Source organism: Artemia sp. Qi Xiang Cuo, chromosome 4 (assembly GCF_049724085.1).
Source record: "Artemia sp. Qi Xiang Cuo chromosome 4, ASM4972408v1, whole genome shotgun sequence".
NCBI lineage: Eukaryota > Metazoa > Arthropoda > Branchiopoda > Anostraca > Artemiidae > Artemia > Artemia sp. Qi Xiang Cuo.
The window spans coordinates 37,564,647-37,624,493 of record NC_142797.1 but is presented as its reverse complement, the minus strand read 5'-3'; the positions used below and the strand labels follow the sequence as shown (position 1 = coordinate 37,624,493).

The following is a 59,847-nucleotide window of genomic DNA, read 5'->3' as shown; positions in this document are numbered from 1 at the left end:
GCCTAATTCCCTGACCAGAGATTTAAGCTAAAAAGAAATATTATCGATATCAGTATTTTCAAGGCCATGGATAATAAATGAAAGATCCTATATATATACCTATTATAGTTCAAATTTAAATGACTCACGCTCATTCATCTGCTGATTATTAGTAAAATACTTTGGGTTACATCTTGCAACTCATCATCCGTTCTCGTTTTTACAGACAAATTTGTGTCATGCGCAAACAGTAAAAGAGACCAACTCAGATCGCAAATCTTAACGCCTGCTCACACAATCTTTTAAACTCAGGACTAAAGGGGTTCAAAAGAATTTTTCCGAGGCGAGCCAAAAAATTTAGGATACAATCTCTTGGTCCTTTATACCTCAAATAGGTATTGTCCACAATTCTAATGTTATTCTCATAAATCAACTGGAATAATTGAGACTCCGTCTGTGAATGGGAAGGATGCCAGAGTAGTTAAAAGGCTCCAAGGTGTGGTTCAAGAAGTCATTGGCTAAAAGAACTCGGTAGACCAACACTGTTTGAGGAAATAGAAATGGACGGTGTCAGATTGCCTTGGATTAATATTCTAGAAGCATAAGCTAGAGGCAGCCTCGATTATGGGTTTGACATGTTTTCTTAGCATGTAAAAAGACTTTGCTAGCGTCAAAATGGAAGAATGAGTCACCTCTGTTGCAACGGACCATCCAGGTGTTTAACCATAGACAGCTATAGAAAGAAAATCAAAAGGAGCCAGAAGGTTGTCATTCAAACGAATGCATTAAAAACCTGCAAGTGGCAGGAGTAGACAGGGCCGTATCCAGGTTTTTTTCCGGGGGGGGGGGGGGCACGAAAATAAAACTCCATAAAACGCATAATTTTCTTTTTACATTAATTTTTGTTACGTTTTTACGAGTCGAAAAACATTTCGGGTGGGGGATTCAAAACCCATAACCCCCCCCCCTTGGATACGGCCATGGGAGTAGATCTACATTGTAAATACACTGCAACTGTTAGAGGTCAAAATATGCAAATTCCAGCATTCTGCAAATATGGTGTATGGTAAAGAGAAATGGCTAAGTTGGTCAACTTTTTCGTGATATAGCTAGGGCTTCCTTCCAGTCAAATATTGACAAGATGAAACTTTGTTATATCTGTCAAGTGAAACAGCCACTCAGAGAGGTAACTTGCACTTTTCTTGGTCTTTAAACCATATTTCGTAAAGGGAAGCAATCAAAGAGAGTGACAAGCTCCAAGCTGCTGTCGAGCTCCGTTGGAGCTTGACAACAGCTTGTGAAAGTTGCAACACAACATTGGGCAATCATTGTTAGCTCTCTGTCTTAAATAATAAGGATAAAAAAGAAGGATTTACGATATTTCTTTTAGTGTAATTTACTTGGCAAGTAAAGCCAACTTTAAGAAATAATTTCTTAAAGAAATAAGTTTCTTAAAAAATAATTTCTTAAAGAAATAAGGGACAAAAAAGTGTGTCCCTTATGGCTCAATAGATATGAGGAAATGCTCGTAGGAGAAGTTTATACAGAGGACTCTATTCGAGGTGCTAATTAGTCTAGCAATTTTTTTACTGGAGTATCCGTACTTCGCAAACAAGTCGGCTGTTAAAGCAGCTATTCACCATAAAACGCTGAGTTTCAAAAGACCAGTCTTCTCTAGCCAACAGGTTCCCCAACTGTTGATCCTTACGACCATTAAGAACCCAGCTGATTACTGGGAAAGTTAATCTCGTAAATAGCAATAACAATCACTTTGGGAGCCTGTTATCTAGCCCTTTAGGTAGTTTCTGCATATTCTACTACAAAAAAGTGTTTGTGTTCCAAGCCAACATTTGCATAATAATATTCTTTTGGATTGAAAAACAAATAACATTAATTTAAAAAAATACCGATACTTTATTCTGTACAACAGTGCACAGTTCCAATGCTTTTTTTTAACTTGCCCACACCACTAGGTAAACAAGAAAACACAGCTTTCTTCACGGGTTCCTTTGATTTTATCTTACTGGACGACGGTTATTGACACGCAAAACGTTTCCACGCCCGCGTCCTTGGTTTGGCCCTGGCAAACGGGGTCTAATATGCGGGGCTATAAAATTTGGTCCTTGATAGTACCCATTAAATGGCCCTAGAAAACAAAGATTCTTGCATTAGCACCTTATTGGTTGGGAAACAAAAATATAGTTTTCTATCCGACGTAAATGGTAAATTAGTTGTTGGTCTGCGGTAAAACATGGAATCATTTGTGTATTTTAGTAGCAGAGACTCTTAGGGGTCTTATGACTAAAGACAACTAGCTTCCTTTCCAGACAGTTTTATATTGTTATCTTGTATCTGTCATCGGCGGCAGTAGAGGTAAGACCGTTCTGCAAACTACGCAGGCAGCTCTGACCATTGAGCTATGACAACCACTGACAAAATGTATCCAATTTCACTTTTTCATGTAACTTTGGTGGACTTAATAATAACGGAAATACAACAAAAATAGAATTTTTAGCGACCAAGAGAAAACTGTACAACTAAATGCCATTGTTTATTTGTATTATGTTTTAGAGGTAATTTCTTGGCAAGAAAACTACTTGCCAAAACTACTTACTTGGCTGTATGCAGTTTACTATTTCTTTCTAAAAATCTATATCACTAAGTTTATTTCAATTTGCTTAAAAAAAAAGCATTTTAGTCGCTTTTGTGGTTTCTAGAAGTTTAGAAGCTGTGTTGTTAGTAGTAGTAGCAAAAGTTTAATAAAAGCCAGCAGATTAAAAGGAAAACATATTTAGCTACCTGAGCAGTATATACTATGCCAAACATAAGCCATTACATCTTTAAATTAGCCTTTTTACCAACTCTGTGCCTCAAGGTTAGCTTAAACGCTTCTTTGGGGGGGGGGGGGGACTGACAGGGTTTTGTTCCTTCTTGCCTCTTTGACAGCCTTACTGAGAACTTAGATGTTTACCTCTAAATTTATTATATGATAGAAGCATATATTAACGAACATACATATATAATAGGTCCTTTGCTCCTAAAATACGGAATAATTATTTTAAAATAATTACTCGATGCTAGTATTCAGTTAGAAGTAAGAAGATGCACTACACTCTCCATACCTTTAATTATATTCACTCAAACTACCTATCGTAGCCCCCCCCCCCCCCTACTCTGAACCATCTCCCTTGTGGCAAATGCGACTCAGCTTCTCGTCAAGATTTCAGCCCAGTTTCTACTGATAAAAATATTGTAAATAAGTTAAAATATCATTCCCTATCATCTTGCTAACCTGCGTAAACAGAGTAAGCTTAGACAAGCTCCAAGGATTGCTTTAACTAGTTATTTATGATCAGAGGGGTGCTCTTTCCTTTTGTGTTCAATTTTTATTAAGGCGAGTTGTCATCCTTGACATTTTCCAGTGTGAATAGTGGATTTGGGTTAACATCAGACCAAAAAATTCCCCCGCGTAACTGCAGCTCAACTTCAATTGCTTATTTTTATTCTCGCCCAATTAATGCTGTCTCACCAAATTATTTTTTTCACTTAAGCACTGATAAGATTCAACTCAATATCATCAGTGCAAACAATCTTAAAGTTCAAGAGTTATGTGCTAGTTTTAATTTTTAAAGTATGGTCACTTTCCCAAATACAGAAATACACAAGTTTGATCTTCTGCGATTTATTATCACCTCCCACCCGTCCCTCTGTTACTCAGGTCCTATGCTCATCTTAAGTCCCCAAGGTACTCCCCCCTCCTTCTTTTTCCTGTAGTGATTGATCAACTGATAACGAGATTCCTCAAATGTGGAGATATATTGACAATTTGACCAAGTTAAGGTGCCACGACAAATAGCATATACTGAATCAACTTTCGAATGAGACTGCTTAAATCCAGATTACGTTAGCGGTAATAAACCCAAGGTTCTTTAGCTACAATTAATTTTAAAAATAATGTAAACGCTTCTTTTTGTAACTTTTGTAGAATAAAGAATAATTCTTGGAGAAAGGCTTTAGTAGGAGATATCCAGAAACGTCCTAATGCACGGAGAGAATACCCTTCTTCCCTTCCATGTATGTAGGTAACTCTCTTTTTTAATCACCTGAAATATAACTAGAGACCATACTAGGTTTTCATTCGTCATATTATAAATTAAAAAATAATTTGCCAATCAAAAGGCCCAATGGGTGGGTCTAGAGTAAATTCCTTTGATCAAAAACTGAATTCTCAATTTAATTTTCTTTTATAGAAGATGGATAGTGATGGTGAGCGTTTAAAAGAAAAAAAAAACAAGAAGAAATAATAAATGATGTTTAATTTTAAAAATTTCTGATTTTTCTCCTTGCTATCTTAAAAAGATATTGACTAGCTATCTATCCCAGCATTTCATTATCTATCTTCTTCTAGCATTCCTCTTCTTTTTTTCAAAGTGAGAGGATGACACGTTAAAGCTATGGAGTTATAAGGACCCTAGTGCTTTCATTACTGATAAAATATAAGAGCAGCACGCCAGGTGGGCTAATTTGCCAAATTTATTCACAAGCAAATACTCCTCACAAGATATGCTTGTTAGGGCTTTGTTTTCTGTTCTAGTTTTATCGTGACGTATTTTCTAGTACTAATAGATGAAATGAATAACACTGAAAATGGTAAATTATTTTACAAAGAGCTGCAAGGCTTCGAAGAAAAGACAAATTATACAATGAATTTTATTAGACATTTCTCAAATTTGGATCACACGTTGAGAGCTTTTCAGTCTTTGACAATTCTCTTCTTTTGCATGTTAACTGGTCAGCATATTTTCATCAGAAAAAAAATGCAGTATCAAGACGCTTGCAGCTTTTCTTGTTAATAGTAACAACACATCAAAGGAATACGGTATTTTGCTATAGTTGGGCCTAATTCCATTTTGGTACAATTTTTCAAAGTTGTCTATTTCAAAGCTAGGCGAAGGAAAACTTACCATACATATTATAGTCTAGCAGGTAAGTATGAATGGAAGCATTTGGAGCAGAGAGTCCCATTTGCATGCCGGCATAATATGAAACTTTAGCTTTCCTATCTTCCTCAGCTACTTTAACAACCAACGGTAAGCTGCTACCTTCCAATTGCTTTTTATTCATCTCCTTTATGGCCACCTCGGCTTCTTGCTTAGTATCATATCTAGGTATACGTAGATAGAAAATGTGTCAAATTTAGTTTCAAGAAAGCTTTAATAGTCATTGATTAAACAGTATAAATGCCTATACTGATAAAGTAAAGATAGGGTACTTATCTCTTACAGCCACCACATCTAAGAAGTGAAGTTAGGTTAATCCTACTGAAACGATTCTTACTTCATGATAAGCAGAATAATTGTAGCTAACACATTTTGCTTACAGACTCGCTATACTTTACCCCCCCCCCCTCCCTACTGTGCAAATATATAGCCCAAATTATATTTTTTTTTTCCCAGTTATTCTTGCAATGCGTTTCAACCCCTGTACCTGTAAATTGAATCAACCATGAGGAAACAAAAACTGGAAAACCAAGTTACGGGTGGGAAAATGCATTGAAAATATATAATTTGGGTTATATATTCGCACATTAGGGTGAGATGGGGGTAAAGTATAGGGGTCTGGATGCAAAATGTGTTAGCTACAATTATTCTGCATATTAATAAGTAAGAATCGTTTCATTTGGATTAACCTAACTTCACTTCTTGGGTGTGGTTGGCGGATGTATGGCATCTCCACCATGGAAAAATCTCAAGTTTTCAGATATTTAAAATGAGCTAAGAGCTAAGCGATATCCTTTTAGGAGATATCTTTAGACCAAATTGTGGATATATTTTGGGTCGTATCAATCAAATTGACTTGAGAAATGTCATATGGAGAACCGCTTAATTAGTTCTGGCAAAAATGCCAATTCGAGATGGCAATGTAATGATCACGTTGTAATTGTTAGCTGATTATTCAAAATTTAGACTGCAGATTGGCAAAAGTTAGGTAAATTGAACAAGTGAATTGGCAAAAGTGAGGAAAGGAAACTTAGGCGAATGCAAATGCAAAGCCAAAATTCACATTTTAATAAAACATGCTAATGTTAATTATTACGGGTTTTTGTGTTGAACTATGGGCTATAACACTACATCTTCAAAATCGATGACCCATGAACGAAACCCTAGGGATAAATTTCAGATTAAGGCTTCAACCAGTAAATCCTCCCACCGTGATTCCACCATGGTTAAAAACTAAATTTTAAGCATTTATATTCTAAGCATTTATAGTACGAGTTCTTAAGGCCAATTATTTAAAAAATGTCATTTTATCCACCCCAGCAGAAATAGTTCCATAAATGTCAATGTGTAACTTTATATGCTTGGACCGAAAATCTCCGACTCTCCCATAATAAATTACAATCGCATCTTCTTTTAAATAAATTCCAGTATGACTAGTTGCAAATTTTCTCAAAGAGGGGAGGGGGGCTCTGCTGCTCCAGGAAACGGGTGCTTTTGCCAAAACATGCCAATTTTCTGCACATTACCATATATGGCTCGAACTTCTCATACGTGAAAAGGGTCTTTGGAAGGAGCTAGAGCGAGGAAACTGAATCCTAATCCGAAAAAAAGCACATATGTGGCACCCATTAATATAAGAAAATTCCAAACAATATCCATAGCTTAAAATCTCATCCTGAGCATTGATAATTAACGCAAGAAACTTATAACAAAGAGGATCATTTCAAGTCATTAAGACAATGAATTGAAGTTATCAAGTATTTTTCAGTAGGTTGCATCAAAATATGGCTAATTGTAGAAAGAGAAAAGCCAAGGCAGATAGTCCAAGTAATTGAGAGGCAAATGTTAAATGGCTGCGGCACGGGTAAATGGCGGGAGTAAGTATGGCTCTTATTGGACACATACTTGTTTGTTAGTTTTTGGAAAGGCACACCTGTCTAGAGTCTCAGGCATGTCATAGATTTGAGTATTTTAGGCAATAAATGAAGAATACTTCAAGTTAAAAGATGTAATTTGTCTGTAAAAATTGGCAACCCCAAACATATAATTCGATTTTTTTTTAATTCATTTAAATAATGTCCAAGAGATCGTCAGCACTGTTTACTGCTAAAGCATATTTGATTAGTATGACTAGATAATATTAGATACATTTCAACAAAAAAAATCAATAAATACACTCACAAACCCCACACAAAGGCTCCATGGCCTGAAAAAAAAAATAAACAAGGCAATGTTTGATGCATAAATAGTCACAAGCACAAGAAACTTTTGTTTCACTTTTTCTTTTATTTAACCCCTCTACTAGGCCAGATAAATTTCACAGGAAAAGGAATAAAAGTGACTAAGATCAGAGTTTTAAAACTGCCCTTTTACGCCACCATGTTTTACAATGATTAGAGTGGAATTGTTTACGGTGCAATTGAGTAGTATGCTAACTAGTCCAAGACTGTTCAGTGTTGTAGATTAGTCATCATCATAAAGCCATCCATAGTCACTGTACAAACAGAAGTTAAAATTACCTTACAAATCCAGCTCCTCTGGGAAGACCCGTTTTCTTATCTCTAAGTAGATTGCTCTGTATAATCGAGCCAAAACATTGGAACATTTTCACGAACTCTGAATCAGTTAACGTCCTAGAAAAGAAGTCTTTTTGTTTCTCAGGGGGAAATGATATAAAAAGAAGATGGGTCCCATAGATCCATACTAAATGTAAAAGAAGCTACACAATAAATACAGAATAGACTTCAGACAGGGTAATTACGAAGTTCACAAAGCAACTATGCGATCGTAACTTGAATAGTATTAGACATCCAGTACTTGCAGCATAGATTATTAATTTTTTATTTGTATCTCCAAAGAGAGTTATTGCTGCTTCTTGAAAATCCCCGCATACCTTGCATAAATTTGCTTTCTACATTTAGTCATTCATGGACTTCTGATAAACATATTGACCGCAAATTAACACACATTCTCGTAAATAAACTACAAACAGGAGAAAACAACACATTCCATAAGCAAAGTAAACAACTTTGCATACTACTAAAGTAGAGAAGACAAAAATTGTGGATTTTTAAAAATATTTTAAAACAAAAAAATGTCAATGTAATATTGGTTTTTAAAGCTGCCCTAGATAATATTTTTCATTTTAATCAGAAAATCTCAAATTCACATCGAAAAGTACAGCCATACATGAGCATGATAAATACATTAAAAAGGATAGAAAAGAAAGAATTCTCTAAGTTTAAGGACATACAAGCAAAAAAGACTCAGCAATATCAGTACTTAAGGCAACAATTAATAAAAAGCTTATGTACAGAAGAAAAATCTTCCAAGATAGGCCTGAGCTTAAGAAAAACCAACTTACTTAGGCAGGTTTTGAATGTACAGATTTGTCTGTCGCCGATTTTCCCCCGGTGGTCGAGCAAAGGAAACTTTGATTCGTTTATTCTGCACATCACAGCCGTTTAACTTCTCAATAGCCAATAGTGCATCTTCCGTACGAACGAAATTTACAAAACCAAAACCGTAGCTCAAACCAGTCTGAAGGGATAAAGATAATGAACCTTAAATAATTGTACAGCTAATTAGGAAATCCAAATTCCGGAAGGGTAGACGGGGGCCCCAATTCCCTTGTGTTCGACCAATCGGTAACAACAAACAATAGTTCAAAATTTTGACCTGATTTAACCAAGCTCTATCAAAATCTGTATCTCGGTCGGTAAAACAGACCGTAAGAGTGACCCGTCAGTTTTTAAAATGCCTACCCCCGCCCTCGCCAAAATCTTGGGAAGTTGTAACCCTACCAATGATGACGACCATTCTTCAAGACTTGTAACTAGCTTTATTCAAATCATCTAAATGAAACCAGTTTAGAATTACATGATGATATATAGTTTGTCTTAGATATACATCTTTTCAAATACTGTTTCTCTTCAACTCAGCTGCAATAGTTCGAAAGATGGTATGAAACGCATTTTGTGGAGCTAAGATATACCATCCATTGCCAAACTAAGCAAACTGGATTTTTTTTTTTTCTCTATTTTCCTTTAGTGTATAGTATTTCCTTTGGTATATTAGTATATCTCTTTTCCTTTTAGTATATATATTTTGATTATCAAGATACGAGGTCCTTGACTTACTTGCAGAAAGTTTAATTCGGAGCTTTGACATGACTGGTGACTTCACTTATCTCGAAAGTCTAGAGAAAACTTTCCCTGCCGAAACGACTGATTGTCGCTAAGATGAAATCCAAACATATTTACCCGAAACAATCCAAACTTATCGATATATATGTCATAAACACACTTTGGAATCTCTAAGCCCCTTGTTTCATCTATTCGTAATTCTTTGTAAAGAGCAATGTAAAGAAAAGGATCAATGGGACCTTTTTCCAAGCTTTAAGAAATCACCCACAGCTGAAATGCGGTGACGGGCAGCAGCAATAAACACTAAGTCAATCTCACAGACAGGATCCTTCTAAACGAGCATTGATACTCGATTCTCTTGAAGATTGAAGAGAATAATAATAAATACTTTGTTAAAATAATTTATATTTTCAATGGGTTTTTTTCTACGGGTTTTATTCATACATATTTTATGCCATCGTGTGCGCCGGAACACAAGAAGGCCGTATGTACGATAGGAAAGGGTTGCCACCCGGTGAAAAAACCCACTAGATTCTAGTAATTTTTTGGTTGATTTAGTGATTTTCTTCACTAATCTAGTGATTTATGTGCTGATTTAGTGATTTTTTTTGTTTAGGCAAAATAAAAAATCACTAGAAACAGTGGTAAATCACCAGGGGTGGCAATCCTGGGTAGAAATTTTCGGAAGCAATAGTTTTCATTGTTTCATTGTTTTCAGCAATTGTGGACATAAAGCATTTCTAACTATAAGTCAGACCATGTAGATTTCAATACTGCAATTTTTATTGATGTCTAATCTCTTCTCTGGGAGATTTTCCTTCTATTCTTAAAATCCTGTAAATATTCCTTTACAAGCTTCTTTTCATAATTAGCTCCAAATTTTTTTAGTCGAATATTTAGGAGCAGGATAAAAAGCAGTATCTTCTCTACTAGTGTACCCTAATCTCGGACTCTTTACTTTGAATCACCACAAAACAAGTATCATTTTTACCAAGTCAATGAAAACCATAAAAAAATGTATATGTATATTGGACAAAAAATTATCTCATCTTGATAATGTAATAAGGAGGAAAAATACCATGTCTGCAAAAAAATCAAGAAATTTATCCCATTTTTGCAATAGAGATATTTCAGGGTTTAATAATCCCCCCTTCCAAAAAAAAAAAATACTACCCCTACATACATATAACCGCGTACTTTTTGATTAGAAAATGGCCTTAAACCGGCCTTTTCCATAACTCTTCCCTCTAAAAAAAAGATTTAGGCCTTTCCCAGTTAAATACTACAAGAAGAAGACTTGTCTTGGGTGCAAACATTCAAAACCCTGAGGCTAAAATGAATTTTATGATTAATGGATTTTAAGATTTTACCTCCGTTCATGCCTTGCTCTTCAAGCTAGTTTAGGACACTTCAGAACAAAATGCGGACCGAATTTCGTCAGTAAACACAATACGTTGTAAGTTAGCGCATGTTGTGAGTAGCTTGTGAGGTACGTGGAAGGAAACATATCCTGTTATGTATGACACATATTGCCATCTTTATTTCACCTATCCAAGAATATACGTCCACAGAAATGACGAAACCACTTCGACGACGACAGAGATATGTAGTATGGAGAATATTTTGGATGCTTTGCGCAAAAGTAAAATGCTTCAATTCTCGTGTTGTTCTCCTTTAATATGAGGCAATTTATGTCAGTCACTAAATATGGCTTTAAAATAATAAACAGTGTTTTCAGGTTGGGCGTCCTTTAACTGCTCTAGTCTTAAATTTCTGACTTTTTTCTCTTAACAATAACATGTTGTTAGAGGAAATTTTAAAATATATTTATATTATATAAAGTGATGTTTATAATAGTAAAAGTAAACTGTCGCATAAGTTATATATTAGTAAACAGTAAATTAGTGCATATTAGCAGCCACTAGCATAAGCAGATAACATTCTGATTTGTCCTGTTTGCATATATATTCTACGCTATGGTACTGATCGGGCTCATTTGTAAGGGGAAAAGGGTTCTGGGGCACTTCCCATTGACACTGTTTCATAATTCCCCTATTTTTACAAACGACGTTCCTCCTCCCCCCGTAATAAACTCGGGCGTATGTATGTAGCCGATTCTATCAAACTGAAATTATGAAAATAGATCAATCCTTGGTCTCCCGATTCTAGAAACAACAGAAACATAACATCGCAGTTTTCTACCCTAAGTTACCTGTTTATCTCTGGCAACTTTTGCGTCAGCAATCTCTCCAATTCGCGAAAAAAGAGAAAGTAGTTCAATATCCCCATATGTGGCAGGCAGATAATTGATAATTAAATTTGTCTTTCCAGCAATTTTCAGTTCATCGCTATTAGTTTCTTCGCCATTTTCTAAATGACCTACAACACAAACAAATTACTTGAAAAGAATTCGCCAGGACAAAACATATATCTAGAGAAACAAATATCTAAGTACAAATTCAAACTAAGCGTTAATAGCATCATTCCAGTATACTATTGTGCTGGGGGAGTAACACTTTGGTTTTATCTTATTTGTTTCATTTTTCCTAAACTATACATTTTGGTTTATTGCGAGACAGCGGGAAGGGATTTTACCGAAGTGAAGACCTAATGCCGGATTGCTGAATAAGACATAATATTTTGGAAAGTTATGAATAGTTCTTAACTGGAGCCAAAGAGATGGTTATCGCTTATCCTTGAGACTTTAGTTCAGCTCTTTTTGTAGTTTAACATAGTTCCTTACTTTTTTTTTGAAAAACTTTTTTTTTTAAACCCATTCTCAATTTGACATAAAAAGGCAGTTACCATATTCTTTACACATGCCTACCCATACATGGAAGGAGGATCTTCCCTCTCCTAAAAATTGTTTGGGGGGACCTTTCTCTAAGAAATATTGAAAAATAATAGCCTGAAAAAATCCATTTTCTTATTTTAAACCCCCCCTTGCCCAGACAAAATATTTTGCCCGCTCCCCAAAAGATTGAACATGTGTGCACCTATGTTTGTAAATCTTAAAAACACATATTATATTGAACTCGTCACAAGGATTTAATTGTTACTTCTTTTTCCTTAATTCCTAAATTCGGGGCAACAGGTATGATTTAATATCTGATGGTTTTTACCGAGGTTTTTAGATAACTATTGAATCTCCTTTTGCAAGATTCAACAGAGAAACTTTTAAGGATAATTTCCTCATGAAGATCATTCCAGATCGAGGTGCAACGTCGGATGAAGCTGTTCTTCAAGTGCTCTGTTCTCGGCTTGTCAGCCTAAAGATAATTGGACCGAGCTGTGTGCCTTCGTGTCTGTCTTATTGGTTCGACAATTGGGGGCATAATACGAGGAAAGTTCAACGAAAGGATGTGAATATAAGTACTTGTAGAAAATAGCCATCGACGGTACATCAAACCTCTTACTAACAGACTGGAGAACAGCCGAAAAAGCAATGACAAAGGCCCACTCAATTCGGCACTGCAGGTCTTCAAGACAATATTAGGAATATTGTCAGGACCCATGAATTTGGTTACATCAAGACTCTGCAGAATGCGAAGGACCTTAGGAGTGGAATAGTTCAGACGATATGGAATAGATCCATAGACCTTTATATTGACACGCCGTACTCTCAAACTTCCCTGGACCAACAGAATAACAAATAATTTGTTTTCCCTTCTCCTGAACAGTTGACACTTTTCTACATACGCGGGTAGTCACACACATGCCCTAGTATGTACTCATTCAATCGATGCACAAGCGGGCTCTGAAAAGCTTATGACCTAGCAAAGACACTAGACATTTTTTGCTTAATTTTATCTTACTTTTCTACAAAGTTTCCTTAGAAGTCTATGATCTTCTTGTAGTAATCCTCCCATCTCTTCAACTCGTCCAAATAGTATCTGGTGTCTTTATCAGCAAAACATTTGTTTACGAAAGTGATACCCTTTTCTTTTGACGAAATTCTCTGTCCTCCAAGCATTTCTCTTTACCAATGAATAAACCAAGTAACGATGCATAGTTTGCTCTTTATAATGTTTTTTCCTCTTTGAGGATAATTGAACCAGAGTTTTTGCTTTTTTATAGCTTTTTCGAGCTTGTTTTTTTTTCTTTTATTTGAGGTGTATAATATAGTTTCCAAACTTCACCTTTAGTGTTTGATCAGAGCCAAAACTCTCATTCCTTTATTGCACCTAAACTGCACCAACAGAGCACTTGAATTGTTCCTTTGGACATGTTTTGGTCTATCGTAAGCCAACACAGCATCCAGCACGTGGACAACTTTCTCACACTCAAAATTTGACTCAATATGTGACAAACATGTTCTTTGGGCACAACATAGACTCTGCTATCTCTCTCTTCAATTCAACGGACGTTTAGCACAATCTGGTGAAGTTTATCCATAATATCGTAAGTGGTTAGAGTTCTTTGATACCCTGAACGTTCGTTGTCTCTCTAGCTGGTATTGCTACGTTTAAATTCATCTGCCTAAAATTTAACATCGGTAAATGATAATATAAGATCCCCGTACACAACTCGCAACTCATCTTTGATTTGCATGGCCCACTTGCCTTTCAAAAACAAATATCTGATGACGTCCTGATGCTTGATTTTTTTCAATTTCACAAAAACTCTCACATTGGCTCATTAACACGACTATCAAAAACCAAATCCCGATTTACACGACCCCATTAAACCCCGACTCCCCCGTTCAGCTTCTTTGGCAATTCCAACGTATTCACCGATCCATACCGTTACTGAGAGGTTCCGGAAAAGTTTTGCCTCCTCTATTCTGGAGATACGAATTCGGCAACGTTTTTCTTCTTGCCTGTGATTTTGTTTTATCCCCCATCCTTTCTTTTTCTATTTTTCTGTTTTTAATTTTTGCAATTATTCGCACAAAGTTCATTTTAGTTCTTGGACTTGGATTTTTTTTTTTTTTTTTTTGGTTAAATTTTTATTGACCATATTTATTCTTGATTGGTGTTTATTTTCTTGCTGTATTATTTGTTTATTTGTTTTGCTTTTTTCTGTTTCTTTTCGAAATATGAAGCAAATTCGGCTCTATTAGAGCTTGTAATAGCCTTTGGAAAATAAATATTATCTTATCTTGTCTTACCAACTGTCCATCCAAAATGCCTGAAATTTTAGAATTATCTTTCCAAGAATCGTGCAACCACATAATCTACCTTTATTGATGGATGCTGCCGTCCCAGATTGAGGTGAGAAACTTTTCAAACCACCCTCATATTAAATTCAATGTAGGCTCAATTACTTTTCATGCTTAAGACTTGGTACACACAAAAAGCCTAGACAAAAAAGAGAAAGATATATCTAATAAGATCAAAATCAATATGTCTTTAATCTATTTGTAGCCAGACTGAGTTTTATTCTTACAGACCAATCAAAAATCATGCTTTCATACTTTTATAAGTAAATTTGATTAAATTTTCAGTACAATTAGTTAAAATACCAAGGACTTTAAAATAAAAACATTTCTTACATCTTCGACCCACTTTATCAGTATTTATACCTGAAAGACGCGATTTTCTACGACTTTTCTTTTGATGGTTCCAAAATTATGAAGTTCTTAGAGCAGTATCACACTTTCCTCATTGCTACCATATTAAACAAAGAGAAAAAAGGGAAAAACTTTTTTTCGTCATTAATGATCTGATGACTCTCCAAAGAGAACTACACCTTCATAGGAAAACTAGACCTTCCTAGGCTATTTGGTACCATTTTTAGCCTATTTGTTGGCGATTTTTAAGCATGTTTCTTTTTTATTTATTTAGCACCCACTTTTACCAAAATCGCTTAACTGCATCCAAAGGTATTTTTAACTAAATTCGAGTGTCTGATGTTTTCCTAATTTTCTCAGACATTTATGGTTCTGCAAATTTGTACTTAACGAATCATATTTTATTTTCGCCGTCCTTGGTCCATTTAAAAGTACCTTCCAGACTTCCAGACTTTTTTCTGTGTGGATTTACAAGTGTTCTCAGCCGATGAGTTACAAACCTAAGAATTTTTCTCTCAAGTACTGAGGTTACATTTGGTCAGCCATACAATTAATGCCAAGATGAAGTAGATTCCTTTTACTTGACTAAACTCGTAAACTAAACTTGAATTTAATTTTTGGAAAATGGGAAAAAGTTCTATCAGCTTATTAAAGTTTAGACTACAATCAATATCAAAGAAATATATGCACAACTTAATTGTTCACTACTTTAAAAGCAAGCTCAAGTTTTACCCAGGCACAGTTACCATGCACATTTCCCTATGGTTTAACCCCCTGTTTTTCTGTTTTGTTTTTTTGGGGGTGGATATCGAAAAAATAGCTTTTCTTACTATAATTTAAAGCTTTTGTTGAATTTTATAGAACTAAAGATTGATTGTGTTCCAACTATTACCTGACTTTCATGTCCATTTCCCAAGAATCTGCAAACAAAAGCTGAATTATTGGGAAAACTATCAGCTAAAGCCACTAGAAAGAGAAGTAGGGTCCGCCCCCCCCCCGTCTATGCACAGGTGTGATACTAACTAACGATCGTGTGCGATGGTACCGTGCAACATTTTCGTTGTGCTAATCAAAACAATTTAAGCTGGGTTTTAGTAAAATATTAAGTATCAATTTTCATGGAGAATTGACTAGCTTTATGTAACCAGATTCTGTCTTATTTGAAACGTATTTGAACATTCTTGATTTGACATTTTTATTCTAAATCATATTTACAGATGCACAATTAACAGACAAATACAAGTTTGTGATTCTAGGACTGATGTTGACAGCATGTTGGGAATATTTAATTATTTATGCAAAGGACTGTTTCTCTTTTATGCACTAAGTTAGAATAAGATTTTCGTTTTAAGTAAACCTTCTATCAAATTGAAAGATAGAAATTAGCCGGATCTTATGCACAAAATGCAGACCTTAAGCCTCCCAAACACAAAATAAAACAAAACTGTACTTACTATCACTCTGTTTTGATCCATGAGCAGCATTGCCATTCACTTCAGGTTGCTGAAAGCCTCCATTTTGAATTTTTGTTTCACTAGGGTTTGTATTTGACTCATCTAGGTGGAGTTTATCCAAAGCATCAGAACAGCTTTGGATATCAGGCATGGCTTTCTAGCACCCTTTTGGAAAGACTTGACTTGGAGGGAAAAATAAAGCGTGCTGAGACAGTTTATAGATGGTATCTATAAAACAAAAACAGAACATTCCTTCTCAAAATTAACACTCGGTAAAACTCTACAGGTGCTACATTACAAAACAAAGTTTTTCTACGAAAGGATAGCCTTGGTATACCGCTATTGATTTTTAATGTTATAGCGGATATTAGAGTCAACGCTTTGACGTTAAATTAGTAAAGAGAGATGTGCCCCCTTGCATTCTTTTTTCCCAGTTACTTTGTATAAAACAGACACGCATAGAAACTTGAGAGGGGAATCAGTGGATCAAAAATTGATAGTTAGAACGCCTATTTTAAGGATCGAAAGTGACAACATGACAGCCAGACCTCTTCCTGCCCCCTGTTTTGCAAGGGGGGGGGGGGCACCCACGAATCTCCATGGCATTGTATTATAATTTTGAGACAATTGCTTTACTCAGAATGGTAACAAATATGTACTTACAGGGTGGATGATACCCAAGTGGACTCAACAGCAACAGCCCTTATTATGCAAATGGGAGTTTCTTCATAGATAGATTTTAATAGAAAAGATGGGGATCTTGTAACTTGTTAAAAGCAGAATCAAGCAAGAAATTTATATCTGTGTAATTGAACGTTAAATAGGGCTTTTGACTACTAGAACCCTTGCCCTCAACTACCAACTTTTAGAAGAAAGGATGGCATGTTGAGCTTATTAAAACCAGAAGAACGTAATGATTTTCAATGTAAATGATAGGAGCACAAAAAGACGGACCATGCAAACTTGGTGCAAAACGGTGGACCATGAAAACCAACTAGGCTACAAAAACGAGCTAAGTCTTGACTCAGTGCCGAAATGGGCCAATTCAAAACTAAGGATATACTCGGTTCAAAAGAGATCTAAGTCCTGACTCAGTGCGAGCTAAGTCCTAACTTGCTGTAAAATGAACTAAGTGCTGGCTAGGTTCGAAAACGAGTGGCGTCCCAGCTGTGGACCCAAAACAAAGTTCATTCTAAGCTGCAGAATTTTGAGGATGCAGTACAAAAATGAGCAAGTCCTGAATCGGTTTAAAAATGAGTTACTTGGTGATAAGTCAAAGCTGCACACTGACACGGTGCAGAGCAAGGAAAACTATTACTTGGTACAAATACAGGCAACATCCTGACATAGTGTAAAAATGTGCTAGATCTTGACTTGGTGCTAAGTCCTAGCTTCCTGTAAAATGGACTAAGTGCTGGCTAGGTTCGAAAATGAGAAGCGTCCCAGCTGTGGACCAATTTGGTCCCAAAACAAAGTTCATTCTAAGCTGCAGAATTTTGAGGATGCACTACGAAAAAGAGCAAAGTCCTGAATCAGTTTAAAAACGAGTTACTTGGTGATAAGTCAAAGCTGCACACTTACACAGTGCAGAGCAAGCAAATTTATTACTTGGTACAAATACAGGCAACATCCTGACATAGTGTAAAAATGCATTTGATGTTGACTTGGTACAAAAACGAACTAAGTCCAAGCTGCATTTATTCTTCCCCAACCGCCAATTTCTTAGCAGAGAAGTAGGGTAATAGCACCTTGTTTAAACCGGAAACACGCATTTTTTTTTCATTTTGAACAAATACAGGCAAACAGTGAGCCTGTGGCTTCTCCAACTCTATCCCCCTTTTTTTATTCCAGGCTGCAGGTAGTCCCTCCTCAACTATCAATTCTTAAGCAGATAAGTAGATCAGTAGGACCTTGATGAAATCAAGAACATTCAAGGATTTCCAATACTAACTAATTAATGTATTTTTGACACATTGACATTATCATAAATTAGAATAACAAAAGAAAATAAAAAGAAAACACATGCACAAGAAAAACATACAAAACAACATTAAATATAAAAACAACAATGCAAATTAAAATAATCAGACAAGAGGATGAAAAGGACCCAAGCATAGGCAAGCCTGTTCTTTTAGCTTAGCAACCAACTTACTATAAGATACATCAGTACATCATCAGTAATACATCAGTGGCACTAAACATTCAAATAACCTTTTAGTTCCTATACCAACAACGCAGATATAAAATGAACTTACAGTAATGGAAATACAATGCTCTAACGTCCTGCATATCAATGGTATTAAAAATTGGTACATTTTACCTTCAACAAAATAATGAAATCTTTTTAGATTTTATTATTAATAAAATCTTTTTAGATTTTATTCAAAGGAAGTGTTCTTAAAAAATGGGAATGTCTTATAAAAAAAAAGACATTAACGTAAATCTATTTAAAGACAACATTAACAAAAATCCTTTGAGAACAACCTAGATATTGATTTACCAAAACACACCACTGATCACAATAAAACAGAACACAGAAGATTTGTTTGATAAAAAGACAGAACATAATTTTTTTTTTTTTGGGGGGGGGGGGGGTTGACAAGCCATATCTTAGCAGCGAAAAAGTGCCAGTAACAAAAGAAAAGATAATGGAAAGTGAAGCTGGAGTATAAGACAGGCTGTTGAAAATTATACCAGCTAGTCATGAATAATTAGTGAAAAAGTAAGTTAGTTAAAAAAACCAAAGCCAGTATTAATGAACAGTTCCAGTCATTATCTTGCAAGGAATAGCAAATATGCTATTCCTTTCTTGAAGTAATTTCAAATCACAAGAAGAAGAAAAAAAAGTCAAAATTAGAAGTTTGTATTGGAGTTGCAAGTGTAATAATTTAAATTTGTTGGCAAAAACACTTTCAACAAGCAGCCTGGATTCACTTTCCAAGTCTAGCCAATTCTCATCTTCTTGCAAATTAATTTAAAAAAAAAATTCCACAAAATAAATTTTCCAAAGAAAAGTAAAGAACTCCATTAAACAAAAAATGAGCAAAAATAAAATCAAATAATCTACCAAGCGTGAAACTACCACAAATCAGCATCGATAATAAATGAAACCTAAAACGAACAGAAATTACAATAAATAACCAAGTCGAACTCAAAACGAGCAGAAATTAACATAAGTTGGGCGAAAAACCCCTATGCCTTCCCAAGGCCAGAACAAAATTTGCACTTTACTGAAAAAAATTTAAATATTTTTACTTTTATAACTTTAATAAATCAAATAATATTAATATTTGATTACTAAATATCAGTATATGTATATTAAACTGACAATGCACATTCATTTGTATTTTTTCAGTAAGGTGCAAATTTTGTTCTGGCCTTGGGAAGACATAAGGGTTTAATTTGTAATTTCTGGGGGGAGTGTCCTGCTCCTAGGTATAATTTCCTGAACTTTAACTGCGTGGAACAAAATGGTTATCTCAAAATTTTGATTGGATGTGTTTGGGGAAATGGTGGGCGTGGAAGGGGCGTTAGTTGCCTTCCAATTACTTTTGACTCTTGAAAAGGGCAATATCCATTGCAATTTTTAAATGTTTGAGCCGTTTTTGATGTTTCTACGAAAACGCGTTCTATAAAAACCACATGTACCCCCAAAGCTTAACTCATAACTATTGTCATGAGGTCTGCGAGAACATTTTCATTCGCAAAAGATCAACTTACGCAACTTAAAATCAGTTGATCATAATGGCTCTCTCAAAATTTTGATAGGACTTGTGTGAGGAAAAGGTGGGCGTGAGAGGGGGGTTAATTACCGTCCAATCACTTACAACTATTTAAAAGGGCACTAGCCCTTTGAATTTCCAATCGAATGAGCCTTTTTTGAAGTTTCTACGACAACGCCTTCTATAAAAACCTTATATGGCCCCAGGGCATAGCTTACAACCCTTGCCCCGAGGGTTGTGGGGGAGTGTCCTCCTCAAAAATATATTTTCTATCTGTAAATCAACTTCGCTTAACAAAATGGTTATCTCAAAATTTTGATTGGATGTGTTTGGGGGTATGTTGGGCGTGGGGGGGGGGGTTGTAGTTGCCCTCCAATCACTTTCGACTATTAAAAAGGCCACTAGCCCTTTGAATTTCCAATCGAATGAGCCTTTTTTGAAGCTTCTACGACAACGCCTTCTATAAAAACCTTATATGCCCCCAGGGCATAACTTAAAACCCTTGCCGAGGGTTGTGGGGGAGTGTCCTCCTCAAAACATATTTTCTATCTGGAAATCAACTACGCTGAACAAAATGGCTATCTCAAAATTTTGATTGGATGTGTTTGGGGAAATAATATTCGTGGGGGGGCCTAGTTGTCCTCCAATCACTTTCGACTATTAAAAAGGGCATTAGCCATCCGAAGATTCAATCGGATGAACCGTTTTCGAAGTTTCTACGAATACTCCTTTTTTCTACGACAACTCCTTCGATTTGAAGTGTCCGGGTATGAAAAAAAAAACTCATTGTGCCCACATGGCTGCTTACTTAGGCAGCGCTAGCGCGCTGCCTATGATAAAAGTCTGGCAGCTTCTAATATTTTCATTTCTCATTCTCCTAAATCGAAGTTTACTTCTGGTCTTGTTTTCACTGATCTGTCTGATCACTTCCCTATTTATCTATCACTTTTTGTGCCTAAAACTGAGATTGCTGTGGATGAGCAAGGTGAGTCTTCTTTTAGAACTTTTACAGATATTCTAATTTAATTCTTAGTCTTCAGAATAATGATTGGTCTAGTGTTCTTGAAGCTAATGATGTTGAATCTACAACAAGTTTATTTGTGTGTCGTATTGGAGCTCTGTTGGATAAGCATTTTCCTCTTAGGAAGAGGCCAAGGAATTATATACCCAAATGCCCATGGATGTCCAAAGGTCTGACCAATGCTACAGATATGAAGCCGTCTCTGTTCAAGGTTGCATATAAAAGTAAAACGCAGGATGATCTTTTGAAGTATAAACATTATAAAAATGTAGTTACTTCTTCAGTACGTGCAGCCAAAAACCTCTATTTTTCGCGTTGAATTGATGAGTGTAAGGGGAACTTGCGATAGGTTTGGACTGTAGTTAATGAAGCTATTTCTCGCAAGAAACTCAAACAGTCCCCCCATGTCATTACAGGAAAGCTGATGGATCTATTGTGGATAAAAATTCTTCTGCATACGCCTTCAATTCTTATTTCACCACTCTTCCTTCGGTTCCCATTCAACCCAAGAGTAGAGTAAGTAGTTTTCCCATTGCAGAAAAGTCATTTTTCCTTTCCCCATGCAGTTATATTCAAATTTATAGTATTATTTCTCAGCTTCCAAGTAACTGTTCAGTTGATGGTTTTGGTTTGAGTAATAATGTTCTTAAAAAAATTGGTCAGTTTGTTTCTAACTCCATCTCACACATAACTAACCTCTCTCTTTCTTTTTGTGTTCTTTCTCATTTCTTTAAAGTTAATAATGTTTTACCTTTGCATAAAAAAGTTGAGTCATCTCTATTTTTAAACTATAGACCTATTTCTGATTTTCCTGTCATCTCTAAGGTTGTTGAAAGGGTAGTGTATCGTAGACTCTCTTCATTTGTATTTAGTACTAATACGACTGCAGGAAATTGTCTCATAACTAACCATCAGTATGGTTTTCGTCCCACTTTCTCTACCTCGTATGCACTTTCAGATGCAACAGAGTTTGTGTGTGTTAATCTGGACAAGGGCTTGTGTGTTTTGGGTCTATTTCTTGACTTTTCAAAGGCCTTTGATATGGTTGACCACTCTGTTCTTTTGTCTAAACTATCTTTATTTGGAGTGCATGGAGTCCTACTAGAATGTTTAACGTCTTATCTGTCAAGAAGATCTCAGTATGTTTCGGTTAATGGTACTTCTTCCACTACTTTACCTGTGTTGAAGGTTGTTCCACAGGGCTCTGTGCTTGAACCACTTTTGTTTTTAATTTACGTTAATGATCTTATTGATGGTTTTCACCCCCTTGTGCACCCTATTCTTTTTGCTGACGACAGTAACTTTTTCATTGCTGCAGTGGACTTGCCATCTGCCACTTCCCTAGCTCAAGGTCTTCTTGATAAAGTAAAAGATTGGTGCTGGTCAAATGGGTGTGCGTGTAACTGAAGCCCCATGTAACTGAACCCCAAGCAATTGAACCCAAGCAACTGAACCCCCGTGTAACTGAACCACGGTGTAACTGAACCCCCGTCTAACCGAACCACCGTGAAACTGAACCCCCCTGCAACTGAACCCCCGTGCAACTGAACCCCTGTGCTACTGAACCCTCATGCAACTGAACCCCCTTTAACTGAATCCTCGTGCAAATCAAACCCCATTTAACTAAACCCCCATGTAACTGAACCCCCATGCAACTGAACCCCCGTATAACTGAACCCCCATGTAACTGAACCCCCGTGCAACTCAACCCCCGTATAACCGAGCCCCCGTGTAACTGAACCCCCCTGTAACTGAAACCCCGTGCAACAGACCTCTCGTGCTACTGAACCCTCGTGCAACTCAACCACCGTACTTACATTGGGTAAAACAGAATAGGGTTATGAACAATAGTTATGTAATTATGGTATAGTTATTTAACCTTTAAACTGTTCTAAATAAAATGGCCGTCCCAAAATTTAGATCGGATATTTTGGGGGGAAAAAATTTTGGGGTGGAAGCCCTCCGATCACTTTTAACTCTGAAAAAGTGCATTGGAAATTTTGATTTCCAATCGAAGGAGCCCCTCCCCCCCCAATTTCATGCAAAATTTTTTCTGCAAAAACCTTATGTGTTAGCAATGAGCGACTAGCTTAACTTACAGCCCTTGCCCCAGATGCTGCTGGTGGGGTTGTTAACCCCATAGGCATGGTTATTTTATCTTCATACTATTTTTAAAAAAATGTTTTTTTTTTTTTTGTTCGGATGTATTTGGGGGGGGGGGTGGCAGTGATGAGGGAAAGACGGAGTGTCATGTGATTATATTTTATTCTTTGAAATTGAACTATAGTGTTCAATTTCCGATCGAAAGAGCTTCTTACATAGTTTTAACAACCACTTGTTGTGTAAAAACATTAAGTTTTAATAAGTGGTAACTTGCAACAACATATAGACTGCTGATACAGGTGTATCAGCAATTTTTTGGAACAGCTTAGCGTATCAAGATGAAGCTTTGGGGCATCTACCTGCTACTACTGCTATTACTACTACTAATTCAACACTATTATTATTTCTACTGCTCCTACTACGACCTCTGCTACTATTAAACTAGCACTATTAAGGCTACGCATATCAAGTTGAAAATTTGACAGAATGAGGTATTTGAGGTGAAACTTCAACTAAACTAAAAGACACTTTTTGCGTGCAGTTTTTCAAAATGGTCTATCTCAAAAAGGGATTTGTGTATTAAGCTAGAACTTTCAGAGAGTGCTTAAAGAGAAAATTAAGTCGCCGAAAAGAAATATATCCACACTCAGGCCTGAGATTACCCATAGGTCCATAAACCTGGATCTAGAAGTACAGAATGCTAGCGGGAGCAATAGATTATTACTGAGAAATTTTTTCCTGACAAAAAACTGGACAGATGTGATTTATCGTCGCCAGGTGCACTCTGCCACCACGCTGCCTATTCACAGAAAAGTGACTTTAAAACAACACAGGAATTCCATGGTTACTTATAAATTGTCAGATGTCTCCCAAGAATGGTAGCTGAGAGTTCGGTATTACCCCTCTCTTTCATCACTTTTCGCTCATCAGTTGTGTTCTGTTAACACACAGTTACATGGTTACACACAGTTACAGGTACGGGAGGGTTCAGCTACAGGGGTTTTAGTTAAAGGGGGTTGAGTTGCATGGGGGTGGAGTTGCAAGAGGGGCTAGTGTCCTGGGGGTCAGGTGCCTAATGGTTCAGTTGCCGGGGGGTTCTGTTATACGGGGGTTCAGTTGCAATGGGGTTCGGTTACATGGGGTTCAGTTACATGGGGGTTCAGTTACATTAGGGTTCAGTTACACGGGGGTTTAGTTAAATGGGGTTGAGTTGCACGAAGGTTCAGTTGCACGGGGGTTCAGTTGCACGGGGGTTTAGTTACACGGGGGTTCGATTATACGGGGGTTCAGTTGCACGGGGGTTCAGTTACAAGGGGGTTCGGTTATACGGGGGTTCAGTTGCTTGGGGTTCAGTTACACGGGGGTTCAGCTATAATGGAACCGGTCAAATGGTATGACTCTCAACAGCCAAAAAAGTGCCATTGTACACTTCAGAACCCCTTATCGTATGAGAGACGTAAGGAAGCCAATCATCCTGACTTATGGGAATGATGTTATACTGCAAGCTACTATGGTGAAATTTCTTGGTGTGTATCTTGACTGTTTTCTTTTTTTTAACCCTCATATAATTCACAACCTTTCTCTCATCCTCCGCCAGTCTTCAATGTTGCACTGGGTTAACTCATTTCTTCCCCCAGATGTTATGCTTTCTCTTTATTATGCTTTTATTTTTACTTACCTTTCTTATTGCTGCTCTGTCTGGGGTAATACTAATAACTTTTTTTTTACTGTATGCTAATGTTTATTCTTCTCTTTCATCTTTATTTCATACATATTCTTTGATTTCGGGTAATATTTATAGTTCTTATAGCGCTTTATTATTGTGTTGTTTGGCCCACAACAAGCCAAGCTTCTTGGGCCAAATAACTTTTCTTTACGTTTGTAATAGTGTTTTAGTATTAATAAAATGATTGATTGATTGATTGTTGCTAGTTGCAAATAATGGAAATACCAACGATTTTCCATCTGTAGGATTGAAAATCCCCCTAGCTCATTTCTCTCCAATTTTTCAGTAAATTTTTAGGTTACTAAAAAATTATTAAGGAAAACGATGATAGATCAAAAACTTTGACTGAACATTCAGATTTAAATTTGAATTGCAATCTCATATTTTAGTTCTTAGTACAAAAACTTTATGCTTCCCAAGAAAAGAAAAGAAGGATATTAAATATAAAACGAGTCAAAATAAAGTTGTAGAATATGTCAAACCTAAAATGAAGAGAAATGACTATGAATGAGTAAATGATACCAGGAGCAGATTCAGCAAATTCAATTCAATGAGTAGTCACAAAAGATTCAATGAATAGTCAGGTCAAACTTTAACCAAACAGACATAACTATACATGAAAAAATGAATGCTAAAGCAAATAGAAATTGAAATTAAAAAATTCAAACCAAACCTAAAACATGTTGAAATTGGCACAAATAAAAGTAGGGATTTTGCCTGTTCAACCCCTTGATGGTTAGAGTTTCATTTATGCTTTACTGAAAATAAAATATATGTTGAGCCACTTTTTTTCACTATAAAATTAAAAACTGCAAGAAACTGCTCAAACAAAAAGAAATCCCATTTTTATTATATAAACTCAATTTGAAACAAGGAATACAGTTTCATCAGGCTAATACACAAAAAATACCCTTCAAAATTTTCTTGCTGAAAAATTCTGCATGATTCCAAAATTTTTCCTGATTCAGAAACTAATCCTTATTTCACCTTGATTCCAATCCAATTCTCAATTCCAAGAACACTTATCCTTTTTCAGTACTGATAATAATTATAAAGCTTAATGTACAAGAATGCTATTTGTGAATTTAAGATTCAAAAATATTAAGAGAAAAGAAAATAATGCTATAATATTAACTAGACATCAGGAAGTTGAATTTATTTTCATTAGTGGCAGAGCTACAAAGACCACAAAAAATGACTATGACCCCTCTAAAGGATTGTATTTTTGGCTTTTTTTCACCAAATTTACTTACTTTTTGTGCCAATCTATGTTAGTGGTTTATATTTGGTATTAACAGCTGGCATTGATGCAAATTATTAATTATTATATTACAAGCATGAGTTAGAAATACTGGACTGGTTGGGGCAGGATTCACCTCAAAGATGAAAATTTTTAGAGTAGCTAATGAAATAATGTTTCTAAATTCAATCAGAATTTTCTTTTGTACCAGCCATGGGTGATCCTCAGCTTTTTCCAACTGCATAGATATGACTCAGTAGTCAGTAGATGGGACCTGTGACACATTTCCAATGTTTAAACAAATTTTCAAGCTGTTTGATTTATAAATGAATTTCACACTCAAACTTTCCTTGTTAAGCTCGTTGCCTCTTTTCTCTCTAATAGATCTCAAGCAGTTAAATATCTAAATTGTTTCTCAGATCATCTCCCCATATTTAATGGCATTCCTCAGGGGACTATTCTAGGCCCTCTCCTTTTTCTCTTATGATTAACAGCCTTTCAACCCTTTATGACAATAGATGGAAATTTGTCGATGAATTGACAGTTTTAGAGATATGTCATAAAAACATCTTTAGCAACCCAATGGGCATACTCCACGATATTGCCTGTGAGGCGTCTTCCCTTGACATGACAGTTAACCCTTCCAACTCCGCAATACTCTCAGTAACTTTCCTTAAATCCCCTCCCCTTTTTCTTGCTTCTAGTCCTCCTGAAACCTCTGTTACATCACTTAAACTCATTGGTGTTACAATTTATTCCAGTTTGAAATGGGTTGCCTATATAAATAATATCCTACGACAAGCAAACTCCTCACTTTCCCTCCTTAAACTTTTAAACAAATTTAGTTGCCCCCAATCACATTTACTACAAGTATACATTTCTTTTGTGCGTCCCATATTAGAGTACGCTTGTCCTGTGTGGCACCCTGGCCTCTCTAATGAAGCAACACAAAGAATTGAAAATGTCCAAAAGAGAGCTCTAAGAATTATTTTTAAAGAGGGCATATTTGCATTTGTTAAATATTTCAAACCTAGAGACCCTCGAGAGACGAAGAAATAATTTGTGCCTCCGTTTTGGTAAGTTGGCACTTTTGAACCCCCGTACTGCGTCCCTTTTCCCTGATTACCATGTACCTGATAGAAATCGTCCTCCACAAACTGTGTCTCAGCCTATCCCCACCTTATCTCCCATTCTTTGTACTACCTTGCGGTATAAGAAATCTTTTATCCCTTTTTTTACTGACATAATAAATAGTGGTTAATTTGTACAGAAATTTTGTCTTTTCTCTTATATAATAAAAGAAATAGCTCGTTTTTCTTTATACTTTTTTTTTTGTTCCCTATCCCCTTTTTATGTTGTTTTTTAAACATTTGTCAATGTGTATATTATTTATTTTTTCAGTTTTTATATTTTTAACTATTTGCCATTTTGCAGTTTTTAATATAAGTGACAAAGGAATCATATAGCATTCCGATGCCTTTATGTCTCGCTCTTTTTTTTGTGTATATTCGGTTTTTCCCCCCCCCCCCCTTCCTTTTTTTATGTCCATTCTAATTCTTTTTCCGATTCGTATTTGTGTAAGTTTACTTTGACCAGTTTTTATCTTTTTAACTTTTTAATTGACTTTTTACAGTTTTAATTATTGACTGTTAAATGATTGTTCATAATGATTTTTCTATTTCGTTGTTGTTTTGTGCATTTTGCCAGTTTTAGTGCAACCATTTATAATGTCAACTCAGAAGTCCGAATTCGGCCCTTTGTGGGATTGTGATAGTGATCTTTTTTAAATAAATATATTACCTTATCTTATCTCATTAAACCGATGATTTACGCCATTAAACAGTTTGTGGTAAAAAACAGTAGACCTATTCATTTGATTCAATGAAGTGAAATCTTGGAATTCCAATAAGGAGTCTCTTTAGACCATAAAAATGTGACTTGCCATTAAACAGTTTGTGGTAAAAAACAGTAGGCCTATGTAAGGAGCAACTCAGGCCAATAGTAACCAAAACTCTAAAAAAGGGAATTTCAATAGCAATTAATACATCAAAGAATTGGCTTTTTATACTGATTCCAAATATACAAAATTCATAAATTTAATGTTACCCAGCAAAAGCTAAGAGCCTGAGAAAAACTGCCTGTTTTTCAAAAAACGATGAAGACACCACCAAAAAGTCAAGCAATCTTAATGAAATCATACCTTTAGATTCAGCATATAGAGGTAACAAGCTCTTATTTTCAAAATTGTGAAATTTCGCCTTTTTTTCCTGTAACAGCGATGAAATTGAATAGAAGCTCAAAATAATGATTCTAATGGTACTGTTTTTATTAAATTAAGGTATTTTTGGTATTGATGCACAATTGAGGCTATTCATTGTATCATGATTTTATTTATAACCTGTCACAAAAAACTAGGCAGGGCCCAGAAGACAGTATAGATCAAGAAAGACAAAAAAGAAACAACAGAAAGAAAAACATACTTTGACAACTACAAACATAGGACAAATAGAAATGACCAAAGATGGGAAGACTCCTGGCATTCAGCAGAAAAATCATGAATACGCTTCTCAATAACCCTGGCTGGGTTTACCAATCTATACTTTCTCTACAGAAAGGAATTACTTGTCCCATGTTAGCAGTTCCATCAAATGCTTTGCAAATTTGAACAAAAGGTGGTGAACTTGCTTTCTCTTACCAAAGTTAAAAAAGACCAAACGTAAGCAAGTAGGCAAGGAATTGTTAGGGTATTATATACCTGAGAACAGTGAAATCTATTTAGGTACAAAATATTTGAAACTAGGGCTGCAGATGCATCCGAAATCTTATTTTTTCAAAACAAGCATATTTTTTCAGTGCCAGGTTTGCACTTTCTTTCAGATTTCCTCCAATAGGCATACCTAGGTAAGTGGGGCTGATAGCAAAAGGGACTTCAGAGCCAGATAGACTTGTTGTGCTTCTATTTCCTTTTTAGTTAAATGGTACAGCATTCTTGGAAAGTCCAGGAAAGGTTCAGTAAGTCCTTTACAAATGTGACTAGCAAGAGATCAACTCCTTTCAAGATAACTATACAGTTCAACTTATCCTGAGCACCAGTAATGCAATTATTGTACAAAACTGGAGATGTCGAAGCTCCTTGACATACACCTTCCATGATCCAAAATAGAAGACTACCATCTTTAATTTTAGCTTTAAGATTTCTATTATACATATATCTTAGACAAATAATTATCATAGCATCAGCACCTTTCATATGAATCTCAGGCAAAACTTGCACAAATATACACCAGTCTAAACCTCTTGCAACATCAAGTGCACATAAAATCAAGAAATCATCTTGGTTGTCAATGTCCTTTAGCACATTTACAAGTAATAAGAGAGCATGCTCTGTACCTAAACCTTGCTGGTACCTGAACTGACAATGAGGGGCAGAACATTTTTCTTAAATGTTTCTTATCATAAATGAGTCAAAGAGCTTAAACATAGTACACAAGACTGTAATGGGGCAATAAGAACTGCACATGGAAGTGTCTGTTTGGCCCTTTTAAGGATGGAAGTTATTCATCCAACACAAAATTGCATATGGACTAAACCAAAGACCAGGATTATCTGAAACAGCATAACTAGATGCATGGGCGCCCATAAGCTGAATTCCAGGGGGGCAAACCTCATCTAATTGGCACTTTTAATGCTATATAATAGAAATCTCAGAACAAAAATATAAAAATAAGGCCGCATCATTCAGCCAGGGGGGGGGGAGCCCCCCCCCCCATATGGGCGCCCATGACTAGATGATGCTCAATTAAGAATCTGCCTTGCGAAAATAGAATCAACACCAGAAAATTTTTTCTTTAATTTCAGAATTAAAGAGTGAACAACACAGACAGGTAAGATTTCATCTTATTTGAAAGAGCAAGAGCTAGCTGTTTTCATAAAACTCCTCTGTGCTTTTATTGGGTATACTGATCTTGCACTCAAAATATTCAGCCTACTTTTTTTGGGCACACTGGTACTCTGGGCTTTGGCAGGCCTTCTATACTTCCAGAGTTTGGAAGGTCCTCCCCTAATGTGCAAATATATAGCCCAAATTATGTATTTCCTATGCATTTTCTATTTCTTAATTTTGTCAATGTTGATATAATTTAGAGGTATTAAGTTGAAACAAGAGTGAGATATGGCAAAATCCATGGGAAATATATAGTTGGGGCTGCAAGGTAAAACCCCCAGTGCCTAATCTTGGACATATTTTCTGAGTAGAAAAGTATCTGTCCTAACCCAAAGAAGTTCTGGAAGCATGTTTCTAGTAAAGACCACAGCATATAGTCAGTAAAAACACTCTGTATGGATGATGGGAGAACTTCCCAACAAGCCATTTGCATCAGTTTTTACCAGTGAATCAGATGGTCCACTACCTTGTAGCACATCCTGTGACATCCCTAAGCCAATGAAACCTGTTCAAGTATCACCTCCAGTTGCCAGAAAACGACTTGAAGTGCTAGACATCGACAAGTCTACTGGTCCTGATAACGTGCATCCAAGACTACTGAAGAAGCTTTCCAAAGAAATTGCAATCCCCTTTAGACATATGACACCAAAACAGATCACTTGGATAAAGGAATTCCTATTACCTTAATTTGCACTTCAGAGCAAATCAGATGCACTTCAGAGCAGACCCACTGGTATTTCCAGGAAACACCATTACATTTGATATTTAATAGCTTTTTGAAAACTTCATCATTGGGTGTTGAGATTGTTGTATTTGAGAGACTACTCCAGTGGTTTACTACATGACAGCAGAAAAACTGTTGTCAGTGTTGAGTTTTGACAGATGGCTTAAACAGGTTCTTTGAATGTCCCCTCCCGCCAGTGCCAATATTTTGGAAAATTGACACATGAATTGAGGGGGGGGGGTTTCTTGTGAAGTAAGCTTATATGTCATATGCATATCAGCTCTTTGTTGTCAGTAAACCAGTTTAGATAATTTTCAGCTCCTTCAAACGATCATCTTAAAACTAGTCTCTCATCTTAGATACCGCCTTTGTGGCTCTCCTTTGCGCCCCTTCCAGAAGCTGTATGTCACCCCTGTATCCTGATGATGCTATTCACATTCCAAAATCAAGCACTGGTCTTACAAGGGCCATGTACAGCCTCACAAAAACATAGGGAGACCTACTGGATATAGATTTTTTTAAGAGTGCTAGGACACAGTTTGCTTGAGACACAATCTTCTTTCAGTTTGAATTGAATTTACACTGGTTGTCAACAATTCCAAGATCCATTGCTTCCTCCAACCTTACAGCTCTTGAATATTATTTACAGCTGAATTGACCATAGTATACTTGAAATCTGGGTTGGACTTGTCAAAATGAACAATACTACATTTGTCAATATTGAAGCTCGTGTGCTATGTTGTTGCCCAATTTTGAATATGGTTCAGATCGGCTTGTAGTAACTGATGATTGACTGCACCAATCAACTTTGAGTCATCAGCATAAAGAGTTAGATGATTTGTAGGTAATTAAAAATATTGTTTATATAGAAATTGAATAGGGTAGGTCCTAAGACACTACCCTGCAGAACACCACATCTATCAGAGAGGATTAATTCTCCTTCATTAGTAAAAAGCCTCACTCTCTTTGGTCTATTTGTAAGAAAAGCTGAGATCCAGCCCACAAGGTCTGCACTAATTTCAGATGACATGAGTTTTATGTTCAAGTGTAGATGTGGAACTTTGTCAAATGCTTTTGCAGCACTTTTACAATGCCTATGGACCTGATTCTATTGTATCTGGCTAAGGCTTTCAACAAGGTGCCAGCAAGTTCAACTCTTCTCAGTCAATTATGATAAGGTTTTCTCCAGAGCATATGATGCTGTAAGCAGATCCCCCAAGGCACTGTTTTGGTCCTACTATATTATTCATCTAAATTAAAAATATGGTGAATGGAATACAAAACAACATTGCTTTCTATGCTGATGAATCCAAGCTGTTTGGACCCCCTAACCAAAAAGGCCTGCAGTGTGACCTTCCTAAAATCCAAACATGGGCACAAGATTGACTACTTGAGTTTAATATATTAAAGTGCAGTGCCCTTCACTTTGGTAGCAATAACCCTCGTTTCCAGTACAACATGTCTGATCCCAATTAATTGTCAAACTCAGTGCTTAAGACTAGTCCTGAAGAAAGAGATACTTACTTACTTACTTAAGTCCCATCCATCCTCATGGGACGTCTTGGGGCCACTCCTTTCAAAGAAATCCAATGAACTAGGGCTTAGTATGCTGTTCTGTCAAGTGTGTTTTGGGATAGTTGGGCAATGCGTTGTCGGTCAAAGTTTTCGATCCACCTTTTGCGCGGTCTTCCCCGTGGTCTAAGTCCTTTAGTTGTCCCTTCAAGTGCGATCTTAGGTATGCGTTCGGGATTCATTCGTTTTACGTGGCCGAACCAGCGCAGCTGCTGTTTTCGAATTTTGTTCCGGATAGTGTCTTGCGAAATCACCCTTCTTCGGACTTCTTCGTTTGTGATATGGTCAGTATATCTGATCTTGGCTATCCGGCGCAGACATCTCATTTCGAACGCAAGGAGGTTGCGCTCGTTTTCAGCTTTTAATGTCCAGGTTTCACACCCATATAGAGCAATGGGTATGATCAGACTGTTGAATAGATGCACTTTCAGATGGTTTGAAAGGTGGTTAGATTTCCAGATTTTTGATAGTCTTTTGAAGCTAGAGCTAGCAAGGACGAGCCGGTGTTTAATATCAACCGTGGGGCAGTTGTCAGCTGTAGGGAGACTAGTTAAGCCAAAGAAACGTAATTTATTGACTCGTTCCACTTTCTCACTATCTAAAACGCTCGAGGGGGGGGTGTTTTATATCCTGGCATGATCTTTGTATGATTTTGATCTTGTTTGCGTTAAGGTGCATACCAGACGGTTTTGTTGTTTGGAACATACAGTCAGCCTGTCTCTGGAGTTCTTGGGCGGTAGTGGACATCTGGACGATATCATCCACATATGTTAGTTTGTCAATTAAGATTCCTCCTATTCTGACTCCATATTTGACGGGTATCAGGGAGAGGATGGCATGCAGAAACACGTTAAACAAGTGCGTCGAGAGAATGCATCCTTGCAGGACCCCGGAAGTTGTTGGGAATTTACCAGAGAGCCAACCAAAGGTTAGTATTTAACTTTTGAATTGGTTGTACATGTCCTCAATGATTCTGATTCATCTGGGACACCGTAGTGTCTTATAATATGCCCCAAGCCTTTCCTGCATATTAGGTCAAATGCCTGTCGGAAGTCATTAAAGAGCTAATAGAGGTCTCTGTTAAACTCGAAGAACCATTCCATAAGCTGACGCACAGTAAAGATTTGGTCAATATGTTGATCGTCCCAGTCCAAAGCCCGCTTGATACTCTCCAAGAACAGACGTGGTGATTGTTTGAATTCTGCGAAGCAGGATTCTGGTTTGGTGGCTTGTGAGGCTGATGGGCCAGTAGTTGTCACATTCTTTCTTCTAGCCTTTTTTGTGTATTGGGACTATTGCTGCCTTGCACCACTGCTGTGGGACGTTTCCAGTAGACCAGGTGGCTGATATAAGACTGTGGTATAGGTCGACAACGTCTTCTGAACCAACAATGATCAGTTCAGCAGTGACACCAGCTGGCCCCGGAGCTTTGCCTCGCTTTAGGGATTCTATAGCCGCTTTGGTCTCGCTTCTAAGCGGAGGTGGAGGGGGGGTCTTGATCTATGATTGGTAAGGACTTTAGGACATTTGGGTTGGTCATTACTTCTGGGTTCAGTTTCTCCTCAAAGTATTCCTTCTATTGTTCAAGCTTCATCTTGGCATCATTGATGTCGTTCCCCTGTTTGTCTAGGATTACGGAAGTTGAGGGATCTTTTTTGGATGCTAGCTCGCTGACTGTTTTGAAGAGCTTGTGGCTGTTGCCTTTCTTGAACTGGGTTTCACAGTCCTTGCACTTTTTGGCGATATGCCTGCAGAATGCCTTCCTCATTTCACGCTCAACTTTCCGTTTGAGATGTTTGTAGGTGTCTCGGCTGCTTTGGTCAGATTTGTTGTTATGTAGGCGTTTCTGGTTGCATAATCGAATTATTTCTTCAGTGGTCCAAAGCTTTTCAACTTTGGCTTTTCTACCATGGATGTTGCTTGCAGTCTCGAGGATTGCAGAGGTGGCATGTTCAGCCAAGCGATCCATCTCTTCGGGAGATGCGAGTGGATTGGAAGTACTCAGGATGTCACGGAATTTTGTAGACAGGCTACAGTTATACGTGGCTTTTTTGGTGGGGTCTCGGAGGAGTTCCGTTCGGAATCTTGGTATTTTTGTGATTTTTGGGAGACGTTTTAAGCTCAACTTGATTTTGGACATCAGGAGTGTGTGGTCCGAGTCAAAATCTCCACCGGGTAGTGAGACAGTGTCCATTACACATGACTTCCAACGTTTGGATATCAGGACGTAGTCGATCATATTTTCGGTGACTCCATCAGGGGATCTCCATGTTACCTTTCGGCGGTGTCTGTGCTTAAAAGCGGTATTAGTGATGTAGAGTTCATTCTCCCTGCAGAAGTCAATAAGCCGTTCTCCCTTTGCATTAAGACGGCCATGTCCGTGTGGGCCCATGACATCTTTTCGACCTGCATGGCAACTGCCAACTATCGCATTAAAGTCACCCAACACGATAAGTATATCATTTTTGGGGATCTGGTCAGTGACACTTTGTAGCTGAAAGTAGAATTGGTCACACTCCTCTTCACTGCGGGCTGAATCCGGGGAATATATCTGGACAACTGAGAGATTTTTGATGGGCCGTTTCAGGCGGATGGTCGCTATTCTCACCGATACAGGAGTGAAAGTCACTAAGGACCTTTTGGCGGCCGGAGAGGATGAAGCCAACACCCTGCCAATGGACACCATCAGAACGTCCCGACAGTAGGAAGTAGTTCCAAGGATGTTTTCTTCTCTGATTCGAGGAAGGTGCGTCTCAGACATACCGACTAAATCCCACTTGTATCTATCAATCTCTTTCAACACCAGATCCATTTTGCCAGGTTTAGCTAAAGTCCGGGTATTTAGTGTACCAATATTGAGAGTGTTTTTCACCGATATTAAACTCTCATTCCGTCTGGGAGTCGTCCTAGGCCTATGATGGTCGTCAGCTTCCCCGTACGCGGTAGCCATTGGCAACAAGCAGTCTCAAGAGAAAATTCCCGCCTTGGTCTCCTTAAATGTACTATAACTAGCCTTAAATACACTAGATGCTGCTTGTCATACCTAACCATCTTGCATACTCTATCCAAATTTTCTATTATGTGCTGGTGTCAGCTTTAAACCACTGAAGAATGGTCATTACAGGCCATGTCAATCTTGGGGTCATTTTTAATAAGTGGACTTAAATTATATCTCTCCAGCAGACCTCTCTAATGGTGTGTCACTGGGCCCTAACACAGTGACCAAATTTCAACATCCTCAACATGGAGCACAGCAGATCCAGTATGGACCTTAATGTTGCTCCAAAGTGCAAATAAAGGTATACTGTACATAGACAATAAGCTTTTAATCTTAAATATTATGTATATAGGTGATAGTTAGTTAGTGATAAGACTAGTTGGGATTGTCTGATTATTATCTTTTAAAAACTTTGTTTTTTTTAATTAGAAATTAGATAAAAGTTACCACTACAGCTAATCTCATTTAAAGATAATTATTCTGTCTCACAATACTAGTCTTAGATTGAATCTGTCTGTGACTTTGAGATGCTGTTCTAACTTTAAGATCCTGTGTCCAAAATTGGACAGCATTTCCAAGATTAGGCACAAGCTTTAAATATGTCTACAAGATTAGGTTTCATTGTTGTCTATCAGTATGTTTGAAATTGTGTTGTATATGGGTTAAAATATTCAAACAAGGCATACATAGCCTATTAAGAAGATTAGACAAATCCAATGGCAAAACAATTTACTTTTTAGGTGATATGATAGAGATTTTATAACAATTTAGGTTAAGATAACCAATAGTTAGTCAGCTAATCCTCTCTTTAACAGCTAAATCTTTTTAAAATATCTATCATACCACCTAAAAATTGGATTATTTCATAATTGGAAGTGTCAAATTCTTTATAAAAGTATGTAATTAGCTTGAATATTTTAACCATATAAAACACTCAAAATTTCAAATATACTTATAGACAACAGTAGAGCCTAATCTTGGCCATACATTTAAAGCTTGAGCCAAATCTTAGAAAATACTGTCTAATCTTTGACACAGGATTGTAAAGTTTGCAAAACAAATGCTAATGACAGACACAGTCAACCATGGATGGACTTAATCTAAGACAAGTGCAGTGAAAAAGAACACTTATATTTATATGGACTAGAGTGTAGAGGTAACTTTTGTCTAAGTTCATATTTTTAAAGACCAGATGTTTTCCAAGATTATAGTCAGCCAGTCCCAGCTGATTTAGAACCAAGCATCAGCCAATCACAACTATCTAACCCTACACAAATAATTTCCAAGAGTAGGAGCCTGCTGTCTGTGCATAGGAAGATAATTTTAATCAGAACATCTGGCAAAGATTAGATAGCCAGTGTTTATGTTATATCAAGCAAATTAATATATCAACAAACAAATTTACCAAAGAAATTCAGAAGCCTTTCCAAAAGTACCCTGGATCTAGACAGGGGTGTTGTATGCGGGGAGGGGGGACAGTCCCCCCCCCCCACGGATGTGGAGAAAAAAATATTATATATCCCATGACCCTTGACTAGGCCTATCTGGGTATGGGTAAGTATTCTGCTGTTCATATTTTTGACTTACAAATAAAGTGAACATACTACTCAATGCCTTTTTTTATGCACTCTCCAAATATAATATTCACTTTTGTCACAAATGAATTTTACCCCCACCCCTAAATATACCAATTCAGACTATATATTTGCACATTAGGGGAGGGAGGTAAATTTTATTTCTTATACAAATGAGAGGTAAGTTCAAAATTTACCCCCCCCCCCTAATGTGCAAATATATACTCTGAATTGGTATATAGCCGAGTGGTGGGGGTAAAATTCATTTGCAGCAAAAGTGATTATTATATTTGGAAAGAGCCTAAAAAAAGGCATCAAGCAGTATGTTAACTTTATTTGTAAGTCAATAATTTAAAATTCTACTTTAGCTACTTTTTATTTATTAATCAGAAATGGAATAAGCCATAGGCTTGTCTCATTCAGCACAAATTACATACCATGAGCAACAGTTATAAACAACGAAAGCAAAAACTATAAACATCCCCCCCCCCAAAAAAAAAAAAAAAAAAAAAAAAAAAAAAAAAAGAAGATACCCTATAGCAAATATACACTTCATGGTCCTAGGTACTGCCTTTCATAAAAAGAGGTCTCAACTAATGCTGTTTTGAAAACCGCAACATCATTCACCAGAACTACATGGTCAGTTAATGTGTTCCACGATTTTACTGAACGATTTACAAAGGAACTCGGTCCAACTTTCCTTGATACCCTTGGCTGGTACAATTTTAAAGAGTTCTGCCGCGTAGATGGATAATGACCAAACTCAAAGAAACCTTCCCAAGACCCATGGTCAAAACCCTTTATGATGCAGAAAGTGTTGACAAGGTCCATTCTGTCCCTTCTGAATTGCAGAGATGGTGAGCTCAGGCTACTCAATCTCCGCTCATAAGGTAGGTATTTCAGATAGGGGACAAATTTTGACGCTCGTCTTTGCACCTTTTCAATCAACAGTGAATCAGATTTCCAAGTTGGATACCACACAGATGAGCAGTATTCAACAGCAGGGTGCACCATTCTCTTATACAATGTGGTAAAACTTCTCAGGTTAAACCTTCTGAATGCTCTTTTGACGCAAAGCAAACCATAATTTGCTTTACGCGAAACAGCTGATGCTTGATTGTCAAACCTCAGCTGATCATCAAAAATATTACCGAGATACCTGATAGAGTTGACATGGCACACCGACACGTCACCAACGAAGTTCCGGTATGCCACATTTTTTGCGAAGTAATGCATCACTTGACATTTCTTCTGGTTAACAAACATAAAATTTAAATTACACCATTTGAACAATACTTCCAAATCTCCCTGTACAAGTGTCACATCAACCAGGGAGGTGACACCTCTGTATAGCTTTACATCGTCTGCAAACATTTTAATGGTGCTGTGTCAGGTAACCTGTGGTAAATCATTTATAAATAAACAGAATAAAACTGGTCCCAGGCAGCTACCCTGAGGGACCCCGCTTAGAACTCCACACCCTTCAGATAGTGCCTCACCAACCTTCACTTTCTGTGTCCGATTAGTTAGGTAATCCTTAATCCAAGTCATGCTTCTACATCAAATCTCATACTTTTGAGACTTTTCCACCAGCAAGGATATCAAAACCTTGTCAAATGCCTTAAATAAATCAATATAAATACAATCGAAATTTAGACCTGAATCAGCCATCTTTTGAAAATCATTGATTACTTCTGTTAACTACGTGTTACACAATCAATTTTTTCAAAAACCATGCTGTGCTGTGCTCCACAATTTATTTTTCCAAAATAATTTTGGATCCGATACACAATTACTTTTTCCATAATTCTGGAAAAAATCAACATGTTCAAGATAGGGCAATAATTTGTAAAATCCGACCTTGGTCCACCCTTATGAAGGGGTTTTATGACTGCCTTTTTCCATGCATCAAGGCACTTACCAGACTCGAAACAAAGATTAAAAAGAAATGCGAGTGGGGCCACTAAAGAAGAAGCCAGTTCTCGCATAATAACATTTGGGACACCATCTATATCAGGGGCTTTATCAACAGAAAGCTCGCAGATAATTTTTTGGACAAGCTCAAGCGCTATATCAGAGTCATCAAATGTGACTCATTCTGTAACACAGAAGTTTCCGGTGCCGGTGATATATTAGACCTCATATAGGAAGCGGGATAAACGAAAACAGATGAAAATGTATTATTAAAAATAGCTGGTTTTCTTTCATTATCATGAACAGTTTCACGAGTGACTGGGTCATTGAAGACCGTGGACGATGGCGACTGCTCTTTTTTGACCCTATTCACATACTTCCAATACATTTTTGGACAACTTTGTGTGCAACTAATTATCGACAATTCCACTGACTCAGTGTGTGACCGCAGGATCATCGTCGCCCTATTTCTCACCCTCTTGTAAGCATGCCAAGATTCATCATCCCCAGCTGATAAATAAGCTCTCCGGTGTCTATTTTTCACAGATAATGCTTCAAGGACAAATTTTGGCAGGTTCTTACGTTTTTTCATACCCTCTCTTATAGTATACCTTGGAATAAACTTCTCACATCCTTCTACTACTACTCCACTGATATAACTCAAAAGCTATATCTACATCTATAGAACTATGCTGAAGCTCACTAACAATATCAACATAAAGTACAAAATCTCTAAATTCGTCATAACTACCTCTAGAATAGTCATATAACAATTTTGACTTAGGATTTAACGGAATGCTCACATTAACAGAGAAAAACAATACCACATGATCCCTTTTACCTAGAGGAGGCAAAAATTCTAAATTCTTTAGGTCAGCTAGGTGCTTAGTTATAATAAGGTCTAGGGTAGATGGATTCATTCCAGTTCAAAACCTAGTGGGCTCAATAACATAATGATAGAGAAAGCTATCACTGAGTGTCAGTACTAGTTTATACCCAAAACTCAAATCAGATAATGTTGTACTGTGTGATAACCAATCTATACCAGGAGCGTTAAAGTCACCAACGATCCCAATTTTAGACAAAACTGACGAAAGGTAAGTAAGGTAGCCGAGTAGGCCCTCGTCTTTAAAAGTACTATCAATACTCTTAGACGGGCTCTGGTAAACCACTACTATACACACTCTTTGGGATCTAAGTGGATGTCTCAGCTCAAAACTAACTACCTCATCTCATTGACTTGAAAACTTAGAATCAACTTCTCTATATTTTAAACTCAGGGAAGAACAAACATAAACAACAACTCCTTATTCATAGTTATCTTAATCTTTATCTTAATCAATGTTCTCTCTTAATATTCACCGTGATGGATCTCTGCTAATAGCTGTCCAAGATCAGAAATCAGCAGACACAATATTTAACCTAAAATCTCTTCTGAATACCCCAATTAATGCATCTAAATGGAACCCAGAACAATCCCCAACAAAAATAGTAGTTTATAATGTTCCCCCAGAAATACCCATTCAGGAGTTAAAAGAATGGCTCTCAGATGTAGATAAAAACAAGTAGATCCTTCTTATTTACACTGAAGGAAAAAATTAACATCCCAGAAAATTTATTCCTATTTGGGCAAATGAAACCACACAAGGAATACAAACCAAAGCCCATCCAGTGTCAGAGGTATCTCAAACTGGGACACACAACAAACAAATGCAATGAAATTCTTCTAGAGTGTAGTAATTGTAAAGCATTCCATCCTAGAGAGTTGACAACTTGCAACAACACACAGCCTACTTGTATCAATTGCAAAGGCCCACGTGAATCTACAAATAAATCACTATGCCCTGCATATAAGAAAAGAGCACTAACACTCCAAATAGCAACAGAGAAGGCCATTCCATACCCCTTTGCGGCAATGGAAGCAAATGCTGATCAACAATACCAAATAAAGCCCGTAATGAAACCAACTAAAACCCCCAAGTCAAACACCCCCAATGCATCAAGTACCCCATATAAAACACCATCCTCTAAGCCCACTAGCTCACATCCCTATCAGAAGGAATCACCAAGTCAACAAGCCTCCTTGTCCGGTGAGATGAGGTCAGTCTGCCCCCCCCCCTCCCAAGAAGAAACAAACCAGAAACACTACCAGGGAATTAATCCCTTAACTGAAAAACAGGATGCACAACCAAACATGCAATTCCCAAATATATGCTTATTCATTCTAAACTGTAATGCAGTTCAGGCCATGAACATACATCAACTACAGAAAACAAAAATCATTGCAGAATTGGCAAAAATCTGCATTCCTGATGATACGCTCATTCAAGCAAAAAAAGATCTTGCTTTACTTTTAACAAAGCTGAACATTGATACACAGTCATATGAAAAATAAATTAACAACACAACACATATCAATATCCAGTGGAACATAAGATAACTCACAGAAAATAAGTTACATGAACTAATATCTTTTATGAATAATAATTCCATTGATATTGCTTGCCTCCAGTAAACTCATTTAACCCAAAATCAACAAATTAAGTCTCTGGGATACACTATCCTGAGAAAGGATAGATCATCAGAGAGAAAAGGAGGTGGTGTAGCTTTAATAGTTAAAAATAATATAAAATTCTGTGGCATCAATTTTCCAGATTTTGCAAATGATGTTGATGCAATTGGTATCAGTTTTTGGCTAAATAATACAAAAACCTACATAATAAGCTTTTATAACCCTAATGGCCAAACTACAGATGCCATGGATTTCTTTAAATATATAAATAATTCTAATATGTTAAAAAATATCTTTATTTGTGGAGATCTCAATGCACACAGCTTTTTGTGGGGGAATAAACCAGCAAATAAAGCTGGTAAATTGCTGAGCATATGACTTCAAATAATAATGAATTAGCTGCTGCTACTCCTCCAAACCTGAATACATATTTAAACCCCAAAAGTGGCAGATTCTCCACAATTGACCTTCAAATTGTGTAATTAAAACTTTTGAATAAAATTTATATAAATAAAACTGATAGTCTATGTACTGACCACTTTGCTATAGTTTGCTCCCTAAATGAACCTGCTGAAACTCTATCACATACGTCCAAATATATCAACACTAAAGCAAATTGGTCTATGTTCCAAAATAAGCTAAATGATGAAATTACAAGTTCACCCAAAATTCATGCATTTCAAACACCACAGTTAACATGAATGCTAGAGTCTTGGTATCATTACTAATGAATATAGCAATTCAAGCTATCCTCAGGACAAAAACTAAGGAAACATTCCCTGAACACGTTCCTAAAGAATGATGAACAACCAAGTGCCTTAATAAATGGAGAACAAAAAAGGAAGCTAAGAGAGCATTCATAAAAAAAAACTACACCTACTACATATTTAAAAAAATTAATCGCAGAATCTAATCTAAAAAGGACTATTATAGATACTAAATATAAATACTGGAATATTTTGCAAATAATCTCTCCAGAGAAACACATGAGTCAATTATACATAAAGTCATAAGCCACATCTGTGGGGAAAACTTCCCCCAACCCACTCCTGTATGAGCTTATACATAATAATACTCATTATGACAATGTTAATGAAAAAGCTAAACTATTTGCAACTCTTTTTGTTAATAAGCTAACATCGAATAATTGAAGCAAAATGTCCCCAATTCCTATGAACCCAAGTTACCAACCACGCCCAGGATCCGAGTATATAACTAGTCCATTTTCAATCCAGGAAATGAATAATGCAATACATCATATTAGGACCAAAACTAGCGGCAGCTATGACAATATACACCCTACATGGATAAAGAATCTCACCCCTTCATACAAACAGGAACTGCTAAATTGTTATAATAATGCTTGGGCATCTTCTATGTTCCCCAATATATGGAAATGTTTTTCCCTCCTACCAATCCCAAAGAAAAATATACCCAAAGATAGCCCTGAGTCCTATAGACCCATAATGATTACTCTTGTGATGAGGAAAATAATGGAGAAAATGATCTATTACCGACTCCTCTGGTTTGTTGAAAAAAATAACATGATCCCTCACACTCAAACTGGATTCAGGAAACACCACTCCTCAACAGATGCTTTCATTTTGCTAACAAATGCAATAACAGAATCATTCTCAAAAAATAATGTCCTAGTTGCAGCTTTCCTAGATTTTGAAGGGGCATATGACAATGTGAGCCACCAAATCCTTTTAAACAAACTTGCAAACCTTGGCATACCCCTCATGCTAGTATCTTTTATAAAATCGTTCATAGAATTGCGAAGTTTCATTGTTTGTGTTGGTTCAGCCTCTTCACCCCAAAAGACAATAACCAAAGGCCTACCTCAGGGAGCAGTCCTCAGCTTCCTCCTCTTTGCCCTATATCTCTGGGACATGAACCTCCCCCCCAAGAATCTACAATATGCAGACAATCTGGTGCTATGGTCATCTGGCAACACCTTTGAGATAGCACAGTAAAATCTGCTGAAGTCAGTTTTCCAATTTGAAAAATTCTCTCAACGTTCAGATTTATCCGTTGCACTTACCAATCCAAAAATAATCAAATTTCACCAACTGTAAAACCATGCTAACGCAGAACTAACTCTAAATGGAACAACTATTCCAGAAGATAATCATATTAATTACTTAGGCCTCATGCTTGACCAAAAACTTAATTCTAACCTCCACATTTCAAACACAATAAAAAAATGCTATAGAAATACAAATATACTAAAAAGACTTCTTTCCACGCCCTGGGGCTGTAAGGAGAAAACCTTACTCCAGTTATATAAATCACATATAAGACCCCATATTGACTATGGGCTCATCGTCTATGGTGCATGTGCAAAGACCCAGATGAAAAAAATTGAAACAACACAAAATTATATAATATGTCTCATATTTGGTCTTAGGAACCCCACAAGCACCAAGTTTCTGCTTATGGAGAGTGGATTAACAACAATAAGGGAGAGACGTAGCTTTCTCCTGACAAAATATCTTACAAAAATTTAATCAAATAGCTCACATACCCTACATACTTGGTTAAGAAATCCAGCCATGTATAGAAGCACTGCAGATGAATATGCCAATATTCAGAAGAAGTTCCCCGTACCGGCAAAGTCTATTGCACCCAGTTTCCCCCATTCCCCTCCATGGAATTGGTCAAGTCCCATAATAAATACTGATTTCTCAAAGTGGAATAAAGATTTAACCCCCATTGCTTTTGTCCAGAAAAAATTTGCTGAACTTAATACAATTACCTATAAAAACCACTTCCAAATATTTGTTGATGGGTCAAAAATGAATGAGAAGGTAGCAAGTGGTGCTTTCCTGCCTCACCTGAAAATTGCAATGGGCGAGAGATTATATAATAATTTATCTATAATGTCTGCTGAGTTAAATGCCATAATCATGGCATTAGAACACCTTAAGGAAAACCAACCTTTGATTGCAAATTCAAATAATATTATTGTATATTCCGAGTCTTTATCAAGCCTTGAGTTGCTGGCCTCAGCTCCTCAATATAAGTTGGACACTGACACTTATCACTGTCTCAGTATTATAGGTAATCTTGCTTCAAGTGGCATAAGAACTTATTGTCAAGAACTTCCAAGCCACTCTAGTATAAGTGGTAATCATCAGGTTGATGAATAGCAAAATATGCTATAAATATTGACCAGCCAAGTGGGAGACCAATCCCGATTAGAGATATTTATCAATGGAGACTATCAGATATTAATTTTGATAAGATTAATCCTATCCTTTCCCCCTTTCCCAAAAAGTATTTTTCTAAAATTTATCATAGAATTCGTTCTGGAACAAATGGACTAAATTTTCTTCCATTCTCGTATAAGTTTTCTAATTCAAGTGGTTCAATTCCCCTGTCCCCTCTTTGCAGGCATTGTAATATGAATAATGAAACAATTGACCATTGCCTATTTGAATGTAATATGCTGATGTCTGCACAACAAACCTTGCTTTGTAAACTGATAAAATGCTTCAAACACCAAAAAATCTTACTATCAGCCAAGAGCGTATCCAACTATACCTGCAAACAGAGCATAGAATTCGACATCTATCATCTTAAGTTTAAACTCCTTGAGTTAAAAGATGTACTGAAAGATATATGAAAATATCTAATAAATATGAGGCAATCAAGCCAGTAGCTCTGTAGCCCACAGAGTGAATCAAAAGGAAAAGGGCTAAATAGCATTACTGAAAAGCCTGCCTGCTGTTAAATAGAAGAAGAAGAAGTTAATATTATGCACAGAATCGTGCATGTTAAATAGAAGAAGAAGAAGAAAGTGCATACATTACATCAACAGCAACACTTCACTACAGTTCATTCATTCACTACATTTCAGCAAAAGCAATAGCAACCTTATAAGAAAATCGAAATATATTTTCTTGTGATTATTATCGCTTCTAATCAGCAGTTGTACCAAACCTATCCTGCTCAAGTCATCCTCAGGGCTCTACTGTGGTGTTTATCCTCCCCATAGTATAGTGCAGACGGTTTAGTATCATCTATTTTCCCTTCTTGCTTTAGTTTTATATTTGTGTTTAAAGCTTTTTCCAATAGGCAATGTTTAGAAGTCCTCCAAAAAAAAACGTCACCCCAGATACCAAATCAAAGTCCATAGTGAAAGATACCCATCCTGGCTGGTCAAGCACATTATCTGAAATTTCTAATGATAGCTCCAATTCGGAGAATAGGACAATGATAACTGTAGGTCCTAATGCAACCATAAATGATGATAATGGGTTTCAAGAGGTCTTCTCTAGAAGCTCTAAAAAAAAGGCAAAAATCTCCCCAATTAAAAGCATTTCCTCTCTCCCTGCCCAAGATCCTCCCTCCAAAAACTTAGGAATTTACCTTAAAATTAATCCCACTACCCCCTTTGAAATGAAAATGATCACTGCAATAAGAGTTGCAATTTTTAAATTGCTAAAATCAATGTTCTCTCTTAACATTAACCGTCATGGAGCTTTGCTAATAGTTGTAGAAGATCAGAAATCAGCAGATACAATAATTAACCTAAAATCCCTTCTGAATACACCAATTATTGCATCTAATTGGAACCCAAAACAATCACCAACAAAAATAGTAGTTTGTAGTGTTCCCTCAGAGATATCTACTCAGGAGTTAAAAGAAGGCCTCTCAGATAGGGCTGAAAACACAATCCCAGTTGAGGATGTTACTCAACTTGGAAAACCTGACTCTAATGGCCTAAAAACTAGTAGATCCTTCTTATTCACACTGAAGGATAAAATTGATATCCCAGAAAAATTATTCCAATTTGGGCAAATCAAACCACACAAGGAATACAAACCTAAGCCTATTCAGTGTCAGAAATGTTTCAAACTGGGACACACGACAAACAAATGCAATGAAATTCTCCAGGAGTGTAGTAATTGTAAATCTTTACATCCTAAAGAGCTGACAACTTGCAACAACACTCAGCCTACATGCATCAATTGCAAAGGTCCACATGAATCTACAAATAAATCATTATGCCCTGCATAGAAGAAAAGAGCTCTAACACTCCAATTATCAACAGAGAAGGCCATCCCATACCCCTTTGCAGCAATGGAAGCAAATGCTGCCCAACAATACCAAATAAAGCCTGTAATGAAACCAACCAAAACCCCGAAGTCAAATGCCCCCAATGCATCAAGCACCCCTTATAAAACACCATCTTCTAAGCCCACTAGCTCAAATCCCTATCAGAAGGAATCGCCAAGCCAACAAGCCTCCTTGTCCGGTGAGATGAGGTCAGCCTGGCCCCCCCTCCCAAGAAGAAACAAAACAGAAACACTACCAGGAATCAATCACTTAACCAAAAAACAGGATGCACAACCAAAAATGCAATCCCCAAATATATGCTTATTCATTCTAAACTGTAATGCAGTTCAGGCCATGAACATACATCAACTACAGAAAACAAAAATTATTACAGAATTGGCAAAAATCTACATCCCAGATGATATGCTCATTCAAGCAAAAAAAGATCTTGCTTTACTTTTAACAAAGCTGAACATTGATACACTGTCATATGAAGAATAAATCAACAACACAACATATATCAATGCTCCAATGGAATGTACGATCACTCACTGAAGATAAGCTAAATGAACTAATATCATTTATGAATAATAATTCCATTAATATTGCTTGCCTCCAGGAAACTCATTTAACCCAAAATCAACAAATTAAGTCTCCGGAATATACTATCCTGAGACAGGATAGATCTTCAGAGAGAAAAGGAGGTGGGGTAGCTTTATTAGTCAATAATAATACAAAATTTTGTGGCATCAATTTTCCAGATTTTGCAAATGATGTTGATGTTATTGGTATCAGTGTTTGGCTGAATAATTTAAAAACCTACATAATAAGCTTTTATAACCCTAATGGCCAAACTACAGATGCCAAGGATTTCTTTAATTATATAAATAATTCTAATATGTTAAAAAATATCATTATTTGTGGTGATTTCAATGCCCACAGCCTTTTGTGGGGGAATAAACCAGCAAATAAAGCTGGTAAATTCATTGAGCATATGACTTCAAATAATAATGAATTAGCTGTTGCTACCCCTCCAAACCTGAACACATATTTCAACCCCAAAAGTGGCAGATTCTCCACAATTGCCTACAAATTGTGTCATTAAATGTTTTGAACAAAATTTACATAAATAAAAATGATAGTCTAAGTACTGACCACTTTGCTATAGTTTGCTCTCTAAATGAACCTGCTGAAACTTTATCTCATACCTCCAAATATATCAACACTAAAGCAGATTGGTCTATGTTCCAAAATAAGCTAAATGATGAAATTACAAGTTTCACCCAAAGTTCATGCATTTCAAACACAACAGTTGACACACATTCTGAAGCATTGACATCTTTACTAATAAATACAGCTAATCATGCTATCCCCAAGACAACACCTAAGAAAATATTCCCTAAACAAATTCCTAAAGCATGGTGGACAAATGAGTGCCTAAATAAATAGGGGATAAAAAAGTCAGCAAGGACAGAATTCATAAGAAAACCCTCACCTACTACATATTTAAAAAAATTACAAGCAGAATCTAATCTAAAAAGGACTATAATAGATGCTAAATATAAATACTGGAATAATTTTGCAAATAATCTCTCCAGAGAAACTCATGAGCCAATTATACATAAAGTCATAATCCAAATCTGTGGGAAAAAGACTTCCCCCAACCCACTCCTGTATGAGCTTTTACATAATAATACCCATTATGACAATGATAATGGAAAAGCTAACCTATTTGCAACTCTTTTTGTTAATAAGCTAACATCAAATAATCAAAGCAAACTGTCCACAATTCCCATGAACACATGTTACCAACCACGCCCAGGATCCGAGTACATAACCAATCCATTTTCAATCCAGGAATTGAATAATGCAATACATCAGATTAGGACCAAAACTAGAGGCAGCTATGACAATATACACCATACATGGATAAAGAATCTCACACCTTCATATAAACAAGAACTGCTAAATTGTTATAATCACGCTTGGGCATCGTCTAGGTTCCCCAATATATGGAAATGTTCGTCCCTCCTACCAATCCTAAAGAAAAATAAACCAAAAGATAACCCTGAGTCTTATAGGCCCATAATGATTACACCTGTGATGGGGAAAATAATGAAGAAAATGAATTATCAAAGACTCCTCTGGTTTGTTGAAAAAAATAATCTGAACCCACACACTCAAGCTTGATTCAGAAAATATAACTCTTCAACAGATGTTTTCACATTTATCAGAACTTTAACACATGGATTTTTCTAAAAAAATTGAATACTTATAACCTCAGCTCGTTTTTTTGACTGGGTATTGGACTCTGCGAAATAACAAATTCTTTTAAATAAACTTTTAAGCCAGGGAGCTACTCTTAACGTCGTATCCTTTATTAAATAATTTATAGAAGTACAAAGTTTAATTGTTTGTGTTGGTTCAGCCTCTTCACCCCAAAAGACAATATCCAAAGGCCTACCTCAGGGAGCAGTCCTCAGTTGCCTCCTATTTGCCCTATATCTCTGGGACATGAACCTACCCCACACAAATCTACAACATGCTGATGATCTGGTGCTATGGTCATCTGGCAACACCTTTCAGATAGCACAGTCAAATCTTCAAAAGTCACTTTTCCAGTTTGAAAAATTCTCTCAACTTTCAGATTTACCCATTGCACCCACCAAGTCAAATATAATCCAATTTCACCGGAAGCGAAACCATGTTAATGCAAAACTAACTCTAAATAAAACAACTATTCCAGAAGATAATAATATTAATTACCTAGGTCTCATGCTTGACCAAAAGCTTAATTTCCACCTCCACATTTCAAACACAATAAAAAAATGCTATAGAAAAGCAAATATACTAAAAAGACTTCTTTCCACACCCTGGGGTTGTAAGGAGAAAACCTTACTCCAGTTTTATAAATCACATATAAGACCCCATATTGACTATGGGCTTATTGTCTATGGTGCATGTGCAAAGATCCAGATGCAAAAAATTGAAACAACACAAAATGATATAATACGTCTCATATCTGGTCTTAGGAAACCCACAAGCACTAAGTTTCTGCTTATGAAGAGTGGATTAACAACAATAAGGGAGAGACGTAGCTTTCTCTTGATAAAACATCTTACAAAAATTGAATCAAATAGCTCACACACTTTACATAATTGGTTAAGAAATCCAGCCATGTATAGAGGTATTGCAGATGAGTATGCCAATATTCAAAAGAAGTTCCCTGTACCTGCAAATTCTATTGCACCTACTTTCCCCCAATCCCCTCCATGGAATTGGTCATTTCCCATAATAAATACTGAATTTTCAAAATGGAATAAAGATTTAACCCCCATTGCTTTTGTCCAGAAAAAATTTGCAGAACTTAATACAATTACCTATAAAAATCACTTCCAAATATTTGTTGATGGGTCAAAAATGAATGAAAAAAGGTTGCAAGTGGTGTTTTCCTTCCTCACCTGAAAATTGCAATGGGCGAGAGATTATTTAATGATTTATCTATAATGTCTGCTGAGTTAAATGCCATAATCATGGCATTAGAACACTTTAAGCAAAACCAGCCTTTGATTGAAAATTCGAATAATATTATCATCTATTCCGACTCTTTATCAAGCCTTGAGTTGCTGGCCTCAGATCCTCAATATAAGTTGGACATTGACACTTATCATTGTCTCAGTATTATTGATAATCTTGCTTCAAGTGGCATAAAAACTTACTTTCAGTACATTCCTAGCCACTCTGGCATAAGTGGTAATCATCAAGTTGATGAAATAGCAAAAAATGCTATAAATATTAACCAGCCAAGTGGGAGACCAATTCCAATTAGAGATATTTACCGATGGAGGCTATCAGATATTAATTTTAATAAGATTAATCCTATCCTTTCCCCCTTTCCCAATAATTATCTTTCTAAAATTTATCACAGAATTCGTTCTGGAACAAATAGACTAAATTTCCTTGCATTCTCATATAAGCTTTCTAATTCAAGTGGTTCAATTCCCCTGTCCCCTCTTTGCAGGCAGTGTAATATGAATAATGAAACAATTGACCATTGCCTATTTGAATGTAATATGCTGACGTCTGCACAACATACCTTGCTTTGTAAACTGTTAAAATACTTCAAACACCACAAAATCCCACTATCAGCCAAGAGCCTAGCCAACTATACCTGCACACAGAGCATAGAAGTTGACATCTATCAACTTATATTTGAACTCCTAGAGTTGAAAGATCTGCTGAAAGATATCTGAATATATCTAATAAATATGAGGTAATCAAGCCAGTAGCTCTGTAGCCCACAGAGTGAAGCAAAAGGAAAAGGGCTAAATAGTTTTACTGAAAAGCCCGCCTGCTGTTAAATAGAAGAAGAAGAAGTGCACAAAAACAGCAGCAACATTTGAAGAAATTTAAAATAAATGTCTGGTGGACTATTATCTCAATTAATCAGTAGTTGTACCGAACCAATCCTGCTCAAATTATCCTCAGGGCCATACTGTGGTGTTTCTTTTTATCCTGAAATTTTCCCCATATTAGAGTGAAGACGCTTTGTTATCTTTGTATTATCCTTTCTTGTTTTAGTTTTGTTTTAGTGTAAAGCTTTTTCCAATAGGCATGATTAGAAGTCCTCCAGAAAAAAAGTCCCCCCAGATCCCACCCCAAATACCAGTGAAACTGATACCCATCCTGGCTGGTCAAGCGCACTATCTCAAAGTTCACATGATAGCTCAAATTCTGAGAATAGGACAATGATCAGTGTAGGGGCCAATGTCACTATAAATGATGATAATGGGTTTCAAGAGGTCCTTTCTAGAAGCTCCACAAAAAGGAAAAAAATATCCCCAATCAAAACCATTTCCCCTTTCCCTACCCAAGATCCTCCCTCCCAAAACTTAGGAATTTACCTTAAAATTTACCCTATTACCCCCTTTGAAATAAAAAAGATTACTGCAATAAGAGTTGCAATTTTCAAATTGCTAAAATCAATGTTCTCTCTTAATATTCACCGTTATGGATCTCTGCTAATAGCTGTCCAAGATCAGAAATCAGCACACAATAATCAACCTAAAATCCCTTCTGAATACCCCAATTAATGCATCTAAATGGAACCCAAAACAATCCCCAACAAAAATAGTAGTTTAAAATGTTCCCCCAGAAATACCTATTCAGGAGTTAATAGAAGGGCTCTCAGATAGGGCTGGAAATACAATCCAAGTTGAAGATGTTACCCAACTTGGTAAACCTAACTCTAATGGCCTAAAAACAAGTAGATCCTTCTTATTTACACTGAAGGAAAAAATTAACATTCCAGAAAAGTTATTCCTATTTGGGCAAATGAAACCACACAAGGAATACAAACCAAAGCCTATCCAGTGTCAGAAGTGTCTCAAACTGGGACACACAACAAACAAATGCAATGAAATTCTTCTAGAGTGTAGTAATTGTAATTCATTCCATCCTACAGAGTTGACAACTAGCAACAACACTCAGCCTACATGCATCAATTGCAAAGGCCCACATGAATCTACCAATAAATCACTATGCCCTGCATATAATAAAAGAGCACTAACACTCCAAATAGCAACAGAGAAGGCCATCCCATGCCCCTTTGCAGCAATGAAAGCAAATTCTGCCAAACAATACCAAATAAAGCCAGTAATAAAACCAACCAACGCCCTCACGTCAAACACCCCCCCTGCCTCAAGTACCCTGCATAATACAACGCCTTTGAAGCCCCTATCTCACATTCCTTTCCGAAAGACCCATCATGAGAACCAGCCACCTAGTCCGGTGATATGAGGTCAGCCTGGCCCCCCTCCCCAGTCGAAACGAATCAGAAACATTACCAGGAATTAATCCCTTAACTGACAAACAGGATGCACAACCAAACATGCAATCCCCAAATATATACTTATTCATTCTAAACTGTAATAAAGTTCAGGCCATGAACATACCTCAACTACAGAAAACAAAAATCATCTCAGAATCGGCAAAAACCTATATTCCCGATGATATGCTCGTTCAAGCAAAAAAGATCTTGCTTTACACTTTACAAAGCTGAGCATTGATACACAGTGAAATGATAAAAAAAGTAACTGAAAAACTCGTATCAATACTCCTGTGGAAAGAAAGATGACTCACAGAAAATAAGCTAAATGAACTAATATCTTTTATGAATAATGATTCCATTAATATTGCTTGCCTCCAGGAAACTTATTTAACCCAAAATCAACAATTTAAGTCTCTGGGATATACTATCCTGAGAAAGGATAGATCATCAGAGAGAAAAGGAGGTGAGGTAGCTTTATTAGTTAAAAATAATATAAAATTCTGTGGCATCAATTTTCCAGATTTTGCAAATGATGTTGATGCAATTGGTATCAGTGTTTGCCTGAATAATACAAAAACCTATATAATAAGCTTTTATAACCCTAGTGGCCAAACCACAGATGCCATGGATTTCTTTAATTAGATAAATAATTCTATTATGTTAATAAACATCATTATTTGTGTAGATTTCAATGCCCATAGATTTTTTAGGGCGAATCGACAAGCAAAAAAAGCTGGTAAATTGATTGAGCATATGACTTCAGATAAAAATGAATTAGCTGCTGCTACCCCTACAAACCTGAATACATATTTCAACCCCAAAAGTGGCAGATTCTCCACAATTGACCTACAAATTGTGTCATTAAATAATTTGAATAAGATTTATATAAATAAAATTGATAGTCTATGAACTGACCACTTTGCAATAGTTTGCTCCCTAAATGAACCTGCTGAAACTCTATCACATACCTCCAAATATATCAGCACTAAAGCAAATTGGTCTATGTTCCAAAATAAGCTAAATGATGAAATTACAAGTTTCACCCAAAATTCATGCATTTCAAACACAACAGTTGACGCACATGCTGAAGTCTTGACATCTTTACTAATAAATCCAGCTAATCATACTATCCCCAGGACAACACCCAAGAAAACATTCCCTAAACACATTCCTAAAGCATGGTGGACAAATGAGTTCCAAAATAAATGGAGAACAAAAAAGGCAGCTAGGACAGAATTCATAAAAATAACCATCACCTACTACATATTTAAAAAAATTACATGCAGAATCTAATCTAAATAGTACTATAATAGATGCTTAATATAAATACTGGAATAATTTTGCAAATAATCTCTCCAGAGAAACAAATGAGCCAATTATACATAAAGTCATAAGCCAAATCTGTGGGAAAAATACTTCCCCCAACCCACTCCTGTATGAGCTTATACATAATAATACCCATTATGACAATGATAATGAAAAAGCTAAGCTATTTGCAACTCTTTTTGTTAATAAGCTAACATCAAATAATCGAAGCTAAATGTTCCCAATTCCTATGAACCCAAGTTACCAACCACACCCAGGATTCGAGTATATAACTAGTCCATTTTCAATCCAGGAAATGAATAATGCAATACATCATATTAGGACCAAAACCAGTGGCAGCTATGACAATATACACCCTATATGGATAAAGAATCTCAACCCTTCATACAAACAAGAACTGCTAAATTGTTATAATCATGCTTGGAAATCTTCTATGTTCCCCAATATATGGAAATGTTCGTCCCTCTTACCAATCCTAAAGAAAAATAAACCAAAAGATAATCCTGAGTCCTACAGGCCCATAATGATTACTCCTGTGATGGGAAAAATAATGGAGAAAATGATCTATTACAGACTCCTCTGGTTTGTTGAAAAAAATAATATGATCCCTCACACTCAAACTGGATTCAGGAAACACTACTCCTCAACAGATGCTTTCATTTTGCTAACAAATGCAATAAATGAATCATTCTCAAAAAATAATGTCCTAGTTGCAGCTTTCCTAGATTTTGAAGGGGCATATGACAATGTGAACCACCAAATCCTTTTAAAAACAAACTTGCAAACCTTGGACTACCCCCCAAGCTTGTATCTTTGATAAAATCCTTCATAGAAGTGCGAAGTTTCATTGTTTGTGTTGGTTCAGCCTCTTCACCCCAAAAGACAATAACCAAAGGCCTACCTCAGGGAGCCGTCTTCAGTTGCCTCCTCTTTGCCCTATATCTCTGGGACATGAACCTAACTCACACGAATCTACAATATGCTGACAATCTGGGGCTATGGTCACCTGGCAACACCTTTGAGATAGCACTGCCAAATCGGCGAAAGTCACTTTTCAAATTTGAAGAATTCTCTCAACATTACGATTTACCCATTGCACCTACCAAGTCAAAAATAATCCAATTTCACCGAAAGCGAAACCAACATGAGTATGCCAACATTCAGAAGAAGTTCCCCATACCAGCAAAGTCTATTGCACCTACTTTCCCCCAATCCCCTCCATGGAATTGGTCAAGTCCCATAATAAATACTGACTGCTCAAAGTGGAATAAAGATTTAACCCCCATTGCTTTTGTCCAGAAAAAATTTGCAGAACTTAATACACTTACCTATAAAAAATCACTTCCAAATATTTGTTGATGGGTCAAAAATGAATGAGAAGGTTGCAAGTGGTGCTTTCCTTCCTCACCTGAAAATTGCAATGGGAGAGAGATTATATAATAATTTATCTATAATGTCTGCTGAGATAAATGCCATAATCATGGCATTAGAACACCTTAAGGAAAACCAACCTTTGATTGCAAATTCAAATAATATTATCATATATTCCGATTCTTTATCAAGCCTTGAGTTGCTGGCCTCAGCTCCTCAGCATAAGTTGGACATTGACACTCATCATTGTCTCAGTATTATAGATAATCTTGCTTCAAGTGGCATAAAAACTTATTTTCAATATATTCCTAGCCACTCGTGTGGCTAGTGATAAGTGGTAATCATCAGGTTGATGAAATAGCAAAAAATGCTATAAATATTGACCAGCCAAGTGGGAGACCAATCCCAATTAGAGATATTTACCAATGGAGGCTATCAGATATTAATTTTAATAAGATTAAGATCAAGGGGGCCACTTCCATCAGTATGAAACTTACAGGCCAGAAAAGTGTTGCAGCAAGATCTATGCCAGATTGTTACAGCTTCTGAAAATTCAGGTTGATTCACATTATGTTTCAAAGTTTTATACTTCAGGTTGCATCTACATTTTTCAGTAAAAATTGACTTTATTTGATTTATATCTTTAACATTATGCAATAGTTCTTTGGTTTGTGCCTGGCAGATAATGCAATGCTCATAGTCTAGCCTGGACTTTGCATCACAACTAAATTCCAGATACTTCAGCTTATTTTCCACAATAGATTTCATTTCATAGCTTGAAAGTAAAACATATATTAGTATCTCTTCAAATTTGAATAAGATGTTAAAACTTTAGACCAGTCTGAGTGAATGCTAAGCAAGGGAAATAACAATTTAATGTGAAATAAATTTTATTTTACTTTAAAGCTTCATTTTCTTTTATATTTTTATACCTTTAGTACTTAATGCACTTGTTTTGATCTTTTATATCTATCATTACACATCAAGGGCAGATCCAAAGGGGAAGTTAATGGGGGCAGTAGCCTATGTTGGAAAAGGTGCCAAAATTGACCAAAAGGACCCAGTTTTTGCTAATCGTTCAAACTTTAAAAGAATATAAGGAAAACCTTGCCATAATCTAATTGGAAATTTAAGCACATGATACATGGAAGCTTTCAAAAGTGAAAATGTGATTTTCTTATCATTGTATGCTTAGAGTGCATGAATTTGTGTTGGTATATGACATTGTTAAACCCACCATTCCTCTGAATTGGGAAGCATCCCAGCAAAGAGGCTTGAACATAGCTAAAAGTTTTAGTTTCAAAAGATAGTAAAGTTGGTTTTTTTTTTTATCCTCAGGACCTTTTAGCCACTCAGTAAAATACTTGCAAAAAGGCAAATATAATGCCACTGGTTGTTCAGAGTTATGAAAAATGAAGTTGTACTGCCTGTAATCAATTTACAATACACAGTACTCTGTAAAGCAATGAAAACAATGCCAAAAATTGCTCTGGTTGGTCTGATTTTTATGTTAACTTTGCTGATGATTGCTTTTGGTTTTTGTTTTTAAATTTTAAATGTTTTATTAAAAAGGAAACCTTAAGGCATCCAATTCTTGAAACTCCTTTCCCTCCTGAATCAGTAACTGAATGACTTCCATACAGGACCAGCACAGGACTGCCATACCTTTTGAAAAAGTTTACCCATTTATTAATTTGGTCAATTTGGAATATACTACCATAACAAGAAAACTAAGAAACAAAACCACCATTTGATTCAGAATTCAGTTGCCTACTGTATCCAAATTACAATCATTACTTGCAGAAATTCTTTCTAGAAATTAAAAAAAATTGTCATTGGCAGGATTCTGTACATTCTCTAGATTCTATAAATTTCAGATTCTATATTTTCAGAAGAAGGTGTAAAGAGGCAGAGTGGTTACCCAGTAGTGTAGGGTACAGAGAACCTGCCAATAGAACCAGGATATGCAGTAAGAAATGATTTGCTTTTATCTACTGCTTCTATGAATCTGTACAATTTTACAGCCCAATTGACTGAATACTGTACACAAAAACAAGATATTTTTATCAGGGCTAGCTAATCTGCAGCTTAACCAAAGAACCAATTCAGGGAAAGGCCCTGGGGTTGTGGATGCTGTGGACTAGACCAGTAAGGAACATGAAATTTTTTCTATCTTCAAAAGGACAGCAGAATTCTATTTTAGCTACTTTTGACTATCCTAAAAAGGGGCTGGGTTAGGAAAATAAAACTTTCATGGATGGTTCTACAGGCTAAAGTATGTTCTGGGAAGGTATTTTGAAGTACTTACCTCCAATCCTTCTCCCTCTAGAGGGTCCTGACCTTTAAAAATCAGTGTGTTATATAAGTGAAACCTTGCAAAATAGATCTTCTGCTTAAATTAAGTGCAACAAAATTGTTTTGAGCTTCATAGCTTTGCTCAGTTCAAATTTATAAGGTTTTAATGATATGCAAATACATTTCCTAAATTTAAAAAAAAAACCTTGATATGGCTTAAATTCTACTCAAATAACAAGAATTGCACTGTCAGAACTAAAGCCAAAGAAAAAAAAACAGGTAACTGAAAATTAAAATAAATATTGTTTGTTCAAAATTTCAGTAGGTATAGGACCTGTCAAGTAGGCAAATTTCAAGACCCACTAGAGGGAGAAGGAGTGGAGGTAGGTAGCTTACTTCAAAATACCTTCCCGGGACATACTTTAGCCTGTAGACCCATCCCTGAAAGTTTCATTTTCCTAACTTAACTCCTTTCCAAGATAGCCACAAGTAGCTGAAGAAGAATTTTACCAAAATAAAAATTGTAGTCTTGGTTGAAATAGCAACGATTCAATTTGAGTTAGCCTACATGCATGTTAAACTAGCCTAGGCTATACTCCTCTGTCTTTTCAAAGGTGAACAGAATGCCGTGTTCCTGACTGGCCTAGACCCCAAACCCCAAGTGAGCTTAAAACTAAACTGAAACTAGCTTAGTTTATTCAAGTTCCAGCATAAAATTTTCCCATTCATGTAGGCCTACAATTGAGAAAACTAAGAGATAAACTTATCTTTAGGATCAGAATTCAATTGGGAATCCAAATATAAGCCTAACATTCATTTTCGTCAGAAGTATTTAACAAACCTTTACCTTGGAAAATATCCAAAAGACAAAATTTATATCTCTTTTCCTTCTTCTGTCAATAACAAGGCATGAGTGTTACGTGGCATCAAAGTTATGGGTCATCTTTCAATTCTTATCCTTGGAAAACATAAAAAAAAACAGATATTTCTAATCACGTTTTTTCTATGATGCTGCCCCTCTGGAAAGCTGGACCCAATCAAATCAGAATCACTGATATTGATTCTATAAACCTATAGGCCTACACTCAGAAAATTTGTACCTGACACAACATGTACTTTTGGAAAGAAGCAAGATAGCTTCACTTGGCGCCCGGACTACTATATATTTTTATATTTTTGTTATTTTCAAGAGCTCAAAAAGGGCTTAAATTTGAATTTCCAATAGAAGTGATTATTATATTTGTAAAGAACTTAAAAAAAGCATTGAGTGATATATTCACTTTATTTGTAAGTCAATAGCCTAATATGATCTGCAAAAAATTTACCAGGTCAGGACCCTTTAGAGGGAAAATTTGTGGAGGTATGGGTAAATTCTTCATTAATCATATTATTAACTTACAAATAAAGTAAACATACCACTTGATGCCTTTTTTATGCTCTTTCCAAATATACTAATCATTTTTGTTGGAAATGAATTTTACCCCCACCCATATATATATACCAATTCAGGGTATATATTTGCACATTAGGGGGGTGGGGGTAAAGTTTATTTCTGATGTAAATGAGAGGTAAGTTTAAACTTTTCCCTACCCCCCTAATGTGAAAATATATACCCTGAAGTGGTAGGCCTATATATAGGGGTGGGGGTAAAATTTATTTCCAACAAAAATAGCCTAGCCTAATTATTATATTTGGAAAGAGCATAAAAAAAGGCATTGAGTGGTAGCCTATGTTTACTTTCTTCATAAGTCAATTAATATGAATAATAAAAATTTACCAAGGTATGTATTTCAAAATACCTTCCTGGGACATACTTTAGCCTGTTGACCCATCCCTGAAAGTTTAATTTTCCTAACATAAACCCTTTCCAAGATAGTCAAAAGTAGCTAAAGTAGAATCTTACCATCAACAATATGAACAGCAAAATATTTACCCTGATATGGACCCATCTTTCCCCCCCCCCCTAAAATGCTGGAGATTTGGTCCTGGTTCCTGACCTACCATTGTATGCTTTATTTCTTGAGAAACCATTAATTGTTGGTGGCAAGGGTGGATGCATGAACTTATGCTTATGATAAAACACCCTCAACTTGAACATTATATATAACAATAAACGTGTACCACCACCTGATACTCACTGCATTTCTCCTAATTTTCAAAAATTAATATAAGAAAAACTGCCATTTATCAATGTTGAAATCCTTAGACATACTCACATCCTTAGACAGTCCAGTCCAGTAAAATAAAAAAAAACCCTGCAGAAAGAAATTTATACAGTTAATCTCTCTAAAAAAAGATAAATCTTTCTCGATAATGTTTTAAGACCTTATTCTCTTCCTGGCAGCAGTCCTCTTGACTTCTTGCAGCGTAGTTTGTTAATTTTCGATAATTTAGATTATTTGGAGAGGCTCACAGCAATAAGGAGCGGCTCGGTCAAATAGTAACAAAAACTCTAAAAGACGGAATTTTATAAGAATAGAGGCACCAAAAGAATTGGCTTCTTATCTGGATTCCAAATATACAAAATTCATTAGGTTTAACGTCACCCATCAAAAGCTACCAGCCTGAGAAAAGTTTCATGATTTCCGAAAGGGGGGGGGATATCCCCAAAAAGTCAAGCTATCTCAATGAAAATCATCAGGCTCAGTGCATCCTTGAACCTACTGTTAAAGTTTCAAACTCCCATCTGCGAAAACCTGAGTTTTTTTGTGGTTTACATACAGTATTTGTTATAGGGATGTATACAGACGTTTTTTCGGGAGGGGGTGATGTTTTCTGCGTGGGGGAGGGGGTTCAACGGGGAAAGTTTTCCGTGGGCAGGG

The 59,847-nt window shown here is 36.4% G+C and overlaps 3 protein-coding genes across 3 annotated transcripts; all 3 read right to left on the bottom strand.

Moving 5' to 3' along the window:
• Positions 1-1,823: 1,823 nt before the first annotated feature.
• Positions 1,824-59,224, bottom strand: LOC148953083 (sex-lethal homolog). The gene is made up of 7 exons (XM_089088288.1): positions 59,164-59,224; positions 16,091-16,318; positions 11,337-11,503; positions 8,344-8,519; positions 7,499-7,612; positions 4,944-5,143; positions 1,824-2,125 (listed from the first exon to the last, which is right to left on the bottom strand). The coding sequence occupies exons 2-7, from the start codon at positions 16,239-16,241 to the stop codon at positions 1,995-1,997; spliced, it is 939 nt and encodes a 312-aa protein (XP_088944414.1). The 5' UTR covers positions 16,242-16,318; positions 59,164-59,224; the 3' UTR covers positions 1,824-1,994.
• On the bottom strand, positions 33,718-35,091 carry LOC148953085 (protein CFDP2-like). Its single transcript, XM_089087862.1, has one exon. The coding sequence runs from the start codon at positions 35,089-35,091 to the stop codon at positions 33,718-33,720; it is 1,374 nt and encodes a 457-aa protein (XP_088943988.1).
• Positions 37,266-38,087, bottom strand: LOC148953084 (uncharacterized). Its single transcript, XM_089087861.1, has one exon. It carries the CDS (start codon positions 38,085-38,087, stop codon positions 37,266-37,268), a length of 822 nt encoding a protein of 273 aa, XP_088943987.1.
• Positions 59,225-59,847: the final 623 nt, after the last annotated feature.

Excerpts from the sequence above, each read along its gene's own strand:
- LOC148953083 (XM_089088288.1), bottom strand. The coding sequence starts at position 16,241 with ATGCCTGATATCCAAAGCTGTTCTGATGCTTTGGATAAACTCCACCTA. Across the intron at positions 7,613-8,343 it reads TACATTCAAAACCTGCCTAA|GACGTTAACTGATTCAGAGT; the intron begins GTAAGTTGGTTT and ends CTTCTTTTCTAG. Across the intron at positions 5,144-7,498 it reads AGAGGAGCTGGATTTGTAAG|ATATGATACTAAGCAAGAAG; the intron begins GTAATTTTAACT and ends ACGTATACCTAG.
- LOC148953085 (XM_089087862.1), bottom strand. The coding sequence starts at position 35,091 with ATGGCTACCGCGTACGGGGAAGCTGACGACCATCATAGGCCTAGGACG.
- LOC148953084 (XM_089087861.1), bottom strand. The coding sequence starts at position 38,087 with ATGTTTGCAGACGATGTAAAGCTATACAGAGGTGTCACCTCCCTGGTT.